Below are 72,089 nucleotides of genomic sequence, written 5' to 3'. Positions count from 1 at the left end.
CGCTTTGGTTAATTGAGGTCGTAGCCTCCGTAAGAAAAAAAAAAAAAAATTATGTAGTGAGTTTATGGAGTAGGAGGTTGTAAGTTCAACGAATTTCAAGGTTAGATTTTTGAGAAGGTCATCTAAGGTTTGAGGTCCCATAGTTTTTAGGCAATAAGTTTATTGGATTTAAGGTGGTAAGTTCAACAAACAATTAAGGGATTACTTAGATTAGAAATTTTCGATCTTGTCGACCTTGATAAGCAATTTGGTAACATTTGGGGTTTTAGAATTTACAAGTTTTATAAGGTGAATGTTATAGAATTAAGGTCATTGATCTTCAAGATTTCAGGAAATGATTTTTATCTGGTTAAGGTTTTAGAATTGCAGAGTTGAATGGCTGAATTAAAATGGGATTGATCAGAGTTGAGTTATTAAATATGAGAATTTTTCAGTAGAGAACTTCTTTGGAGATGGAAGGTAATGATCTAGTTTGGGTATTTTCTGAGGATTGAAGATGTTGATCTAGTTCAGATAATGATTATTTTTAGCTCGAAGTTAGTGACAGGTTGAGGATTTAATCCGTATTAATTTTAAGGAATAATAGATGGTGCGGACGTAGGAAGTGATTCTTGTTGATTTCGAGGATATAGGCCCGGATAATAGAAATGGTAGTGATGGATCGCTTGCACGTATGGAGGATTATTGGTTCTAGCTAAGTGTGCATGAGATCGATGCATAGTAGTGGTGAGTGTGTATGCATTTCGGAGAGTACAGGGGTCGTTGTCTCATTTTTGGCTTGGAAGAAGTGTCTTAGGTAGGTGTTGAAGATGAATAAATACAAAAGTATTAAATTCTAGAGATTTTGGCTTATAGTTTTTGGTGAGTCAATCGGAGTGTGTAGTCGAAGTGGGTTACTCAATGGAATGAAGGTGGGCAATAATTATTGTGATTATCTTCAGAAATTAATTGTGACTTGTGGTTATCTAGGAATTTAAATTTTGAGGCTATACTTTCCTTTGGTGGATTGATGATTAACTTTGGGAGTAGGCATTAGGTTACTGAAGGTCGAATTCAATGGAGGTTTAGAAGTTGTAGCATAGGAGTTGATTGAGGTTAGCACAGATTATTGTATGGAGTTATTAATCATTGGAATTTATTGGATTTGTATTAAGGTTCTTGTAAAAATGGAGATTTTGGATAACATAGCCACCTTAAGAATACTAGACGTAAGATGCCATTGGAAGTCTAATGTGAGTATGATGGAATTGCCTATGGAAGTAGACTTGAGAGAGCATTACTTACGCTTTCGGGCATTGGTGATGGCATGTTGTCTCAAGCGTGTTCTGGTTGTATCATGTATCCTGTTTTAGCGTGATGTTTGACTCTACAAATTTCGAGAACGAAATTTTATTTTAAGGGGAGGAGGATATAACACCCCGTAAATTAGTGCATTTTTAATGAAGCATTTTTATTTATTTATTCAAAATTTATTCTCTTATTTTATAATTATCGGATATTTTAAATGTGTTATTTTATGATCTTTAAATTGTGGGAATTAATTGTTATGTTTTCTTAATATTTATTTATTGTTATACATTTAAATTGTTCTTCTTTAAAATTAATTGATTGTGGAATTTAATTATTTTATTTTCATTGTATCATTACGTTTAAATTATTTTAATTGATTTGCTGTTTCAAAATCATTTCCGTTGGATCATTTTCGTGACTCAAGATGTGAGGATTGGACCTCATTTCTTTCCCTTTATTTTTTCTTTTTCCCCTTTTTCTTTTCTTTCTTTTCTTTTTCCCCAGTTTTCCCCCCCATCCCGCGCGAAACTCTCTCTCTCTCTCTCTTTCTCTCTTGCCGTGCACCCGTTCTTCACCCAGCCCGCCGCCGTAGCCCCGCCGTGCGCAACACTGCCCGGCCGACCAGCTCCCCTCCCTCCGGTGACCTCACCCCCCAAATCCCAGCCCCTACCTTGCCGTCGGTAGCCCGCACGCACCCCACGAAGCCGCGGGCCACTTTCATGCCACCGCCGCCGTGAGCCAGCGGTGGCCTTCACCGCCCACCCCATTGTGTTCCCCTGCTGCCGGTGACCTCACCCCACCCACCTCACCTCCATTCGCACCGCCGTTAACCAACAGTAGCCCTTCAAGCCGCAGCGTCACTTTCGTTCCAGCGCCGCCGTCGCGCTACCTTCGGCCACCATCTTCACACCACATCATCCTCGACCTCTTGGCAACTCATTGGACCTAAACCCAGCTCCGATTCGCCACCGGTAAGCTCCACCATCTACATTTCCGATTTGGGTATTTTGGTCTTTTACCGCCCATTCCGCCGCCACTCACGGCAAACCACCCCCACCATTGGCTTCACCGACCTCCCTGGGCCCTACCCTATCAATCTTGGGTCTTGGTTTGCCTCCGTTTGAAAGTTGGTATTTGTGGCCCACGGCCACAGTGTATTTTACACTGTGGTGTTGCTCAAACGTCGCATTTTTCAACTTCGTGATCATTCAGAAATTGTTATATTGCACTGTAAGTATTTTCCTTAAAGAATTTCGTGATTTAAATATATTTTTGCACTAACACATATTATCTGTGAATTGGTTTGTTTTGCCGGACTGAGTCCGAGAAGTTTCGGGGGTCGGATGGATTGTGGACGGAGTTGTTGTGTCTTTGTATGCATTGTGGTTGTTGGTTGTTGGTTGTTGGTTATGGCTTGTTCATGTACATCGCATATTGCACGCATGATCATGTTTGTAAACAAAACTGGGTTTTCGCATGATTGCATACATGTTCATGTGTTTATTGGAATTGGATTCTCATGTGAGTAAAAGGAAAAGAGACTGTAGGGATGGTGGTAAGCAGGGATGGTGGTAGAGTCCCGCCTGCGATTCCCGCCTACGGTGCACGCGATAGGGATGGTGGTAAGCAGGGATGGTGGTTGTGTCCCGCCTGTGATTCCCGCCTACGGTGCACGCGGTAGGTATGGTGGTAAGCAGGGACGGTGGTAGAGTCCCGCCTGCGATTCCCGCCTACAACGTCCGATAAATGGGTTGTTTTGTGTGAATCATTTTCTGGGAAAATGAAAAACTATATTTTTGGGCCAAAATGGGATTTTTGGCGTGTGTTGGAAATAATCATTTTTCTGGGAAAAATGGTATTTTATGGCTAAATGTATTTTGTTATATTGTTGGTTGCATTAATGTATTTTTATCCCGAGAGTTGTTTGGTTTACACTTACATGTGGTACCATTTTATGGTATCGCAGATTTTGATGCAGATGATGATGGCGAGCCTTAGCTTGGCTCCATTGGTGGAGTGATTTGAGATTGCTCCTGTTTAGCGAGTTATGTTTTTATCAATTTATGTATTTACCTTTTGTATTATATTTGGGATGGCTGTATAACTTTTAAAGATAAATTATTTTGGATACCTGTATTTAAATTTCTGGTACTTAGTTGACTTATTTATATTATCCGCTGCGACTTTTATTGTGCACCTTTGCATGTTGCACACACACTTGAGCACATTTCGTTGGGATGCGTGACCGTGTTGTCACCATCCTGACGTCACGATTCCCTTGTTTTTTGTACGTGGGAGTCGGGGCGTCACAGGTGGTATCAAAGCAGTTCGGCTCTGGGTAAACCCACACGTCCCTTAGGTGAAGTACCAGAAATTTTTATTTTTAAAGTTGTAAGTTAAATTATTTAATTTAAAGTATATTATTCTAATTGCTTTATTTATATTATTTTATTGTTACTTTGGTTGGTTATTTATTTTATTTTATGTTACTTTATTTTGTTTAACTATGTTATTTTATGGTAGGCCATTTTAGTTGTCTCTATTATTTTATTGTGTACTACTTCATTGTTTTCTTCATTTTGTCTTATGATATTTTATTTTTGGTTTTATTCTATTTTATTTTATGTTGTATTGTCGTATTTTAATTTATTTTGCTACAGTTGTATTTTAATTTGCTTGATTTGAATTGGGGTTAAAGGTTGGGCTATGGCAGGAAGATGGTACGACTGTGAATGCTATTGTTAGGCTTGAATATTTAGTGTAGTCGGCTTGAACTTTTATCGACTTGGGTTGTTTTCATTATATCGCGGGTTGAAGGGAACGACATGGTTTGGGTGAACTATTTGGAGTAGGAACTCAAGTTGCTGCTAAGGAGGGGAATAGTTTTAAATCGCTTTGGTTAATTGAGGTCGTAGCCTCCGTAAGAAAAAAAAAAAAATTATGTAGTGAGTTTATGGAGTAGGAGGTTGTAAGTTCAACGAATTTCAAGGTTAGATTTTTGAGAAGGTCATCTAAGGTTTGAGGTCCCATAGTTTTTAGGAAATAAGTTTATTGGATTTAAGGTGGTAAGTTCAACAAACAATTAAGGGATTACTTAGATTAGAAATTTTCGATCTTGTCGAGCTTGATAAGCAATTTGGTAACATTTGGGGTTTTAGAATTTACAAGTTTTATAAGGTGAATGTTTTAGAATTAAGGTCATTTATCTTCAAGATTTCAGGAAATGATTTTTATCTGGTTAAGGTTTTAGAATTGCAGAGTTGAATGGCTGAATTAAAATGGGATTGATCAGAGTTGAGTTATTAAATATGAGAATTTTTCAGTAGAGAACTTCTTTGGAGATGGAAAGTAATGATCTAGTTTGGGTATTTTCTGAGGATTGAAGATGTTGATCTAGTTCAGATAATGATTATTTTTAGCTCGAAGTTAGTGACAGGTTGAGGATTTAATCCGTATTAATTTTAAGGAATAATAGATGGTGCGAACGTAGGAAGTGATTCTTGTTGATTTCGAGGATATAGGCCCGGATAATAGAAATGGTAGTGATGGATCGCTTGCACGTATGGAGGATTATTGGTTCTAGCTAAGTGTGCATGAGATCGATGCATAGTAGTGGTGAGTGTGTATGCATTTCGGAGAGTACAGGGGTCGTTGTCTCATTTTTGGCTTGGAAGAAGTGTCTTAGGTAGGTGTTGAAGATGAATAAATACAAAAGTATTAAATTCTAGAGATTTTGGCTTATTGTTTTTGGTGAGTCAATCGGAGTGTGTAGTCGAAGTGGGTTACTCAATGGAATGAAGGTGGGCAATAATTATTGTGATTATCTTCATAAATTAATTGTGACTTGAGGTTACCTAGGAATTTAAATTTTGAGGCTATACATTCCTTTGGTGGATTGATGATTAACTTTGGGAGTAGGCATTAGGTTACTGAAGGTCGAATTCAATGGAGGTTTAGAAGTTGTAGCATAGGAGTTGATTGAGGTTAGCACTGATTATTGTATGGAGTTATTAATCATTGGAATTTATTGGATTTGTATTAAGGTTCTTGTAAAAATGGAGATTTTGGATAACATAGCCACCTTAAGAATACTAGACGTAAGATGCCATTGGAAGTCTAATGTGAGTATGATGGAATTGCCTATGGAAGTAGACTTGAGAGAGCATTACTTACGCTTTTGGGCGTTGGTGATGGCATGTTGTCTCAAGCGTGTTCTGGTTGTATCATGTATCCTGTTTTAGCGTGATGTTTGACTCTACAAATTTCGAGAACGAAATTTTATTTTAAGGGGAGGAGGATGTAACACCCCATAAATTAGTGCATTTTTAATGAAGCATTTTTATTTATTTATTCAAAATTTATTCTCTTATTTTATAATTATCGGATATTTTAAATATGTTATTTTATGATCTTTAAATTGTGGGAATTAAATTGTTATGTTTTCTTAATATTTATTTATTGTTATACATTTAAATTGTTCTTCTTGAAAATTAATTGATTGTGGAATTTAATTATTTTATTTTCATTGTATCATTACATTTAAATTATTTTAATTGATTTGCTGTTTTAAAATCATTTCCGTTGGATCATTTTCGTGACTCAAGATATGAGGATTGGACCTCATTTCTTTCCCTTTATTTTTTCTTTATCCCTTTTTTTTTTTCTTTCTTTTCTTTTTCCCCGGTTTTCCCCCCCATCCCGCGCGACACTCTCTCTCTCTCTCTCTCTTTCTCTCTTGCCGTGCACCCGTTCTTCACCCAGCCCGCCGCCGTAGCTCCGCCGTGCGCAACACTGCCCGGCCGACCAGCTCCCCCTCCCTCCGGCGACCTCATCCCCCAAATCCCAGCCCCTACCTTGCCGTCGGTAGCCCGCACGCACCCCACGAAGCCGCAGGCCACTTTCATGCCAGCGCCGCCGTGAGCCAGCGGTGGCCTTCACCACCCACCCCATTGTGTTCCCCTGCTGCCGGTGACCTCACCCCACCAACCTCACCTCCATTCGCACCGCCGTTAACCACCAGTAGCCCTTCAAGCCGCGGCGTCACTTTCGTTCCAGCGCCGCCGTCGCGCTACCTTCGGCCACCATCTTCACACCACATCATCCTCGACCTCTTGGCAACCCATTGGACCCAACCCCAGCTCCGATCCGCCACCGGTAAGCTCCACCATCTACATTTCCGATTTGGGTATTTTGGTCTTCTACCGCCCATTCTGCCGCCACTCTCGGCAAACCACCCCCACCATTGGCTTCACCGACCTCCCTAGGCCCTACCCTATCAATCTTGGGTCTTGGTTTGCCTCCGTTTGAAAGTTGGTATTTGTGACCCACGGCCACAGTGTATTTTACACTGTGGTGTTGCTCAAACGTCGTATTTTTCAACTTCGTGATCATTCGGAAATTGTTATATTGCACTGTAAGTATTTTCCTTAAAGAACTTTCGTGATTTAAATATATTTTTGCACTAACACATATTATCTGTGAATTGGTTTGTTTTTCCGGACTGAGTCCGAAGAGTTTCGGGGGTCGGATGGATTGTGGACGGAGTTGTTGTGTCTTTGTTTGCATTGTGGTTGTTGGTTATGGCTTGTTCATGTACATCGCATATTGTACGCATGATCATGTTTGTAAAGAAAATTGGGTTTTCGCATGATTGCATACATGTTCATGTGTTTATTGGTATTGGATTCTCATGTGAGTAAAAGGAAAAGAGACTGTAGGGATGGTGGTAAGCAGGGATGGTGGTAGAGTCCCGCCTGCGATTCCCGCCTACGGTGCACGCGGTAGGGATGGTGGTTGTGTCCCGCCTGCGATTCCCGCCTACGGTGCACACGGTAGGGATGGTGGTAAGCAGGGACGGTGGTAGAGTCCCGCCTGTGATTCTCACCTACAGTGCTCTGTTAGGTATTCATTGTGTGTAAAGGAACTGTAGGGATGGTGGTAAGCAGGGATGGTGGTAGAGTCCTGCCTGCGATTCCCGCTTACGGTGCACGCGATAGGGATGGTGGTAAGCAGGGATGGTGGTTGTGTCCCGCTTGTGATTCCCGCCTACGGTGCACGCGGCAGGGATGGTGGTAAGCAGGGACGGTGGTAGAGTCCCGCCTGCGATTCCCGCCTACAGCGTCCGATAAATGGGTTGTTTTGTGTGAATCATTTTCTGGGAAAATGACAAACTATATTTTTGGGCCAAAATGGAATTTTTGACGTGTGTTGGAAATAATCATTTTTCTGGAAAAAATGGTATTTTATGGCTAAATGTATTTTGTTATATTGTTGGTTGCATTAATGTATTTTTATCCCGAGAGTTGTTTGGTTTATACTTACCTGTGGTACCATTTTATGGTATCGCAGATTTTGATGCAGATGATGATGGCGAGCCTTAGATTGGCTCCGTTGGTGGAGTGATTTGAGGTTGCTCCTGTTTAGCGAGTTATGTTTTTATCAATTTATGTATTTACCTTTTGTATTATATTTGGGATGACTGTATAACTTTTAAAGATAAATTATTTTGGATACCTGTATATAAATTTCTGGTACTTAGTTGATTAATTTATATTATCCGCTGCGACTTTTATTGTGCACCTTTGCATGTTGCACACACACTTGAGCACATTTCGTTGGGATGCGTGACCGTGTTGTCACCATCCTGACATCACGATTCCCTTGTTTTTTGTACGTGGAAGTCGGGGCGTCACAGGCCCTTAACGGGAATAAAACATAAACAACATCACAACCATATTATAATCCAATACCGAATTAGAAATTCATGCCAAGGTTTTCAGATGCCACATCATATCAAAACAGAGTATTGAAAGGATTCAGATCATTTCACAAAACAGATTCAGACCATATCCATATCACATGCACAAATTTTCATAAATTTTATACTCGCTCTTTTTGCGTAGTTGAGAAACAAGATGCCAAAACTTTGCTCATGTCTACACCATTCAAGACAAAAATACTTTTCTCTTTTATACAGATTTCATGGGTAATACAGAACAAATAACTGAAGTTGTTTCAAATTTATTTCCATAACAAAACAAGCATATTTTTCGAAATCAACCTCAGTTTATTTTTTTAATGCAAAGTCTAGTATAAGAACCTCATTTAATTGACTCTCAAAGTGTATTGTCTAAATCTTGAGTTGAAACTCTAGCAATCTCAACACCTATACTAAAGAATAATCACTGACATATTAATAACCTACACAAAACTAAAACTACTCAATACAACAACTACCCGATTCTAACAGTGAATTAATAAGAGCCCATAATTAGTAGTTAATTCATCACCCTGGCGACAAGCAACACAACCTGTTTTCCAGAAACTAACATAGTTCAACCTGCCACTCATACCAGCCTATACAACATGCATAACATCTCCTTCAGTTAATCACAACAATCCAAACAACCACATGCCTCAGCATCACAACATCAACCCAAACAATCATATATCAACCTACACAGTCATCAACCATCATACTCTCCTCCATCCATTTCACCCGAACAAAAGAACTCCCAAAGCAACAATCCAAAATCATCACACAAAAATTACATGCTTCACCATTTAATATATATTCATTAAATTTTCCAGCAACTACCCAACATACCCATTACACATGTTGTAGTGTAAACAATGATTCGAATACTCTAGTTATCATACTTACTTTCGTTGGTGGTCGCTGGAATTTTTTGAATGGAGAAACGCTGTCCAGGTATGTGAATACTGCCCTATGCACCAGCAATCCACTAATACTTAGATTTTGTATTTGAGAATTACGCAATGGTCGATTCAAACCGAGTAAGCAGAAAAGAAACTTACCTAAGTGATTAGAAGGTGTTTTAATTTGGGTCACCTAAAGTTAACTACGGCTTATCCATAGGGAAATAGTGATACTATAAGAGAAATCCGAGGGTTCGAAGAAAAAATACGCCAAATTAATATACATTTAGGAAGGAAGAAATAAACTTTAAAACTCAAATAAATAATTCGACAGGGGCTTACCAACGTTGGTGGAGAAATTCCAGTGATCCCTAAATAACAGTGATACACGATGGGGGAGTGGAAATGATCTGCACAAAACAAATTCTATGAATTGTAATTTAGTGAGGGTGCATGGTGAAACGAAAAAAACCACCACTGATATTGAAGAGGCTCACTAGTGTGGTCGGGGACGTCGGTATTGGTAATGACAACCCACGAGTGCAACGTTCACACTCTTTGTCTAGTAACAGAGGATGTTCACATATAAGATAAGGCGTGAAAAAGAGAGGGGAAGTGAGTGTGAGAGATACTTACCAATGAAAGAAGGGTCAACCTGCAGCAACCCTTGATGGTGGAGGTGCACTGCATTTATAAAACAAGTTTACAAAAATTCCACAATGTTTACAATTTTCAATTATACACCTATTTAACTTTATTTGCACATTTCGTACTTAAAAATAGCCTAAAACAATTTGAAAAATGATCAAAATTATCCACATCCATCCATTCTCCATAATAAAGTTAAAACTTAAAAAACAAAATAGAGAAAATCAAATGAAAAAATGCAATATCATCCAAACTCCAAATGAAAGAAAAAAGTAGAAAAGTAAATGAAAAATATACATAAAAAACTATTCATATTCATCCATGAAGGTTGGCAATCATCATAATAATAAAAAGAATTTAAAAAAAATGAAGTATCATCCAATTTCAAATAAAAGAAAAATATACATAAAAATTATTACAATCTATTTAGCCATAAACAACCTAGTTAGTACTTATAAAACAATAATACAAATTACAACAGATCTTAAATAAGATAAAACATATCTAACAACCACCTAAATAACCAAAAGAAAATTATGAACACATGAATTTACACAAGTCTCAAAGAGTCCACAACTCCAATTCTCTACGAGTTACAACTCCAAGTCTCCACAAGTCACAATACACAATCAAATGATTTTACTGCAAAAACTTAACAATCAATGACTGAGTTCTAAATATCGGAAGTGCTGATATATACATACATATACATATATATATATATATATATCTAATTAAATGCCACAAAGAGAATTTGACCGACTTTGAGAAGATTGAAAGTGAGTGTGGAGTTAGGGCGTCAAATTAGCTTACTGAGTATATAGAATAGGGGTAAATCCAAGTGCAAAAAGCAATTTTTTAAGCCAATGTAGAAAACAATTTGATTTGGAATATTCTTGGACATGTAGATCAGCTGCACTTCTTTTGCCAATAGTTATTTCTCCGTGGAAAGAAAACATGAAGCTGTACGAATTTGGGCAGAGATAAAAGGCATGAAAGAGAAGTGCAAGAGACAGGAAACTGTTAACATCAGCATGAGAGAACAGAAGATGACGGGGGGGTTTTGAGATTTTAAAAGAACAAGATCAGATGATCAAGACGATTGTTTTTTTTTTTTTTTTTTTTTTTTTTTTTTTTTTTTTTGAGTAACGGTTGAGATGGGTTAATAAGAAGAAAGGAAATGTTGTCCATGAACGACGAAGATGACAAGAAGACCAGAGCCGCTCTCAAGAATGATATCTGGCCTGATCTGGGCTAACGTCGTAGGTCATGTGCATGATTGAGTTTCAATTAAGGTGGCATGTCCCTTAATTAGGTCTTGGACTGTTTCAATTGAGCCACCAACGTATACCGCGCGCTTAGCTTACTGGAGATGACATGATGAGAATTGTTTTAATTAAGATGGTGATTTGAAGTTTATGTTTGGGGCTGACGATGGTTGATATCCAATGAGGCATAGATAAGAATTGGATAACTTGGTTGATGATCTCTTACTATTTTCTTGCCCGCGAACATTTTTTTATAACTAGAGACCACTTAAACATAAGATGTTGACCCTTCAAATATTTAAGGTTCAATCCATGCTATCTACGGACACCATTAAATACCGTGTGTTCATGTATTTTATATATCTATATATATCTCATCAATCATAATGCGCGAAAAATTGCAGTCCTATGAAATTTGGCCACAGGTATAAATGTGATTAGAATTCGGAGGATATTTTCCTAAATTCTAGAATGGTCCAGGGGGAGTAGGTTGATACATTTATTAAGCATCATTATTCAGACCAAAATTAGCGGTGATCATATATGTGTACATATATATATATATATATATATATATATACCTGTAGTCAACCCATGCGACTAACATATATGAGTTCTCACTTTTATGTACTCTTGTCTGTTCCATTGATGTGATTAATCAAAATAGTTATTTTATATTAAAAAAAGTGATGCAACTAATCACATTAGTGAAGTACATAAAAAGTGCACAAAAATGATTGGACATAGAGTTTTTGAATATATATAAGACTGTGTTAAGAGTAATGCTCTCATATAGTGATGGAATGCACAAGCACCAAACAATCATTTTGAAAAATATTAGAATTTATTATTAAAAAATTAATATATTTTTCGTGTAAATTCTATATTTAGTCATTTTTTTAAAAAATTACACAACACTTACATACTTTACGATCCCAAATGCCATTTCTCATGCTCTATATAAATTGATCACAAATGAAACAAGACAATATATAATACTATGATTGACAGAATTTGCAACCTCAGTATTGTCCATGATCATGCATTTTGTAAAAAGGTTTATGTTTCTTTTTCTGCATACGTTGCTTCACTTCCTTATCCAGTTTGGCACTTTGCTGGACACCATAACTATTAGTCAACCTGTTACAGATGGTGAGGTTTTGGTATCCGACAGAGAGACCTTTGAGCTTGGTTTCTTTAGTCCCAGTAGGTCCACCCACCGTTACGTCAGAATTTGGTATTACAGCCTTCCGGGACAGACCGTGATGTGTGTAGCAAATAGAGACAAACCTATTAACAAAAAGTCTGGAGTTCTCCCAATCGGTTCTCTCAATCAGTGCTCATGGAAACCTAGTACTCCATGTCAAAGATCAGAGCCAACACATCTGGTCCACAAATATTGTCTCCAAATCGAGGAACAATATTAGTACCATCGCTCAGCTCTTGGATTCAGGAAATCTAATCTTGACACATAATGATGGGAGAAAGTTGGTACCATGGCAAAGCTTTACCTATCCAATGGTACCTCCCTTCCAAACATGAAACTTGGGCTGGATCGAAGAACTGGCCTGAACCGGGTCCTAACATCCTAAAAGTCCAAAGATGACCTTGGAACTAGAAACTTTTTGTATAATGTTGATGTTGTGTTTCATAGCCAGAACAATACCACGAGGCCCAAGCACTATGTTACCTGCAACTAAGAAGGAGAAGAGGCTTCGGTGACTCCTAGGATCACTCCAATGCCTAATTCAGTGGAGAAATCAATGAAGAAAAGCATAGAAATACAAAGGGATAGTAAGATTCATTGGACAGAGAGTGAGAGAGGCTCCCGTAGAAGGGATCCCCCTATTTATACCTAATTCGAGTTCCGCTGTTTGAGGGAGATCGTGGTGTGTCAAGTGTCGACCAGCCACTGCTCATTTTATTGTCGCCCCAGTGTGTCAGTTTGCGGCCTAGCCAAAGATCGTGCCGTGTCAGTCGTGCTAGGTCTGTCCTGCAGCCACCTCCCTACCATGACATTGTGTCAGATCGTGGGCATGCCATCCTTCGTACGTGGGGTGTGCCGTTACCCACCAGGTCTTCTGACACAAGCATTGATCGTGGAATGCCTTGGGTCTATCGAATCTCTGATGGGGCACGTGCTACAGTCCACTTGTAATTGGGCATACTGTTCGGTGCTTTGTGATAGGGCTCGACAGTTTTTTGAGTCCCGGGGCATTCTCCTTGCAACCTCTGAGCTTGGTGTCGACAAGCAATCCTGGGTTGGTTCGCACTCGTTACCCGATTTGTGGGCCCGGAGTCTCCAGCTTCCTTCCTTAGGCATGAGGTTCCATAGCTTGGCCTTCTTAGGCTTGGACCTTTCTGGGATGGGCCCTCCCTCACAGTACCCCGCGAATTGTTATCACTGTCACAAGGTGGGAATTCATAACTCCTCCATCACAGTCCCACCCATTTGGTTTTCGTCGCTTCATGTTTCTTGAGGCCTCCCCTTCAGTTTCTACCAATTCGGCTTCTGTCGATTTGACTTTCCAAGGCCACTCACATGCTCAATAAATTCATCTCCTTGTTTCCTGTGATCGTCCCGTTTCTTGAAGGTTGATTGGACATGCTGGCTGTCCCTTTCCACGCCCTGGGACCTTATTGGTCAATGCTGGCCTCTCCTCTGACCCGACGGTTGCCTTGTGTGCCATCCTTTCGGCTGTTGGTGTAGCGTGGCATTTGCTGATGTCACTTCCCTCAGTGCCGCTTCGTTTTCCAAATCAGGCATGACCTGATGGTTGCCATGCATGCCGTCATTTTGGCTGTTGGTGTCATGTGGCGTTTGCATATGTCACTTCCTTCAATGCCGCTTCATTTCCCGAATCAAGCATGACTCAATGGTTGCCATGCATGCCGTTGTTTTGGCTGTTGGTGCCTCGTGGCGTTTGCTGACATCACTTCCCTCAGTGTCGCTTCGTTTCCCGAGCCCCTACAACTTCCCTCCCCTATTTAAAGCACTCCTCCCCCTTCTTCTTCCTCCTCCACTTCTTTGACAGTTCCTCTTTCAACTGTTCTTTCATTCTCCATTTCCCTAGCCACTTCTTCCTTTTCCCTCTCCCCAGCCACTTTAACCGTTGTGCTCCTTCTTTCCTCTTCTATAGTCGCAATTTTCTTGCAGCTTCCCACCTTTACGATGGCACCTGTTGATGTTGTTCCTCCATACTTCGGGGGAAACGCTGGGTTTACACTGTCTCTGGTGCTGACCTCAAGGCATTCTGCTCTAAGTATAGGATTCCCCTTTCCATGGTTCTGGAGATGCCTCGGGGCAAGCATGCAGTGAATGCCGACGGCACCGCAATGAGGGTGGCTCTCTTCCAGTTAATGTTTGCCAATGGTCTTCGCTTCCTGTTTTGTCGTCTGGTTCAAGAAGTTTTAAATTACCTCGGATTGGCCCCGTTGCAGCTCCACCCTAATGCATGGCGCCTCTTGACTTCCAGTTGTATCATCTACCGAATGATGCTGAGCAAGACCCTCGAAGAATATCTAGACCTGATGCCTCGGGAGTGCTTTTACACATATCGGCTTGTCTACCGACTGGGTAACATTGTCAGCTTCCAGGTCCGGTCTTCTGGCCAAAAGATTGCTTCGCTCGAGCAGCGTCACTAGAGCATAAAGGAAAGGTCCCACAAGTTCTTCGTGTCTAGCTTGGACTGGGAATATCTTAAGGGGAAGCCACCCACAAAGAGTTCCCCATTCAGGCGTGTTGGGGGTACCCCCTGTTTACGGATAGCCTGGAGCTTACCCTCAATCGGAGGGAAGAGGTTCGGTACGAGTTGGTCATAGCTTGGGTGCGGGCCCACCCGGACGAGTCGAAGACCGATGTGATCATTTCTGATGAGCACATCTGTGACTACTTAACCATTCCCAACAGCTTATGCACCATTGGAGTAAATTTCTTGGGAAGCATCCCGCCTCCTAAGAGGCAAGCGACCGAAGATGTGCAGCGATTCTTCCTCGCAAAGAGGCAAGGTTGAGGGCTCTACCCCTCCTAGTGGTCGGGTCGGGGACTCTGGAAGCCGTTCCCAGATGCCTTGCATCCATGAGTCTATGCTTGTGGAGATTCCGGTTCCCTCGACATGGGGGATAACGACGCCATTTCCTTGCGATTTTGGCCTTGCTGCCAGTCCTTCTGTTTCAACCAGTTCTTGGCCCGCCGAACCTTTCCATGACCCGTTGCTTCCTTCGGCAGAAGAATTGGAAGCTTGTAATCTTCAAGTGGCTTTTTTCGCCTCACTAGCACACCGCTTCTCTTACGAGCCCTTCACTTCTTTTGAGGAGACTCTTTATGAGGAGACTGTCAGTAGGGTTGCATAGGCAGGTTCGTCGACCGGCCTTTAGGATGCAAGGCAGCCCCTTTCTTGAGACTCAACTCAGAGAGATGCTGAGGGCGAGCGAGGTGAGACGACCTCGTAGCACGGGTCTCAGGAGGAAGAGCTGAGACCTTCCTGAGCCTCGACTCATGGTGAGAACAAGACGCTTCCCCAACCACAAGCTCAGAAGGGACGTGGGCAAACTTCTTCTTTCAAGATGAAGAAGAAGAAGACAGAGAAGAAGAGGATAGAGAAGGGTAGGAAGGCAAGGGGTTGACTCCTGAAGGTCCTTCTGCTGTAGCTCAAAGCTCGGCTGAGGATCCTCCCCCTATCATCAACCAGAGTGATGACGACAATTCTGAAGCTTTAAGTCTCGTGGCGCCCAGGCCATGCAATGAGGCTTGGGGGTCCCTTCCCCATTTTTCCTAGCAGCTGGCAGTTGTCGGTCCCTTATCTTCCTCCAGGGCGGAACGGACGCAGTCCCTAGCCTCAGCTCTGGACAAGGCTGGGGTTGATGCTTCCGAGCGCATAGACCGGATGTTGAGACCCTTGTTTGTCCAAGTATGCTCATATTTTCCCGCCAACTTTGTTTCTCTCTATCTTATATTATTATTCACAAGACGAATTTTCTCACTTCCTTTTTTTGTAGGCCACGGACCAATTGACCACGACTATTGGGGAGGAATTGGGAGAGTTGGAGAAGGCTAACCGGGAGCTCGGGTCATTGGGGTGCTTTGGGTATTTTAAATTAAAGCAGGCGGCTCGAAGGATAAAGGACCTGAAGACCGAGCAGAAGGAACTGATCAATGAGGTGGTGTTCCTGAAGGAGCAAAACCAACATCTGGAGATGGTCGCCGCGAGGCGTAAAGAGAAGAAGAAGACTCTCAACCAGGACTTTTTTCGTTTGACGTCAGAGAGGAAGCAGCTCGAAGAGCTCACATTGCTTCTGAACGTAGCTTGGTCACTGATGAAGTGTTAAAACTGCTTGATTAAGTTGCTTAAGTGAATAAATTATTTTACCAAAAATAATTTGAGCACTTAATTATGCAGTAGAAAATGATACTTGAGTCAATTAATAAATTCTAATATTTTTGCACTTAAAAAGATTTATAATGCAATTGTTCCACATTAGAATAAATATCCCAATTTTACTCCTCTCATATTATACGAGCATTTATTTTTTAGAAAGAAATACATGAGCTGGTGACATCCTTTTTGAGAATAGAGACATTGCAACAAAGGGGCATTCTTGGAAAATCTCAACTGAATACAAAACCTATGAGGGGATAAACTATCGTGTGCTGAAAAAGGGATGGGTTGGAAGGCTACGGCATGAACATTTGAGATGTTGTTGGCACAAAATGTAGGTTATGGACAAAATAAAGAACACGCCGATGGGCTGGCAAGAGCGATTGGCTAGACGTGCAGTAGGCTGGAACGGAAGAGGCGTGAAAAGGGAGCAACACACGGAACGGACTGGTGGAGTTTTCGGAGAGAGAGATATGAAAAGGAAAGAAAAAAAAAATTGGATGGTCTCTCTCTTCATTTCCGTTTGTTAGTTTGTTAGGGTACTGATGAAGAGTGTCATGGGAGAAGAAGGAAAAAGGGGCGAGCTTGATTTGGGGAAGATGGAAATCGGGTGGCTAGGGTAAATGAAGAAGCAGAAAGGGAATGGGGGCATTTCGTATGATTGTTAAACGGTGCGTAGGGGAAGAAATATGCGGTGTCGTTTCAGCAAGTTTACATCCTTTATCTAGAATAATGCAAAATGGTGTAGTTTGATTTAATACGCTGAAACGCTGTGTTTTATCAGCTAAGGTCTTTTATGTCTTTTCATTAGTATTCTGTTAGAATCACGCCAATAAGGTGGGGAAGGGAATTCGAGAATAGGCATGTAAAATCTGGAAGAATTGTAATTCTGTTTGGGAGGTTTTGGGTTCCTCGAAAATCCAAGTTATCATCAATGGAAGTACTGTAGCTTCCATCTTCATCATCTACCTGCGTTACACTCTATTTCAATATTTTCTCATTGTTACGGTCTGCTGCAGTGAGTCCATTACAAGTGGTATCTCAGAGCCTACGATCCTTCACATTTCTTTTTCTCACATATCCACAACCAGCAATACACAAATCCATCGTTTCCACTCTAATCCATCTACATTCTACCAAAAACCAAAACCAAATATTCATCCAATCAGCCAAGTCATGGCCGAAAACACCAGATCAAAGCAAGACAACAAGGAAACCAAGCAACGCAAGGCAGAAGACCAGGAGAAGGCTATCCAGCAATTGTCTGATAGGTTGGATCAGATGTCTGAGATGCTTCGCACTGTGTGGGAACACCAGCAGCAGCATTTTCCTGAAAACAGACAAGAAAGAGAGCATGAGAGCAATGATAATAGAAGAGCATTCACGAGGGGAGTCAAATTAGATTTTCCTCATTTTGATGGGGGGGACCCAGCAGGTTGGGTGTTCAAGGCAGACCACTATTTTGAATTTCATCAAACTCATCCATCACAAAAATTACTAATGGCAGCATATCACATGCAAGGGAAGGCCCTTATCTGGTACAAAGGTGCTTGGGACAATGGTCATTTCAACAGTTGGGAGACCTTCACTCGCATTCTTCAACTCAGATTTGGTCCAATTACTTATGATGATCCAATGGAAGCCTTGACACGGCTCAAACAGACCACCACGGTTGCAGCATACCAGACTCAGTTTGAAGCATTATCTAACAGGATCAACGGCCTATCAGATGCTCATAAATTGAGCTGTTTCATCAGCGGGTTGAAAGATGATGTCCGCTTGCTCTTAAAAATGTTTAATCCCACCAATTTAATTGGGGCGTTTAGCTTGGCAAAAATTCAAGAGGAGTATCTTATTAATGCTCGGAAGGGAACGAAACCAGGAGGGGAAAGAAGTTCAATTCCTATGGCTAATAAAACATCGTATGGGGATCAAACCATGGAAGGCAGTAGTAAATGGACTAAACCCTTCCAGCCTACACAGAGGGTCTTCTCCACGGAATGGGATGAAAAGCGGAAGAAGGGATTATGCTACGATTGTGATGAGAAATGGCATCCTAACCATGTGTGTAAGAAAACCAAAATTTATCTGTTGCAAGGGTGTGAGACCCTAGAGGAAGAGCAGCCTGAAGGTGGTGTTGAACAAGAAAAAGTGGAAGTGGACAGTATGTTGGCTACTAAATTAGAAGGCAATCCTGAAATTTCCCTTAATGCTATCGCGGGTACTCCTAACCCGAGCATGATGAGGGTGAAGGGAACGGTTAGTGGTGAGCCAGTAGTAATCCTTGTGGACTCGGGAAGCTCTCACAGTTTCTTAGATCCGACAGTTGCAAGGAGAGTGAAACTGACTATCAATCAATCCACCAAGTTAGCTGTAAGGGTGGCCAATGGAGCCATTATTCAAAGTGAAGGCTACTGTGAGATGGTGCCCTTAAAAATGCAAGGTACTCAATTCTGCCCATCTCTATACATTTTGGAATTGGGAGGTTGTGACATTGTGTTGGGGGTCAATTGATTGGTGACTCTTGGTCCTATTGTATGGGATTTTTCAAAATTATCTATGCAATTCGTTAATGGCGGTCATAAGGTGGAGCTTAGAGGATTGGAACCCACACCAATCTCTCTTGAGGGAAGTAGTAAGGCAATGTTGGCCTCGATGATTAAAGGAAGAGGGTTTTTGCTACAAATCCAACTAGAATCGAAGGTGGAAGGTGTAGTTGTGCAGAATTCTGAAGTGAGTGAGCTGTTACAACAGTTTCAAGGGGTATTTGAGGAGCCTAAAGGCCTTCCTCCGATATGGGATCACGACCATAAAATTGTTTTGCAGGAAGGTACCCCACCCATCTCAAATAGACCCTATCGATACCCATATTACCAGAAAACCGAAATAGAAAATATAGTGGCAGATTTGCTGAAAACAGGGGTTATTAGACCCAGCTCCAGCCCTTTTTCCTCACCTGTACTACTTGTACGTAAAGCTGATGGGAGTTGGCCCATGTGTGTCGACTACAGCGCACTAAATCAGCATACAATCAAAGATAAATTTCCCATTCCGGTGATAGATGAGCTATTGGGAGTTGTGTGGGGCGAGGGTATTTTCTAAATTGGACCTCAGGTCGGGTTATCATCAAATTCGGGTGGTGCCCGAGGACATTGAGAAAACTGCTTTTAGAACTCACGAAGGGCACTACGAGTTCTTGGTCATGCCCTTTGGGCTTGCCAATGCCCCATCCAATTTTCAAGGGCTTATGAACCAAGTATTCAAGCAGTTTTTAAGAAGGTTCGTGCTGGTGTTTTTCGATGATATTTTGGTATATAGTAGAAGCTGGAAGGAACACTTATGACACTTAAAACAAGTGCTGGAAGTGCTACAGATCCATCAATGTTATGCGAAGATGTCTAAGTGTAAATTTGGAGTAGAGGAGGTGGATTATTTGGGTCACATTATATCTTTTGAAGGAGTCAGGGCTGATCCAAACAAGATTAAATCTATGCTGGATTGGCCATCGCCTAAGAATACTAAAGCCTTGAGAGGATTCATGGGTCTAACGGGATATTATAGGAAGTTCATTAAGGGATATGGGTCACTTGCAGCACCATTGACCAGTTTGCTTAAGAAAAATAATTTTGGGTGGAATTCAGAGGCAGAACAGGCTTTTAATAGGCTGAAAGAGGTGGTGACTCAACCTCCGGTGTTAAAACTTCCTGATTTTACTCGGCCTTTTATCATTGAGTGCGATGCTAGTGGTACTAGAATATGGGCTGTCCTAATGCAGTCGGGACAACCTATTGCCTTTCTAAGCAAGGTGCTGAAGGGTAGGGCTCTCCTCCTATCCACCTATGAGAGAGAACTGTTGGCTTTGGTAACGGCTGTCCAAAAATGGAGGCCCTACTTATTGGGGCAGTCGTTTATAGTCAAAACAGATCAGCAAGCACTGAAATTTTTACTGGAGCAAAGAGTGGGCATCGAAGCACAACAGAAATGGCTTACTAAGTTGATGGGGTATCAATTTCGAATTGAGTACAAAAAAGGGCAAGAGAATAGAGTGGCTAATGCTCTTTCTCGTAAGGAAAGGGAAAATGATGCTGCAGAAGCAGTATTTACTCAGATTACACTTCCAAAACCAGATTGGGTAGAGGAACTGAAACTGAGCTACCAATTATCCCAAGAGTTCAAAGAGATTTTTACAAAGGCAAAGGCACAACAGGAAATCCCTAAGGGAATCTCCATCATACAGGGACTCTTGTTAAAAAAAGGGAGATTGATGTTGGTATCGGGTACACCTTTCATCAAGAAGGTGCTTTGTTACATTCACACTGACCCAATGGCAGGCCACACTAGGTTCCTTAAGACTTATTAGCGGGCTAAGAGGGATTTCTATTGGACCGGTATGAAAAGGACATTAAAAAATGGGTGAAAGAGTGCGAAGTGTGCCAAACAGTTAAACATGAGAATATTCTTCCTGCAGGGTTGCTCCAGCCACTACCCATTCCAGAGCAAGCTTGGACAGATATCTCTATGGACTTCATAGAGGGTCTACCCATTTCAAAAGGGATCTCAGTGATTCTGGTGGTCGTTGATAGACTCACTAAGTATGGTCATTTTATGCCCCTATCACATCCCTATACAGGCCAAGAGGTGGCCCAGGTTTTTATGGATACAGTTTTCAAACTGCATGGACTTCCTAAAATAATTGTTTCTGACTGTGACTCAGTTTTCCTAAGTTTGTTTTGGAAAATTTTGTTTGAATTGCAGGGGACTACATTAAACTTCAGCTCTGCCTATCACCCACAAAGTGATGGCCAAACAGAAGCTTTAAACAAGAACCTAGAGGGTTACCTAAGGTGTTATGCGGGACATAAACCAAAGAGTTGGGGGCAGTGGTTGTCCTTAGCTAAATGGTGCTACAATTCAAGCTACCACAGTTCAACAAAGCTGTCACCTTTTGAAGCTTTATATGGGTACCCACCCCCGAGACTCATCTCGTACATACCGAGAGTGTCAAACAATGAGGCAATGGACAAGGACTTACGCGACAGATCAAAAATGTTGGAGCTTTTAAGGCAAAATCTCAAATCAACTCAAGATAGAATGAAGACATTTGCAGACAAGAAAAGAACCGAGAGGGAGTTCCAAGTAGGTGATTGGGTTTACCTACGCCTTCAACCTTACCGACAGACGATGGTGGCCGTGCGTCACAACTTGAAATTATCACCAAGATTTTATGGACCCTTCCAAGTGACCCAGAGGATAGGATCCGTGGCATACCGACTAGATCTACCACCATCGAGCAAGATACACCCGGTGTTTCACGTGTCCTGCTTAAAGAAGAAAATAGGAGAACAAGTTCAAATCTTGCTTTCTCTCCCACCAACAAACGAAAAGGGGGAGATTTTACCTGAACCGGAGAAGATATTGGAGCGCCGCATGAAACAACAAGCCGGTCGAGCCGTGACAGAGGTGCTGGTGAAATGGACAGGTGCGGTCGTGGAGGACAGTACATGGAAAAAATTGTGGAACCTTAGATCCTTGTACCCACACCTTGTGGGCAAGGTCTAGTAAGTGTGGGGGATTGTTAGGGTACTGATGAAGAGTGTCATGGGAGAAGAAGGAAAAAGGGGCGAGCTTGATTTGGGGAAGATGGAAATCGGGTGGCTAGGGTAAATGAAGAAGCAGAAAGGGAATGGGGGCATTTCGTATGATTGTTAAACGGTGCGTAGGGGAAGAAATATGCGGTGTCGTTTCAGCAAGTTTACATCCTTTATCTAGAATAATGCAAAACGGTGTAGTTTGATTTAATACTCTAAAATGCTGTGTTTTATCAGCTAAGGTCTTTTATGTCTTTTCATTAGTATTCTGTTAGAGTCACGCCAATAAGGTGGGCAAGGGAATTCGGGAATAGGCATGTAAAATCTGGAAAAATTGTAATTCTGTTTGGGAGGTTTTGGGTTCCTCGAAAATCCAAGTTATCATCAATGGAAGTACTGTAGCTTCCATCTTCATCATCTACCTGCGTACACTCTATTTCAATATTTTCTCATTGTTACGGTCTACTACAGTGAGTCCATTACATAGTTTTTAGTTTTTTGTTATCTGGTTAGACTCAATTTTGATTGTCGTTCATTGGTCGGCTTTTTTGGCTTCTTCGTTTTTCTCTTTAGACTTTTTTTTTTTTTCAGTTTTCGTTTGGTGTGGGCGGCTCGTCAGATATTTTCGGACAACGTTTTTTTTTCATTCTTTTTCTTTCCTTCGACATTTCTTTGGTTTTACTTTTTCTTGAGCTGCAGCTTCGACTGAGTGTTTTTGGATTTTATTTTTTTCAGCTTTCTGGGTAGTGTATTTCCATTTCCGTTTGGTGGGTTTCCTTTGATTTATTTCTCTTGCTTTTATGCTTGGTTCGAGGTTTTATCATTTCTGGGGTTGTCGTGGTTTGAATTGTTGGGTATTTTCGGGGACCACTTGTTCTGCACTTTAAGGTTTATCTCATTTAGGATATTTCCTCATATTTTAATATGGTTTTGCTTAGATTAATTTTTGCCGCTAAAAATACCATGTGTAGCTAATTTCTGAAGTTTGGGTTGTGGAATGAGATTTGATTTGTTTTGAGTTCTAGTTTAATGCAATATTTTGTTGATAAATGTTGATTTCACTTGTTGCTAGTTGGATTCGAATTGAATATAGATTGTAGCTTTTGCTCTTGATTTGTTGTTGACGTACGACACAACAAAAGCTTGAAAATTATCAATGCTTCTCTCAGTTGATTGTTAATGTGTGTTTGGCTAGTAAAATAGTGATTCCCTTAGAAAAATATTGCAAGACCTGAGCATAACTTTTTTTTTTTATCTTCCGTTTATCAATTCCTTGACTGGATTGTTAATCGAGAAAATTATCTAGGAACTAAAACAAAAAGAGTCTCATACCCAACCCAAGTGTTTATTAATTTGCATTTTTTATTAGAAACTGTAATTCCAACTCTGACTTAATTTTTGCGAAAATTGCATTCATACTTTTTTTCTTAATTCATCTTCAAAATTCCTCACATTGCATTTCATTTTTTTTTTTTATCTCTCATAGTCAATACATTTTTTTTTTTTTACAACAAAATTTCACAAATGCTTTAATAATCCTTTGTCCTTGTGGCCTACGATCCTGGACTTATCCTTGATACAACTTGACACTTCTACACTTGGAAACACATTTGAGATCGAGTCAAGTTTTTGGCGCCATTGCCAGGGACAACTGGTGCTTATCAGAGCATTCCTTTACTGCTGAAAGGACGTTTGTGGAGCTGTGAATCTCTTCATAGCTTGGGTGATATCTTATCTTTTTCCCTTTTCTTCGTTTATTTTTCATTGTCTTTGATTTTCTACACTTGTGTGTATGACTAGTTGGTCTAGAGACCAAACATCTCGGCTGGTTAGGATAGAATCATTAGCATCTTTTAACTCTGCATCATTGTTTCTTGAAGCATCATCTGACACTGATGCTCATGGCTGAAGATGAACATCATGATAGGGAATGGTAAATCAAAACGGGAGAATTAGAGAGTATCTACAGCCTGTTAGGACTAGCACCCTTTCTTGCATCATTTTGCCGCTTAATGAAAATGTTTTTAATTTTAAACCTGGGATGATTCCATTGCTACCACATTTTGATGGCATGGAATCAGAAAACCCCTATTTGCACATCAAAGAGTTTGAAGACGTTTGCTCAACTTTCATGGATAGAACATGCACTGAAGAAGTCATAAGATTAAAATTGTTTCCATTTTCCTTAAAGGACAAGGCTAAGATATGGTTGAATTCCTTAAGGCCAAGATCCATTGGGACTAGGAAAGAAATGCAAACTGAATTTTTAAAAAAAATTTTTCCCATGCATAGAACCAATGTGTTGAAAAGACAAATTATAAATTTTGGTCAAAAGAATGTAGAAACATTTTATCACTGTTGGGAACGTTTTAAAGACTTTTTAAATGCATTTCCTCATCATGGATATGAGAATTGGAGGATTATAAGTTTTTTCTATGAGGGTTTACAACAAAAAATGACACAATTTGTGGAAACCATGTGCAATGGTGAATTTTTTAATGAACAACCCTTGGAGGCATTTGAGTACTTTGATTATTTGTCTAAAAATGCTCAGTCATGGGATGTTTCTGAGGTGTATGACAAATCTGAAAATAAAAAATCTTTAAGTCGGGGTGGAAAATATCATTTGAAAGAATATGATGATTTATATGCTAGGCTTGCATTAATCTCTAAGAAGTTAGAATCTATAGAGCTTAAGAAAGTCAATGAGTTGCAAGTCCTACCCTCTACTTCTAAAAAAATGCAACATATGTAAGGACCCAGGGCATGTGACTAATGCATGCCCAACAATTCCTACTTTTAAGGAAGTTTTGCTTGATCAATCCAACCCTGTGCATATGATTTCCAAGAATTTTTCTGGACCTTATTCTAATAATTACAATGGAGGTTGGAGAAATGATCCAAATTTCAGCTGAAAAAATGAACAATCTGGGCCATCTACACAAGGACAAAGTCAGTATACCCCTTATGCAGCAGCTGGCCAAGGCTCGTGACCCACTTATTTTGCAAATCAGCCCCCTCTAATGCAGAAAAATGGAGTGGAAGACTCCATTCAGCAGCTAATTGTTAGCCTAAAACAGTTTATGCAAAGTCAGACCACGATCAACAACCAAAACTCCCAAGCCTTCAACGATATCAGAGGGACCCTCACTAGAGTAACCACTACTCTAAGTAACCAAGAGAAGGGCAAATTCCCAACTCAACCCCTACCCAATCCACAAGGGTAAGGTCAACCATCTCAAAATAATGGTGAAAGGGCCAATGTGAAATCAGTGAAAGCCATTACAACTTTGAGGAATGGTAAGATTGTGGATATCCCTGCCCATAGTGCAGGAAATTCAGGTAAAAAAGCTAACCCTCATTTAGTTAGTGGTGAGTCAAGCACTTTAGATCTAAATAATGATGCATGTCCCATACCTGCACTTTTTCCTTTAGTTAGTGACAACGCCATTCGGGACGCGGCCTGGTCATACAGCTACAGTGGCGGCCTAAAGAGGATGCATCAATACCTATTGCAGCATCCTAAGCTGGACTTGCATACCTTGTCTTTAGCGTTCCTCCCTCCCAATCTTGAGGAGCAGGCTTTTATCAAGAATTTCGGGAAGCCTGTGTATCCTCTCTTCCCTCCAGGCTCTCCTCCCCCTCCTTCGTCCCATTAATAGGCTCGGACCTCCACCCATTTTTCTTTTTGGCGTAGCACCTTGTAATTTATATGTAAGGACTCAAATTGAATGAAAGCTTGTTTCTAGCAACTATTGTGTTCTTTTGTTTTCCTTTTTCTCTTTTCCATCTCCCTTTTCTTTCGCGTGGTTCTGGCGAAGGCTCAGGGCTAGGTCCTGGGGCTTGAGACCTTACCTTGTTGGACGGGGTGTTGGGACCAACTCTTGAGACTTGGGGTCGTACCCTGCAGCGAGTTTAGAGACTTGTTTCCTTGCGAGTGTAAGGACTTGACTTTTATCGAGTCAAGGAACCCATCTCCTTATGAGTGTAATGACCAGAATTTGTTGGATGGGTGGCTGGAACCAAATCCTGGGACTTGTACCCTTACCTAGCAGCAACTCAAGGGATTCATTTTCTTGTGAGTGTATCGACTCGACTTTATTGGACAGGGGGTCGGTTCCGAGTCCTGGGGGTTGGAACCTTACCCCGCAGCGAGTCAAAGGACACGTCTTCTTGCGAATGTAAGGACTCGACTTTGTTGGATGGGAGGTCGGTTCTGAATCCTGGGACTTGGACCCTTACCCTGCAACGAGTCAAGGGACTTGTCTTCTTGTGAGTGTAAGGACTCAGCTTTGTTGGACGGGGGGTCAGTTCTGAGTCCTGTGACTTGGAACCTTACCCCACAGTAAGTTAAGGGACCAGTCTTCTTGCGAGTGTAAGGACTCAACTTTTATCGAGTTATGGGACTCGCCTTCTTGCGAGTGTAAAGACTCGGTTTTGTTAGACGGGGGGTCGGGACCAAATCCTGGGACTTGGACCCTTATCCCTTAGTGAGTCAAGGGACTGGTCTTCTTGCGAGTGTAAGGACTCAGCTTTATTGGATGAGAGGTCCGTTCCGAGTCCTGAGACTGGGAACTTTACCTCGCAGCTAGTCAAGGGACCCGTCTTCTTAAGAGTATAATGACATGACTTTTATCAGGTCAGGGGACCTGTCTTCTTCTGAGTGTAAGGACTCTACTTTATTGGACGGAGGGTTGGTTTCGAGTCTTGGGATGTGGACCCTTACCCCGCAACGAGTTAAGGGACTCATCTTCTTGCGAGTGTAAGGACTCAGCTTTGTTGGACGGGGGGTCTGGACCAAATTCTGGGACTTGGACCCATATCCTGCTGGGAGTCAAGGGACTCATCTTCTCGCCAGTGTATGAACTCGACTTTGATGGACGGGGGGTCGGTTTCGAGTCCTGGGACTTCAAGCCTTACTTGGCAACGAGTCAAGGGACCCGTCTTCTTGCGAGTGTAAGGACTCGAATTTTATGGAGTAAAGGGACTCATCTTCTTGTGAATGTAAGGACTTGACTTTGTTTCGTTCAGACAATAGGAAATTTGAGAAAAACATGCTGACGTTCTCATTCATTCATAATTGTTCGTACAACTTGCTGCCTTACGCTTCTGCACATAGTATTTTTTTAAGTGTTCGGTATTCCAGGGGTGGGTAGCTCACGTCCTTGGCTATCCTTGAGGCAACAAGAGCCTGGTCAGTTGCTTGCGGTGACTACATAAGGCCTTCCACATCAAGGCCCCAACTTCCCTTCCTCCGGGGTAGTTATTCCCGTCTGTCGCAACACCATGTCTCCTATCTGGAAGGATCGTGGCCTGACTCATTTATTGAATTACTGCTCTGCTTTACGCTTGTTACTCGTCATTCGCATCTCTACTTTCTCCCTTCTTTCCTCCAGGACATCCAAGTTCTCGGCTAGCCTTTCGTTTTTTGGGTCCGGGTTGAAGTGTTGGATACAGAATGTGGGCATTCCGACTTCTACGGGATTAAACACTTCGCTCCTGTAAGTCAGAGCGAAAGGCATCTCGCCAGTGGGGGTTCCAATAGTGGTTTGGTATGCCCACAGTACACTTAGGAGTTCTTCAGCCCATGCCTTTTGTGCGCCTTGATCATTTTCTTGAGGGTGGAGATGAGGGTTTTGTTGGCTACCTTGGCCTGTCCATTGGCTTGAGGGTGCCCTGGTAATGAATACTTTACCTTAATTTTGAGCTCTGTGCACCATTCCTGGTAGTGTTTGTAATCGAACTGTCTCCCGTTGTCTGATAGGAAAGTTTGAGGTATGCCGAATCGACAGACTACCGACTTGCATAGGAACTTCGTGATGGTTCGAGAGGTGATGTTTGCGAGTGCCTACTCTTCGACCCACTTGGTGAAATAGTCGACCGCAACCATGACAAACTTGGCTCCTTCCCTTACTACTAGAAAGGGGCCAATCAAGTCTAGGCCGCATTGGGCGAAAGGCCACGGTGCCATGATTGAGGCTAACTACTCTATTGGGTAGTGCGGAATCGGTGCGTGATCCTGACATTTTGGGCATTTCATGGTAAATTCCTTTGCATCTTTGAGGGAATGGGGCCAATAGTATCCAGCCGGGGTTATTCTTGCAGTTAAAGCCTTTCCTCCCGAGTGTCATCCACAAATTCCTTCGTGGATCTCTGCTAACAAGTACTGGGCTTCGTCCGGTGAGAGGCACCTAAGGAGCAGCTCTAAGAAACCTCTTTTATACAGGACTCCTTCCAGCAAGTTGAACCGGGTTGCCTTGTTCTTGACCTTCTGCCCTTCTTCCGGGTCACTAGATAGTTGCCCTTCCTGCAAGAACCTCTCGATATATGTAGTCCGTTCGGGAGGTGCTAGGGTCATAATAGACACTTCCCCCCCGATGGACGGGGCATCGACCGTCCTGATCACTATGTGTTCTGGGAATGGAAGTTCCTTCTGCCTTGATGCGGCCTTTACTAGGTGGTTTGCCTTTTGATTTTCTACCCTCGGCACTTGTTGAATGCTAAAGTAGCCGAAGTAGTCACGCTCGTTGCAGATCAGTTGGTGGTATTTCTTCAGTCTTTCTCCTTTCATGGTGAATTGCCCTAGTACCTGGCTAACTACAACTTGGGAATCAGCCCTCACTTATATTTGCTCAGCCCCTAGTAATCGTGCGATCGACATTCCCGTTAAGAGCGCTTCATACTCGGCTTCATTGTTTGTTACTTTAAAGGCCAGTTTGACCACATAGTTGAGCTCATCTCCTTGCTTGGTGACGATATGCACCCTGGCTCTTCCGCCAGCTAGCAGGATGAGTTGTACACGTAGACCTACCAGGGCTTTCCTTAGGGAGCACCTGGTACTTCCTCCAAGAAGCTGGTGAACGCGGCAAGGAAATCTGTCAATACTTGTCCTTTGTTCACGACTCGGGGCTGATACTTCATGTTGAATTTGCTGAGCTCAATTGCCTATTTGGCGAGCCGTCATGAGTGTCCAATTTTTGTAGCACCTTCTTGAGGGGGAGGTCAGTAAGCACTTTCATCGGGTGGGCTTGAAAATACGGCCTTAATCTCCTTGTTGCGACAATCAGGGTGAACACCAGCATTTCAGTTTGGGGGTACCTTGCCTCTACACCACGAAAGGCTCAGCTCATGTAGTAGATAGGTCACTATCATTTTCTCATTTCCCAGACCAACATAGTCGATACAGCGTGTGGGGACACTGCTAAGTACATAGTCAAGGCCCCATTTGGTCTTGTCTGGCTTAGCAGTGGGAGGGGTGACTCAGGTATAACTTCAAATCGGTGAAGGCCTTTTCGCAAGTCTCATCCCAACTTTGGGCCTTCCTTAGGACTTTGAAGAAGGGTAGGCACCAATTAGTTGATCGAGCGATGAACCGGTTCAGGGCTACCACTCTTCTGGCCAGCCTGTGGACTTCATGAAGGTTACAGGGGAAGGCATTCCCATCACCGCTTCTACCTTCTCGTGATTCGCTTCGATCCCTCTCTCCGAGACCATGTACCCCACGAACTTACCTGTCTCCACACCAAATGCTCATTTCAACTGGTTGAGCTTCATTCGATATTGCCAAAGGAAGGAGAACGCTTCTCGTAGATCTATTAAATGTTTTCTGGACTCATTGCTTTTCACCAACAGATCGTTACATACACTTTCATGTTTTGGCCGATCTGCTGCTTGAACATTTGGTTGACTAACTGTTGGCAGGTGGCCCCTATATTCTTCAGGTCAAACGGCATCGCTTTGTAGCAGTAGCGCCCTTAGTCTGTTATGAATGCTGTCTTTTCTTCGTCATTCAGATTCATCCTAATCTAGTTGTATCCAGAATAACCGTCCATAAAGTTAAGCAGGGGATGCCCTGCCGTCGAATCCATTATCAGGTCTGTGAGTGATAAGGGGAAGCTATCTTTTGGGCATGCTTTATTTAGGTCGGTGAAGTCGACACACATCCGTCACTTCCTGTTGTCCTTCTTCACCAAAATTACATTAGATAGCCATTCCGAGTAGTGGACCTCTCGGATGAATCCTGCTGCTAGGAGGTGATCTATCTCTTCGGCTATCGCCCCATACTTCTCAGCGTTGAAACTACGTCGTTTTTGCTTTACTTTCCGCACCGTTGGGTCGACACAAAGCCGATGCTCGATGATGGAATTGTCAATCCTGGGCATGTCCTCGTGGCTCTAAGTGAACACATATCGGTGTTCAACAAGGAGAGATACCAGGGTTGCTCCTCATCTCTGGGTCTAGCTTAGTCCCGATCCGGACCTGTCCTCCTGGTTCCTGTTGATCGACAATCACAAGCTCCAAAGGCTCGTTAGGTGCGGCCTACTGGAGGGCCTATTCATTGTGGACTTCTTTGTCCCATTCGTTTTGGACCGGAGGCGAACCTAGCTTGAGTACTTCTTCCAGCCTTTCGATCAATGCTACGACTTTGACCTTGTGCCTCAATTCCTTGTCATAGCATTCCCGAGCCAGGACTTGCCTGCTGCAGATTTCGCCCACTCCCGAGTCGGTGGGAAACTTCATTTTGAGGTGGTAAGTAGACGTCACCGCCTTCAAACTGTTCAAGGGTGGGGTGTCCTAGTATGGCATTGTATGAGGATGAGGCCTTGACGACTAAGAAGTCAGTCATGGTGGTCACGGTCTTGGGCACCTTCCCCTAGGACTAAAAGAGTAATGGCCCCCATCGGCTGAACAATGTCTCCCATGAAGCCCTTGAGTGGTATTGGAGCTGGGCGCAGTCACTCTAGGTTGAAGCCCATCTTGACAAAGGCTTCCCAAAATAGGATATCGGCCTAACTGCAGTTGTCGATCAGGATCCTTCATGTTATGAAGTTTGCCACTTGCATCGTTACCACCAATGCATTATCATGAGGGTGGAGGACACATTCTCCATCCCCTTCGTCGAAGGTTATCGCGGTGCCTCCAGTGCACCATGGCGGCCTGTTTGCACCCCTTTCGGCACTGAACACTTCCTTGTAGCTTGCCCTTTGGGCATGTGCCTTTCGGACCAACGACATGGCTCCACCTCCCACGTATCCTCTTGCGATTGTGTTGATCTCCATGAGCGGTCTGTCCTCCACTGGGGGGCTTCTTCACCTCTGCCCCTAGCTCCCTGCCTCCTTGGGCTCTCTCCCACCTGGAAGCGTGGGCGCTTACCTCTATGTCAGTCCATTTGATTCTCCGACTAGAGCGCCTGATTCTTCTGCTCTTCTTCCTTTATTCTCTTCAAGGCATAGTAGTCCCGGGTGTTGTGTTTATTATTTATGTAGTACTCACAGTATGGGCGGTTCTCAACCTCTCGAGATCGTTCTCTTTTGGGGCTCGAGTGTTGGTTCCCTTCTACTGCCAAGTTTATGTGGGCATGGCCCCCCCTTGGGGCCAAGTTGGTACTTCTCTCTTTTTCTTCGAGTCCGATGCTCCCCTCATTTCCCCTCCTTGGTCGCCGTTGGGTCTTTGTCCTAACGGCTTTAGGCCAGCCCGCTCCACCTTGAATTGTTGCAGGGCAGTCAAGGCATCGAGGGTGTCTTCAGCATTAATGAACCCATCTGCTAGGTCCATGAACTCCCGTAGAGTGGTAGGAGTCTTTCGTGCTATCTCGGACATAAACAGATTCAATGGCTAGATTCCTCCTAGGAATGCTGCCAACATGATCTTCTCATCTTGGTCACCTGTGGTCCTGCACTCCCAATTGAACCGTGACAGATATGACTTCAGATTTTCACCATCCCGCTATTTGACAGTAAGGAGGTAAGCTACAGGGCGTCTCCTCTTACGACTGGCCAGGAACTATGTCATGAAAAGGCGGGCAAGCTCCTCGAAACTTCCTATTGTTCCTAATGGTAATGACTCGAACCAGGTTCGGGCAGCTCCCTTCAGAGTTAGTGGAAGGCTCGGAAGGCGACCTCTCCTGGGAAACCATGCAAGGTCATGTGGGCCTTGAATGTTTCCAGGTGCTCTAGTGGGTCTTTTTCATCTGGGGGACTTTAAATTTAAGGGTAAGTGGCATAGCCATGACTCTCACGCTGTACTGGAGGTCAGAGCTAACGAGTAGTTGGTCTACGGGTGATGGGGTGTCTATCTTTTTCTCCATCTCTGCACACTTATCCCCCAGCATTCGGATTTTGAGGTGCATCTCGCGTCTCTCTTCTTCCGCCGCAATGTCTATTGGGGCCTTCCGTGAATCCTCATGCTCATTGCCACTCGGTTTTGCTCCCCCCACCAGTTCCTCGTTGGTGAACCTGAGGGCTGGGTTCTCTTGGCGGAGCATCCCCGTTTCCTCTGTTAGCTTTCTTATGGTCTCCTCCATGCTTACGATTCGTGCTTCCATTATTTCTTACTAGTGATCTCCCCTTCTTGTAGTTTGGGACCACGTTGCTACTGGCATGCAAAGCACACGCTTTTATGGAAAAATAAATCTCACAGACGGCGCCACTGTTGATGTCATGTTTCGCAGCCCAAGCAGTACTGCGAGGCCCAATCTCCACGTTACCTGCAACTAAGAAGGAGAAGAGGCTCCAGTGACTACTGCGATCACTCTGATGCCTAAGTCAGTAAAGAATTCTATGAGGAAAAGTACAGAAATACAAAGTGATAGTAAGAGTTATTGGACACAGAGCGTGAGAGGCTCCCGTAGAAGGGATCCCCCTATTTATACCTGATTTGGGTAACGCTGTTTGAGGGAGATCGTGGTGTGTCAGGTGTCAGACCTGCCACTGCTCATTTTCTTGTCATCCAGTGTATCAGTCAGCAGGAGATCGTGTCGTGTTAGTCGTGCTAGGTCTGTCCTACAGCCACCTTCTTGCCATGACAGTGTGTCAGATCGCGGGCGAGCCGTCCTTTGTATGTGAGGTGTGCCTTTGCGCATCGGATCTTCTGACATAGGCATTGATCGTGGTGTGCCTTGGGTCTGTCGAATCTGAGATCGGGCACGTGCCGCCGTCTGCTTGTCATTGAGTGTCTTGTCTAGTGCTTTGTGATAGGGCTCGGCAATTTGCCGAGTCCTGGGATGTTCTCCTTGGCACCTCTAAACTTGGTGTCAACAGGCAATCTTGGGTTGGTTTGTGCTTGTTACCCGAGATCTGTGGGCCCGGAGTCTCCAGCTTCCTCTATTGGGCCTGAGGTTTCATAGCTTTGGCCTTCTTGGGCTTAGGCCCTTCTGGGATGGGCCCTCCCTCACATATAAGATAGACAGCAATGGCTCCCCTCAGTTCTTCTTGTAGAGGGTAGGGTTCCACAGTGGCGTTTTGGTCATTGGAATGGCCATGGATGGAATGGAGCCCCGACATTGCAGCACAATAGGCTCTTCAATCTCAGTTTTGTGGACAACGAGAACGAGACGATCGCTATTTGGGATGTCACCTCCCCAATGCTGTCAAAATTAGTGGTAAACGAGTCTGGTTTCCTCGAACGGTCTGTTTACGCACGAGGGAGGCCTTCAGTGGCGTATGTAGGGTTCGGTACCTTTTGACCAGTGTGACACTTGGAGAGTGGTGCTTTTGGGAAATGCACTAGTACGAACGTTGGTAAAGGGTTCGAGTGAAGCTGTTTGCCGGGGTTTTAAAGAAATGCATTAGGCGGGTGCGCGAGGAAGCGTAGGGTGGCATCCATGTGCCGGAGCGGTGAAGGGCTTGTGATGGTTGCCAATTTGAAGGTGCTGGATACTTCAGCAGCTTGAGTTAAGGCCGGTCTAAGTATGGAAGAGTTAGGCAATTGTGCCTACGGAGTTGTTCCTGCACAACATATACAAGTGTGGCAGCATTGGAGGAAGCAGGGGGCTGCATGAGCTGGAATGGTGACATGATTGATACAAGAGTGTTTATGGATGGAGTGCGGCTATACATCAGCCGCCTTCTCCGCACACCTTACATGATATATATATATATATATATATATATTTTTAAACTCAGCACATAGTGTGCTGCGGCTGTAGGCTGATGTGCATATTTTCTCTTATGGATGGGGGCCAAAAGTTGTACGTACGTGTGGATGCACTTGAGTTAGGTATTGATTATATTTTTATCTGAATTTGAGAGCGTCAGGCCAGAGAAATAGACAAGAACTTAAAGTTACTTCATATGTTTTTCTTTCTTCGGCTTAAGGCTTTCAAACTAGACAAGAACATGAATAAATTATATTCGATGATTTCAGGTCTTTCCCTTGAAAAGAAGTCAGAAGGGTTCTTTGCTAGTAAGAAAGGGCTGGCAATCACGGTGGTGGCCATGCTCGTTACTTCATTTCTCATTTTTCCTTTGTGCATTTGGTAATAAAGAGAGAGAAAAGGTACCCAATTTTTTTTTTTTTTTTTTAATATCGTATTTCTTTTCTTATTTTCCTGTACAATTTTGTTTTTTCATCTCAAGATGCATCTTTGTAATTATAGCCATGATCAATTTATAAACTAAGAACGATAGAATATTCCTCTGTTTTGTTCCTTTAATTACTCAACATTGTAGTTGCCCTGTTTTGTAACCTGCATGCATGATTATTGGACAGGGAGGGCCAAGCAATCCATGTTGTTCAACGATGCCGGTTTGATACCCTTTCAAGTCTCGTTTGTAAACGCAGGGTCAACTAGCCAATGGACAAGAAATAGCTATAAAAACACTCTCAAAAAGTTCATGACAAGGCTCAGAAGAATTTAGGAACGAAGTTATGCTTATAGCAAAATTACAGCATAGGAATCTTGTTAGGCTTTTTGGTTGTTGTAGTCATAAAGAAGAGAGGATGTCGATCTACGAATACATGCCAAACAAAAGTCTGGACTTTTTCATCTTTGGTATGACTTCTCTTCAATCGCTTTCAAGTACCATTTGATTATTGCTATGTTATATGTGAAAGAATATTTTGGAGATAAACACGAAGTATTAAGGTGGTTTAATCTAAAAAAGCCCAATCTTAATCGTGTTCAAAACCAGGGGACTACTTCTTTTGTACAATATTGACTTCAAAAGTTTCTAATGCTTTTGTTGCATTTGGATTGGAATATAATTTAAAGCTAAGGATAAAATTAAGCTATACTCTTTTGTAGAACTCTTTTCACAATGCATTTGTAATGGAAGTTCTCAATGTTTGGTTCAGATGAAATACGAAGACAACTTTTGGACTGGAGGAAGCGATTCAAAATTATTGTTGGGATTGCTAGAGGAATCTTATATCTTCACCAAGATTCCAGAATGAAGATCATCCATAGGGATCTAAAAGCAAGCAAAGTATTGCTAGATGCAAAAATGAACCCAAAAATATCAGATTTTGGTCTAGCTAGAATGTTTGGGGATGACCAAACTGATGCAAATACAAATAGACCTGTTGGCATATAGTAACTCTCTCTCGCTCTCTCTCTCTACCCCCCCCCCCCCCCCCCCCCCCCCCCCTCTCTCTCTCGCGCGTGCACAATGCTAAAAGTAGATGTTAATGTACTATAAGCATCAGAATTTTGTTTGTCTAAAGTATTTCGCTTTTCGTTTTATGGAATTGTAGTGGATACATGTCACCAGAGTATGCAATGGAAGGATTATATTCTACAAAATCAGATGTCTTCAGCTATGGTGTCTTGGCACTAGAGATAATCAGTGGTAAAAGAAATAAACACTTTCATGTTGGAAGTCCTTGCCTAAACTTGATTGGACAAGTAAGCAAACTAATATATACATGCATATACATATACATATGTATTTTTTACATAGGGTGTGGGGTGTGGGGTGTGGGGTTGGATAGTGGCTAATGAGAAGAAATATTATTCTATACATATATATTCTCGATCAGTTTTGATCTGCACTGAAACTTGACCATTAATAGAAACTGACTCTAGGATATCACACTTCTACCGCTCCAGGCATGGGACCTATGGACAGACGGCAAAGCCCTGGACATTGTCGATTCTTCATTGGGTGATGAGGGCATCATATCCTAGTCATGAAGTTTTGAGATGTATTCAAATTGGGCTTTCATGAGTGCAAGAACAAGCGACAGATCGGCCAACCATGCTACAAATTGTGTTCATGCTGGGAAATGGAGCAAATGTTCCTTCACCCAACAAGCCAGCATTTGTCAATGCAAGAATTATAGATTCTACCAACAAGCCAACATTTATCAATGGAAGAATTATAGATTCTCTAAACGAGGTTACCATTTTTGTGCTTGAAGCTCGATGAATGGGTGTTACCGCTCCTCAATTAAGTTCTAGTATTTCATATCCTTTCAAATATAGGAAATGATCTTTTTTCATGTACAGATTTTAAGAAGTACTATTGTAAATCTTAAGTAATGTTTTATTTTATATTTTAAAACTATCCCTTTCTTAAATAGGTCCAACACTCCGTAATATATTTTAAATAGAACAAAGTGAAAAGTTCTAGTTAGAATTCAGAACCCCTACTTTGATATTTTGTTAAATCAACACTATTGCAAAAGTTTAAACTAATATGAAGAAATAGATTTTATTGTTTATTCTATAACAAATACTGAAATTCCTAGAGATCAAATTGGCACTTTTAAGGTGTAAAGTCCATAAAAAGTTTTATTTATGCCACCAAATAACTTTCAAGTCTTACACCATACTCCCTCAATTTGAGTGTTCTGTTCATGGTCCAGAATGCTGCCCGGCCGCCGTCAGTAACCCCACTCCATGCCACCGCAATCATCGTCTGCTATATGTGGGTAAGTGTCAACTAGAAGTTTGAGAAGTTTAATTTACCTTTGTTTGTAGTCCCCTTTTTTTTTTCTTTTTTTTTTTTTTTTTTTTGGGGGGGGGGGGGGGGGGGGCTTTACCTTTGTTTGTAGTTCCTTTTATTTATTTTTATTTTTTTGAATTTTTGGATTGTATGATCTTATGGTTGGTTGATGTTGGAGGGTCCCCATTTGTAATGTCAATGTCATGGATAGAGGCTGGGATGCTCATAAAAATGTTAGATTTTTGTTTCGATATGTTAGGGGTATGAATGTAAATGTGATGTGTTGGAATGAGATGCATTGAACTAATCTATCCGTGGAGCAGTGAATTCTCGACATTGTGCCTGGGCCATCATAAAATTTAGGCCCCATGATTAACTATTTTCTATGGGTTGTATGGAGCTATAGTTTGGGCTTTAGAATTTTATTAGCTAGTTTGGGTATTTATTAAATACTAATATGTTAATGTAATTTTCTGGATTAGGTCATGATAGTGGTCCTGTTCGAGTTCAAAGCTTAGATAGTATACTACCAAAGTCAAGTAAATGGTGCTCTTGTACTGGACTTTGTCTAAAACTAAGGCAAATTTTTTGAAAACTTGCATATTTTCTTGTGAGAATAGTCTCAATTATTTTCTGCACTAGTCTTTATATCTGAACTCTGGAAATATAACATTTTATTATGACTAGTGTAGACATGAGCAAATTTTTATACTTTGTTTCTCTACTACATGAAATATGAATCTGAAGTCTTAGATGCTTATCTGTTGATATCATATCTATCTGCTCAGAACTTCATTATAATATGATATTGCATGTGAAAACCCCGAGGGATAAGATTCTGTTCTACTTTGATTTATGATTCTACCACGAGATATAATAGTGACCTCTGGCCCCATCAGAAGACATAATAGTTGCCTCTAACCCCACTACGGGACAGATTAGGGGCCTCTGGTCCTACCACGGAATTTAATAGAAGCTTTTGGCCCTACCGCGAGATACAATACTGGCATTTGACCCCGCCATGGGACAAATTAGTCTCCTTGATTTTGGGTAGAATCATTTTGGTGACAAAGTAGTTTATATTCGGCTTGGCTGTTTGCAGAATGCACAACCCTGCCTCAGGGTTAAACATGGCCTCTAGTTTGAGTGCATCACCTTGGTAACAAAATAGTGATATGTTCTTCTTGGCTAACCACATACATGCACAACTCTGTCACGGGATAAACATGGCCTTTACTTCTGTTTCTGATGTTGTTTTGGTTATGCTCGTGTGTAACGCCCCAATCTCGAAAGGGCCAGAGAGTTACTTCCTTTCACTTAAAATCATATATTACAGTACATATATAGACTCCAAATTCTCAATGCCATATCAAAATTATTGTTTCAAACCAACTACCTCAATATAATCAATCTCCCAAAATACCAAATCATCAAAACACGACAAATTTCTTAACAAAAATCACTAATACTCTTTGAAACCTTTTGTGCTTAATCTACTATGATTAAATCATCTCATCCGTGCTCCATAATCTTGATCCTCAACTGAAATATTTAAATTTTTTGAAAAAAATATTGTGGAGATAAGGGGTGAGTTATCAACAACTCAATAAGCATAGAACATATACTAATATGTAAATATGAGCATTTATAAAGCTAAGAATGCATAACGAAAACATTTACTTTTAGAATGTAGAATCAGAACATTTGCTTTCAAAATGCAGAATCAAAACATGTTATCAAAATATCAGAGCGAAGTTTTCAGAAAACATTTTTATTCATAAATCCTTTAGCATATCATAAACTGAGACATCATTTTTATATCATATCAGAGCATCACATTGGAACATATACCATATTTAACTCCCGTGGTAGAGTTATAAACCACCATTATACTCAAGGCATAGCCATATACCATGTTTAACTCCCGTGATAGGTTTATAAACTACCATTATACCTATGGTGGGGTCGTATGTCACTATTATATCTATGATAGGGTCGTATGCCACTATTATACCTATGATAGGGTCGTATGCCACTATTATACTCATGGCAAGGTCGTATGCCATTATTATGCCCATGGTGGGGTCGTATGCCACTATTATACCTGTGGCAGGGCCTTAATGGAGACAGAATAGAGGCAACATTAGAACCAAATTATAATCAGATACAGAATTAGAAATTCATGCTAAGGTTTTCAGATGCTACATCATATCAAAATAAAGTACTGAACAGATTTAGATCATTTCACATATTAAAAAAAAAAAAAAAACAATTCGGAACATCCTCGCATCACATGCACAAATTTTCATAAATTTCATATTCTCTCTTTTTGTATAGTTCAGAAAACAGAATGTTAGAAATATGCTCATGCCTACATAAGTCATGAAAGAAAATACTTCATTCTTATACAGATTTCATGATTATGCAGAACACTTATTTGAGATTATTTTCAGGTTTTTTTTTTAAAACAAATATGCATATTTTCAAATCAACCTCAATCATGCCACACTTGCATGCTTAGTCTATATATGGAAAATGCTACACACAATTACCTCATCTCACTCTTATCTCACTATGATGTGGTGGCATTATCCATCAACCTTTAAATTATTTTTTTTTATTTTTCTTTTTAAATATAATCTAAGGGTGATTAAAAGTGTCACAATTACAAAGGGGATAAGAGTGAGATAGAATGTAGCATATAACATTACTCTACAAAAGATGAATTTGATTTAAGCCAGTCTGGTTGCTTGAACATAGGTCTAAAACTGGTTAGAGTTTGATTATAACTATTGCATTATTTGCAATCGAACAGAACTGTTGCTGTAATGTGTAATCCCATATCTCAGTTGGTTTCTCAACCTTCAACTTGCATTCGCTAGCAAACCTTTGGCTTTGCATTTGTGTACTTTATCTAATAATTTTGTTAGTTTAACAGCTCAGCAACTGGGAGCAAACAATCTGAGTCTAGATTACAATTCTAGTGCTGCAGAGGAGCACCAAGCGCTACCTCTATTTGATGTTTATGCTATTGCAACAGCCACTAACAACTTCTCTTTAACGAATAAGATAGGTGAAGGAGGTTTCGGTCCTGTTTACAAGGTATCTTCGGGTTGTGTCTAGAAACTTCTCTCGTAGTTTCATTTTAGTGATGATGAGCTTTACGCCAATATCTTGTGTTGACTAAATGTGGCCTTTTCACAACAGTGTGTGCTCCCAACCGGACAACAAATAGCAGTGAAGAGGCTCTCAATCCTTCTAAATCTTCCATAACTTTTATATTATTTAATGTTGACTTCACAAAAATGGATCAGATCGAACAAGAGGTACAGCACTTGATTGGGGGAAGCGCATGGACATTATGCTAGGGATTGGTCGAGGACTTCTTTATCTTCATCACAATTCAAGGCTAAGAATCATTCATAAGGATCTTAAGGCCAGTAATATTATCTTAGATAGTGAGATGAATCCGAAGATATCAGACTTTGGCTTGGCAATAACGTTTGGAGCTGATCAAACTGAAGCAAATACAAGTAGGGTCATTGGAACATAGTATGTAAAACAGCAGTATCTCTCTCTCTCTCTCTCTCTCTCTCTCTCACACACACACACACATTTTGACCATATGCCAATGTAATTTATTCTATTGATTGCTTGTAGTGGCTATATGTCTCCAGAGTGAGCCATAGATGGACTCTTTTCGATAAAGTCTGATGTCTTTAGCTTTGGGGTATTAGTTTTAGAGATAGTAAGCGGACAGAAGAATAGAGGATTTTATCATCCTGATCATGACTTCTATCTTTTAGGACATGTGAGTTCGGAGCAGAAAAATTTCTTCTTACACATTGTTAAACTAATTATTTTCCTTTTCCACTTCTTCTCTTTCATGTTGAGTTTCTAAGTTGGAATTGTTCCAGGCATGGAAATTATGGAATGAAGGCAGAATCATGGAAGTAGTGGATGCTCTGATGGAGAAGCCAGTTCGGAAATCAGAAATCTTAAGAAGTATTCAAGTTGGCCTGTTGTGTGTGCAACAACAACCTGAAGACAGACCCACAATGCCCTCTGTTCTTATGATGTTGGATGGTGAGAATCATTCACTACTCCAACCTAAACAACCTGGATTTTACACAGAAAGATATCTTACAGAGGCTGATTCATCATCAACAGGGAAAAAGCCACAAACTGCAAATGAAATAACTATAACAACGTTACAGGGCAGATAGAAGAGGGATTAAAGCTTTCTACATGTGTTTTACAAAGTATTTGTGGGTCTAAAATATTTTCCCCAGATTCTTGAATGTGAGTGCTCATAAGATATCTTTTTGTCATCACTGTATAATTGTCAAAGTGTTAATGAAAAGATAGCATGTTGAGAATTTGTGTATCCACCCTGGAGTCATTGTGACTATTTCACACCTCATTCGAGCTGCAGCATCGCAGATACAAACGGCATCTTGATATCTCCTTTGTAAATTATAGTTCAAATATTTTGACATTAATGAAAAGGTTCATGTACCCAATTCAATTGTTGGCTGTAAATGCATTTGAATTTGAAATTACCCTTTAAAGTATATGGAATTCTTAACTAAGCTTACCTATATGATACATTAGAGAAAATGGCTTGAAAGTGCTGGTGGAATTGCTTTCTGATTGCACTTCTGAAAACCACCAATGTTCTATCAGACAGTAAACTGAGCCCTAAAAGTCCTAAAGGAGCCTGAGTTTTTCACCAAAGAATTAGCCAATTGGCGTACTGGGAACAGATTGTAATCGTACAGATGTGGCCAGTACATCAATGGAGGCTAGATATTAAAAACTCTCTTACTATTACTTTTTTAGGTAAACCCCCAATAAGATACCAGATGAAAATAAACTGCGAGTGCTTGAAGGGTTTCAGGCCCAGATCACCCAAAAACTGGAATATGCTTGATTGGACAGGTGGATGTGTTCCAAATGATCCAAATATTTGCAGAACTGGAGAGGGATTTATTAAGGTAACAGGATTAAAACTACCGGATGCATCACAATTTTCTGTGAACGTCAGCATGGATGTGAAAGATTGCAAGTCAGAGTGCTTGAAGAACTGCTCCTGTGTGGCTTATGCTAACCTGGACATCAGCAGCAGTGGCAATGGTTGTGTGACCTGGTTTGGAGAATTAATTGATATTAGACAGGTAGCTAAATATGGCCAAGATCTCTATGTAAAGTTAGCAGCTTCGGAACTTGGTAAGATTTCTCTAGCTTCTGACTTCCGCCTACATTACACTGTTTTTGCCCAATAAAGGCTTCAGAAAGCCATTCTGGAGCTGGGATGAGATCTTGCCATTTTCATGTCATTTTCGCTTTCTTATCGTCGTCATTAAGCTGGTCTGCTTTCTTTATACAGCCACCAAGGAGGATGAACTTCAGCTACCATCATTTGAACTAGCTACTATTGAAGCTGCCACTACCAACTTCTCTGCTGTCAATAAGATTGGAGAAGGTGTTTTTGGCCCTGTATACAAGGTAAAAATATCAATTTGCGGGGTAACTGATGAAGCAAATAGTAACATTTCAAACAGTTTTATCCATTGCTTATCTTACAAACATTTTACTTCACTAGCTTCTCAATGAAGATGTAAATGTAGGTAATAACATTATGGTATATCATTCTTGTAATTGTAGGGTGAGCTTCCATTGGGGCAAGAAATAGCAGTAAAGCGGCATGCAGAGAATTCTGGATAAGGCCTGCAGGAGTTTAAGAATGAGGTCATCTTGGTCTCCCAACTTCAACATCGGAACTTGTAAAGCTTCTAGGTTGTTGCATTCAAGGAGTAGAAAGAATGTTAATCTATGAGTACATGCCCAACAGAAGTTTGGACTCCCTAATCTTTGGTCGGTATCTCAAATATAGAAACAAGACATGCAGACACACACACACACATATTCCTGGCATTGATTCATATGTCAATGTAGCATAGCCTAGTGATGAGTTGATCTATTTTTACATTTAAACCAAGGGAAGTCAAAATCTGACTAAGGTAATAATTGAAGCAGATGAAGCGAGCCGTCATTCCCTCGATTGGTAAAAGATATTAGATATTGTTATCGGGATAGCTTGAGGACTTCTTTATCTCCATAAAGATTCAAGACTCGAGAGTAATCCACAGAGATCTAAAAGCTGGCAATATTCTGTTAGATGGTGAAATGAATCCCATAATCTCAGACTTTGGAATGGCAAGAATCATTGGTGGGGATCAAACTGAAGTGAAGACGAAGAGAGTAGTTGGAACCTAGTAAGTAAAGAGATGCTTACCTTAGATGTATCTTTTTGAGTGTGCTGTTACCAATATCATCTCTTTTGTGATTAATGCAGTGGCTATATGTCTCCAGAATACGCCATAGATGGACATTTTTCTTTGAAATCTGATGTCTTTAGCTTCGGTGTAATTCTGCTGGAGATAGTCGGTGGGAAGAGGAACCGGGGCTTTTCCCATCCAGACCACAAACTAAATTTCATTGCGCATGTGAGTACAAGATAAACACAACTCCTAGCTTTTAAACCATAGTAATGTAGACTTTACTGTTTGTACTTTTGACATAACTCGAGCGTTTGAAACTGCTTTAGGCGTGGAAACTTTGGAATGAAGGGAAGGCCTTGGAATTGATGGATTCCTTGCTAGATAACCAGTTCGTCATCTCTGAAGCGCTGAGATGCATTCAAGTGGGTCTTTTATGTGTTCAACTACGCTCAGACGAGAGGCCTACAAATTCTTCGGTGCTCTTGATGCTGGATAACCAAAATGCGTTGCTCTCTCATCCTGGACGCCCTGGATTTTATTCAGAGAGGAGCCTTCCAGAGACGGTATCATCATCAGCTGGAATAATGAATTCCAGTTCAAATGAGATAACAGATACATTGCTAGAGGGTCGTTAGAATGTACTTCTTGTGACCATTCTGTCCTAGATGTAGGAAGTACTTATTTCTCTCTGAATTAACAATGTAGCAGGTATACCAATCTACCAAATTAGAACTACACTCGAACTTTATTTTGTCTTCGCCAATTCCACTAGGCGATGCTCTGCTTTTGTTCTCATACTGAATTCGGCATATGACAATTGCTGCCTTCGAAATCCCCCCTGCTAATGAGTTTTACAGGAACGAGTTCACTAGATCCTTGGATAGTATAATCACAAGCATTTCTGGAGAATTCCCACGTTTAAGGAAATGAAATTTGGTGCAGCTTTTATGTAAGGCCCTGTACCCGAAGGGGTTGGAGAGTCATCTCCTGTCACCTACAATCATATCTCCCAAACACAAATATCATTCTCAAAGACTCTAAAACACGAAAAGATAAATTCATCTACATCAACTTAAATTTATCCACAAGGTCATCAATATGATAAATCCAAGAAACACAAATATGGGTTTCCACAATCTCTAGTAACCCAAACATAACATTCAATTAATTACATAAATGTCAATATTCCATAATAAATTGAAAATCCATCTACCAAATAAAACTTCTCTAATCATCAATAGTACTCTTAGGTACTAAATCATCCTATCTTCAGCTAGTTTTGCTCATAATCACTATTCCTGGTCTCCAGCTGAACTATCAATATCTTCTGAAAATATTATGAAGATAAAGAAGTGAGTTATCAATAACTCGGTGAACAAAGAATATATACTAGTATGTAAACATGAGTCTTTTCAGAGAGTTCAGAATGCAAAAATAAAACATTTCAGTTTCAATATGCAGATCCCAAAACGTGTTATCAAAAAAAAAATCAGAGCGACATTTCAAATTGTTCATATTCAAAAATCAACTGTTCATATTCAAAGACCCTTTGGCATAATATGACTGAACATCTTTATCTTATCATATTATTCCATATCATATCGTATCGTATCGTATCATATTATATACCGTGTTTAATCCTCGTGGTAAGGTTGTGCTATCCCTGATGGCCAAACCAGGCAATATCAGAATGTGAAACTTTCCCTTATTCATTCTCAAAGTCCCGAATGTGCACACGTGAAAAAACATGAAGAAAAACTAATTTGTTTTCAAAGTGGGTGCACTCATATTAGAGATGTTGGTACCAACCATATAACAAAATCAGAGTCATCGTATCAAAACCAGAAACAGAATCAGAAAGTCATGCCAAAAGTTTTCAGATGCATATCATATAAAAACAAATGTTCAACATATTCGTATCATTTTTACATAATAAAAAACGTATTCAGAACATCTTCATAGAACATGTACAAAACTCCCAAATTTTATATTCGCTCTTTTGCACATTTCAGAAATAATATGTTAAAATATTGCTCATCTCTATACCAATCATGTCAGAAAATATTTTCTCTTTTATATAGATTTCAGGAGTATACAGAACATATATCTGAGGTCATTTTCTCATTTCTTTTTAAAACATATCATGCATATTTTCATAAATCAACCTTAGTTCATTTTCTTCCTCCAAACGATCAAAAGCTCTTTTAAATTTTGAAGCCCTCTCCAACATAAGATAGGTGGAGTTCCACCTAGTTGGTACATCTAGGCAAACTTGACTTCTAGATTGAATCTCTTCCAACCCCACACATTTTTGAAATACACTCCACCTTTGAGGGGAGGATTTAACATACTTCACGACACCACTCACCTTCTGTAACACCCCATATTTTAGTGTATTTTTAATTGAAAAATTATTATTATTAATTTAAAAATTTATTCTCTTGTTTTAAAATTAGTTGGATTTTTAGTGGGTTTATTTTTATGATTTTTAATTTTGTGAAAATTATTCTGAAATGATTTCTTATAGTTGATTATTGTAATACATTTAAATTGTTTTTCATATTAAATTAGCTTATTATTGGGTTTAATTATTTATTTTCATTTTAATCACTGCGTTTAAATTATTTTATTTTACTTGCTGTTTCAAAATCGTTTCCGTTGGATCATTTTTGTGACCCAAGATGTGAGAATTGAACCTCATTTATTTCTCTACATTTTCTCTTTCCTCTTTTCTTTTTCTTCTTTTTTCTTCTTTTTTTTTCCTTCTTTTCTTTCTTTTCTTTTCTTTTTCCTGGCCTCTTCCCGTGCGGCACGTCTCTCCCTCTCCTCTCTCCGTCCGTTCCTTCATCCTCCCAGCCTGCTGCCGTGCGCCGGCGGTGATCGACACCGGCAGGCCCTCCGTCCTCCCCAGCCACCGGTGACCACCACCCTCTAATCTCAGCCCCAACCGCGCCGCCGTTAGCTCTCACGAGCATCACCAAGCCGCGGCACTCCTTGCGCCGCTACGCCGCCGTCGCGCCACCTTCGGCCACCATCTTCTCACCACATCATCCTCAACCTCCTAGCAACCCAATGGACCCAACCCCACCTCCGATCTGTCACCGGTGAAGCCCCACCATCAATATTTTCGTTTTGGGTATTTTTTTTCACTTCAACCACCCTTTGCGCCGCCACCCATGGCCAACCACCACCACCACTAGCTTCACCGACATCCCTAGGCCCTACCCTATCAATCTCGGGTCTTCGTTTGCACCCGTTCAAAAGTGGGTCTTTGAGACCCTCGGCCACAGTGCATTTGGCACTATTTTGTTGCTGCATTGTCACTTCGTACAACTCCGTGATCTTTCAAAAATTATATTATAGCATTGTAAGTATTTTTTTCAAAGAACTTTTGAGATTTAAATGTATTTCTACGCTAATTCATATTTACTGTGAATTTGTTGGTTGTGCCGGACTGAGTCCGAGGAGTAAGGGGGGTCAGTTGGATTGGATGATGGAGTTGTTAGTGTGAGACTGGTTTATGCTATGAAATTTGTTGGCTGTTTCGGGTTTAAATATTGGTGTTTTGAGTTGGACGTTGGTCATGGTGAATATTGGTGATTTTTAGGAAGTGATGATATATCTTGGGATTATGAGGTTTTTAAGTTTTGAGATATTAAAATAGGTTATTTTAGAAGTTTAGGATTAAATGTCGAAATTTGTGATTGATTGAAAACTTACGGAAATTATGTTATTATTTTTTATAGGTGACGATTTATATTCGATTCGACATTTTTTAGGAAAATTCTGATAAGCTAAGTTGTTCAGGTAAGCGGGGTTCCTATGCTAGGCCTTACACGAATTATTTGAGACTGAGGTTGATTTTCTGAAAACTTTGCATATTTTTGTGGTGAAATGAGAACTTGGAAAAAACAAAACCAACCTCGGTCGTTTATTTGCATACTCATGAAATCTGTACGAAAAAAAGAAAAATATGTTCTGACATGCATTGTGTAGACATGAGCTAAATTCTGTCATGTGATTTCTGAAATCTGAAAAATGAGCGATTTTGAGAATATGAAGAGTTGTGTATTTATTTAGAAAGATGTTCTGGCTTTTGTGTTCAGCGTGTATAAACTGTCTGATTCTGTTTTGGTACTCTATATTATTTTGATATAACATCTGAAAACCTTTGGCATGGTGTACTGGTTTTCGTATCTGACTCTGTCACTGCTTTGCTCTCCTCTGTTCTGTTATGCTCTGCTCTGTTTGGGTTGGTACCAACTTCTCTGTCTCTGAGTGCACCCACTTTGGAAACAAAGTGGTTTTATTGTGGTCTTTCCTGTGTGCACACTCGGGGCTCCGAGAAGAATAAAGGAAAGATTTCATCTCTGTCTCTGCCTAGTTTGGCCACCGGGGTTAGCACAACCCTACCACGGGGGTGAAACATGGTCTCTGCTCTATTTGATGCTCTGTTTTGATCTAATGATGATACTCAGTTTATGTTATGCCAAAGTATTATGGGTTTTACGTGTCTTAAAACCATCGCTCTGTTACTTTTGAAAATATGTTATGCTCTGCATGATAACTCTGGAAAATGTTTTGTTTTGCATGCTATACTTTGTAAATGCTCATGTTTGCACGCTAGCATATGTCCTCTGCTTACTGAGTTGTTGATAACTCACCCCCTATCTTTATAATATTTTTCAGATGATGTGGAGAGTCCAACTGAGGACCTGGATTAGATTGGCGTGAATGATTAAGCTGGGAGAAGATGTTAGAAGAATGAATTCTGATGTCCTTTAGTTTTAATGTCTTTTCGATTTATTTATATTTTGGGCTTGGGTTTTAGTAAGACTTATGAAAGTATTAGTTTGGTTTGTTACGACTACTGAGAGATTTTGGACGCCTTAGTTTATTTTGCTGCAGTAATGACTTTGTAGAGTTTTCAATGTGGTTTTTTTAGACTACATTAGATTGAGTTTTGCTAATAAAGTTTTGGAGTTTTATTTTAATTGTGTTGGGAAACATGTTCTTAAGTGACAGGTAGTAATTCTCCGAGCCAACCGGGTTTGAGGCGTTACACGTTTGCAACAGACTCATCATACTCTTTTAACCCCTCATGAATGATTAAGTTCAAAATGTGGGCACAACATCGAACATGCAAGAATTCATGTTCCAAGATCATGTCTCTCCTATTCTTTGTTTTTTCTTTCACATAAGAAACAACCCTATTATTAGAACTTGCATTATCAAGTGTGAGTGCAAGTATTTTTGGTCGCCCCCAATCATGCAAACACATCTCTATGCCGTTACCAAGGATATCACCTTTGTGATTTTCAACCAAATAAAAGGAAAGTATCCTCTTGTGTAACTTCCAGTCATCATCAATAAAGTGTGATGTGAGACGCATATAGTTTAGATTTTGCACGGATGTCCATGTATCCATGGTAAGAGAAACGCGCCACCCTCGAAGAGCATTTCTCAACTTTTTATTTTTCTTTTAAAACAAATTAAAGCAATCATTGGCAACCGTCATACGGAATGAAATCCCTACCCACTTAGGGCAAACCACAAGCATAAACTTCCTAAAACCCTCCCCTTCAGCATGCCTAAATGGCAACTCATCAAGAATAATCATATTTGCTAAGACTTGTTGGCAAGCCTCAACACTAAATGCAATAGGCACAAGTCCCCCACTACCACTTCTTCCCTCCACCTTTCAACCTAGATTCGTCTGGGACTTATCCGTCTTCTTGAACGGACATTTCTTGCATTGGTGCTCAATGTGATACTTCATGTTTTTCGTACCATTGGTCTTCATATCACATGCATACGAATCACCACAATAATTACATGCAGCCCTGAATCACCTTTTGGTATTTTTGTAAAGTGATCCCAAACAAAAGATTATTAGTATTTTTTTTAATACCATATTAGAGTCTAGAAGTAGAGTCTAGACTATTTATATAATATTTTTATTAGTATAAATATTAGTATTAGTATAAAATTATAAATATTTGTATTAGTTAATAATTACTTAATGGTGACATTGGTGAGTTATATACTAACACTATATATTATACTATTATAGTGTTATTGTTACTACTACATATAGACTTATAGTGTGTGTGTATATATATATATATATTATAAATTTATAATGATATAGTGATACTAATACTATATATTATATAATAATACATTAATACTAATTATACTATAGACTTATAGTGATTATTTATTATGAATCATGATTAATATAAGTTATAACTATATAATAGATTAATAGTATTAGTATTAGACTATTAGTATTTAATAATATAGTATAGCTATATATTGGTAATATACTAATATTAGTTATAGTGATTTAGTATAAGTTATAACTATATTAGTATAAGAATAACTATTAACTATAGTCTTAGTCTATATTAGACTATTAGTATTTTTTTTTAATACCATATTAGAGTCTAGAATTAGAGTCTAGACTATTAATATAATACTTGTATTAGTATAAATATTAGTATTACTATAAAATTATAAATATTACTATTAGTATAAAATTATAAATATTAGTATTAGTTAATAATTACTTAATGGTGAGTTGGTGATAGGATTAGGTTAATTGGTTAAATGAAAATTATATAATTAATATATATAAATTATATATATATATATATTTTATTTTAATTAGGTCCGGTCCAAAAAATCGCTGGACCGTGGACCGGATCGAATTCATTCGGTCCTATAAAATTCAGACCGGACTGGACCGGAACCACTCCCGGTTCAATCCGGTCAGGACCAAATTGGTCGGTCCGGTCGATTTTTCTGGTCCGGACCGCCCAATTCTAAACCCTATCCAAAACTCACCAAAATTTACATGAGAAATGTAAATTTTATCCTAATTCCAAATATTTAATCAAAAAAATTTAAAACACATCAAAAGTATAAAAACTCGGCTTAGGCCAAAACATGCCTCGATTTTTGTTGCAATTCTATCCAACTTGAAAACACCTATTCAATCCAATTTATGCAACATCTAAAGATCACATCCTATGTTTTAAAATCATGTTAAGACCATAAAACATACACTTCACAAAAATCACAAGCTCCTCATGACAAGAAAAGTGCCAAAACATTAGTCTCAAACAACTCTTTTGATGCATTTGGAACTATTCCCTTTCAATAACTCCAAGGACTTTGAAAGTACACAAACGTGCTCTTAACATGTTCATATGTTATACATTCACACGTATGTGTTTTACGTGCGAACGTAAAGTATACACGTCCAAACGTTTTATATTAACGTTCGAATGTTAAGTTTACTATGTTCGAACGTTAATGCAGAGTAATTTAAAATTAACACAAAAAATGTATCATTGTAAATAATTTTTTTCCTTTTCTATTTTCAGGATATGACTCATCCTCTGCATATTAAGAAACGAGGGAGGGAAGGAGCCACTCAGGACACTGCTTATATCGAGGCTCGTACTGTTATGGTAGAGCCAGAGGTTCAGATTAATGAGTTCAATGAACTCATATGGGAGCAGACAATTCTGAGAGATGTTTTCGTCAGTAGAGGCTGGGGAAATATCTGTACATTGAGGGGGAAGGTATACCCCTCAATGGTTCAGAAGTTTTATATGGAGATGTGTAACATCTCGGTGTTTCCATTGAGATTTCAGTAGATATCATCGTCGAGCACCTCGGGATTCATCGAGGAGTTGAGACATCTATACACGCTATACCATTTGAGCCAACATCAACCAGAGATGCAGATCGGTCAGAGGCCGAGGATACTGGCCTCGAGGCTCGGGATGATGATCGAGACAATGATTTCTACATCCTCACCAGGAGGGACTCGCATGCAGATCGAGAGGAAGAATGTATTCAACCAGAACCATCTGCTACCTTTCTTCCACATGTTGCACCTTATTGCTGCAACAAATGTGGATCTTGTAGCACATAAACCACATTTAGTCGGCTTCGGGAACAGTTTTTGATGTGAGTGGCACGTGCAGATCCCATAGATTTGCAATTTCACATCTTTGAGAGGATTCGTTACATGGTGAGCATCGTCTCCACAAATAATCTCTCATACGGTGTCCTGATCAGCCGACTATTACTTGCACAAGGAGTGCCAACTTAGCCAGAGGAGCGGATCAAAGATCAGATGAGCCCTCTTGACATAACCACGCATCGAGGTAGCATTGGACAAGTGAGGGGACGTCAGCCACCCCCTGTAGAGGATCTAGTTCCTCCGACACAGCCTGAGCCAGGTCATGTGGGGAGTAATAGTCAGTAGCCGCCAAGTACATCTGCAGGAGATGCGCGGCCTGCTTGGGTTGATGCGGTAATCTCATAGCTGAATGCGCATATCTATCGTAAGATCGATCGATCACTCGCGGCTATAGAGGCATCTGTTTCTGAGATCGCCCATCGTGTAGGTATCCTCAACGACAAGGTTGATACCTTGACTGAGGAGGTACAGAGTTTGAATTTCGCGAACAATGCTATCATCTAAGTGTTGTTTAAGAAATTCGATCATATTTTGTATTTTACTTTTATTATTTGTAAAGAAAAATATTATTTAATATTTCTATGGTTTTTGACTTTTCAATTCTCAATCTTATTTAATGTTATATTTTCCATCTTTAATTCTAAATCACTGCACTTCAAATATATATAAACATAAATATATATTTATATATTACAAATTGTGTATATATAAATATATACAAGTCAATTATATAGACTAGTTCACAAATTATGCACTATAAAAACCACTTAATTTTTAAATCAGAGTCATATTTAATTAAAATTAACATTCGAACATTAGTAATTAACGTTCGCATGTTGGCGCAAAACATTTTACGTTCGAACGTTAATTACTAACATTCGAATGTTGGTGCCAAAACATTTCATATTTGTACAGAAGTAGCCACTATGTTCGAATGTATATGTGACATTCAAACGTAAATTTTCTATATGTTAGAATGTAAAAAAAATCTCATCTATTTTTAGTGACGATTTTCAAAAAGGTTTAGAGACTATCACAAATTTTTAACCGTCACTACAAAATAATTGTGTTGTAGTGATGATCGAGTTTCAATTAAAGTGGCATGTCCACTAGGCCTGGACCAGCGGCCACCCAGTTATACCATGTACTGGAGATGATAGGATTGTTGAAGCAAGAAACTAGACTGCATCTTTCGGAGTTATTTTGAGGTTATGATAAGCACGAGTACGTAGGGGCCAACCATATGGTAATGTCGGTAATTTGAAGTTTATGTTTGGGGCTAGCGCTGACGATGGTCGATCTTAATTCTGGCATAGATAAACATTCGATAAGGCCGGTTCTTACTATTTTCTTGTCTGCAAACATGTTTTATAATTAGAGAGATAAATATAAGATGGAGGCCCTAAAGTATTTAATGTTGAATTCACATTATCTATATACATTAATATTAAATACTGAAGAGTTCATATAATATTGTATCTATCTCCCTGCAACAATTATAAAATAAAAATAAAAAATAGTGCTTTAACGCGAAAAATAGCATGCAGGTCCTATGAAACTTGGCCACAGGTATTAAATGTGATTAGAATTCGGAGGAATTGGCAAGGCTAGCAGCTACAAGAGGCTGGGTGCAATGCACGGGGCTACATGAATTAATACCAGCCAACCTTCACCCAACCACCGACTTTAAATTCTAGTTGGAGTTGATCACCAATGCTCTATATTAATATTATAACGTCATTAATGCTAAACATGTAGTACATACATAGGCTTTATAAATTGGTGTCATTAAAATTAAAAAGCAAGTCAAACCACTATTGTACTTTGATGTGTCACCAATTACATGAATTTTTTAAGACTTCTTTGCTTTTATCAAAATTCATCCGAGCATTTTCCTTATCGATAAAAGATACAGATGCACGTAAATACTAGGTCAGGGACAGGGAGTAGGTTGTTACATTTATTAAGCATTATTCAGACCGCAATTACGGGTGATCATATACCTGCAGTCAACCCACGCATGCCGGGACTAATATCTGACTGCGTCAATGGCGGGGCCTACTTCTGAGAACGTAAATTGATCACGAATGAAACAAGGCATAATACCATGTTTGACAGTATCTGCAACCTAAGAACTGTCCATGATCATGTATTTTGTAAAAAGGTTTCTGTTTCTCTTTCTGCACACGTTGCTTCAATTCCTTCTTCTCCGGTGTGGCACTTCACAGGACACCATAACTGTCAGTCAACCTGTTACAGATGGTAAGGTTTTGGTATCCCACGGAAAGATCTTTGCCCTTGGTTTCTTTAGTCCTGGCATGTCCACCCACCGCTACGTCGGAATTTGGTATTACAGTGCTGATCCGGGGCAGGCCAAGGTGTACGTGTGGGTAGCAAACAGAGACAATCCTATTAACAACAGGTCTGGAGTTCTCTCAATCGATGTTCATGGAAACCTAGTACTCAGTGTCAAAGATCAGAGCCAACACATCTGGTCCGCAGATATTGTTTCAAAATCAAAGAACAATATTAGTACCATCGCTCAGCTCTTGGATTCAGGAAATCTAATCTTGACACATGATGATGAAAGAAAGATGGCACTATGGCAAAGCTTTGACCATCCAACGGATACCTCGCTTCCAAACATGAAAATTGGGCTGGACCGAAGAACTGGCCTGAACCGGGTCCTAACATCATGGAAGTCCAAAGACGACCCAGGAACTGGAAACTTTTCGTATAAGATAGACAGCAATGGCTCCCCTCAGTTATTCTTGTACGAGGGTAAGGTTCCACGGTGGCGTTCTGGTCATTGGAATGGCCATGGATGGAGTGGAATCCCGACATTGCAGGATAGTAAGCTCTTCAATATCAGTTTTGTGGACAACGAGAGCGAGATTACAACTATTTGGGGTGTCGGTGACCGCCCAACACTGCTGTCAACATTAGTGGTAAACGAGTCTGGTTTCGTCCAACGGTCTGTGTACATGGAGGGAGACAGTAAATGGGATATGCTTGGTGCGGCACCTTTTGACCAGTGTGACATTTACGGAAAGTGTGGTGCTTTTGGGAAATGCAATAAGGTTGGTAGTGGGTTCGAGTGCAGCTGTTTGCCAGGGTTGCAGAGAAATGCATCAGGCGGGTGCGTGAGGAAGCGTGGGGCGGCATCCATTTGCAGGAGCGGCGAAGGGTTTGTGAAGGTTGCCAATGTGAAGGTTCCGGATACTTCAGCAGCACGAGTTAAGACTGGTTTGAGTATGGAAGCGTGTAAGGAATTGTGCCTACAGAATTGTTCTTGCACGGCGTATGCAAGTGTGGATGCGCGGGAGGAAGCGGGGGACTGCATCAACTGGAATGGTGTTCTGATTGATACAAGACTGTATGGAGGTGGTGGTGGCCAAAGTTTGTATGTACGTGTGGATGCGGTTGAGTTAGGTATTGATCAAATTTTCATCTGAATTCGGGAGGTCAAGCGAGAAATTAAGGCACTCCATGTGTTTTTCTTTCTTCGGCTTATTATAAAGGCCTTCAAACTAGACAAGAACTGAAAGAATTTCTTCTACATAATTAAAATTCCCATTCTTTTTCAGATCTGTATCATTCAAGGAAGCCAGCAGCAGGGTTCTTTGCTAGTAAGAAAAGGCTGGCAATCACGGTGGTGGCCATGCTTGTTACTTCATTTCTCATTTTCGTCTTTGTGCTTTCGGTAATAAAGAGAAAGAGAGAGAGAAAAGGTACATCTTTTGTAACCATGCATGATTATTATCGTATTTCTTTTTCATGACCAATTTAATTATAAAGTAAGAACGATAGAATATTCCTTTGTTTGGTTCCTTTAAATTACTCAACATTGTAGTAGCCATCTTTTGTAACCATGCCTGATTTGGACAGGGAGCGCCAACCAACCCATGTTGTTCGACGATGCCAGTTCGATACCCTTTCAAGATTCTCAAAAACATGATGAAAGAAGAGGAAAACCAGATTTACCATTTTTTGAACTAAGCACCGTTGTTGCTGCCACAGACAACTTCTCCCCTGCTAATAGGCTTGGACAAGGTGGTTTTGGCCCAGTCTACAAGGTACACATCTCTCATTTGATAAGTATTAACAGAAACTCTCATAATGATATATCATAAACTATTCAAGTCTTGTTTGTAAATGCAGGGTCAACTAACCAATGGACAGGAAATAGCCGTAAAAACACTCTCAAAAAGTTCAAGACAGGGCACAGAAGAATTTAAGAACGAGGTTATGCTAATAGCAAAACTGCAGCATAGGAATCTTGTTAGGCTTTTTGGTTGTAGTATTCATAAAGAAGAGAGGATGTTGATCTATGAATACATGCCAAACAAAAGCCTAGACTTTTTCATCTTTGGTATGGCTTCTCTTCAATAAGCAATCGCTTTTAAGTACCATTTGATTACTGCTTTGTAGAGAATATGTGTGAAAGAATCAAGACTTAATTTAAACCTAAGAATAAAAAACTTATACTCTTTTGTAGAACCCTTTTCACTAGGCATTATTAATGGAAGTTTTCAATGTTTTGGTTTAGACGAAATAAAAAGACAACTTTTGGACTGGAGGAAGCGATTTGAAATTATTGTTGGGATTGCTAGAGGAGTATTATATCTTCACCAAGATTCAAGACTGAAGATCATCCATAGGGATCTAAAAGCAAGCAATGTACTACTAGATGCAGCAATGAACCCAAAAATTTCAGATTTTGGTCTTGCTAGAATGTTTGGGGATGACCAAATTGAAGCAAATACAAATAGACCTGTTGGCACATAGTAACTCTCTCTCTCTCTCTCACACACACACACACACACACGTGCCTGCATACACACACACAAGTGCTAAAAGTAGAAGTTAATGGACTATAAGCGTCAGTGTTTTCTTCTTATGGAATTTCAGTGGATACATGTCACCAGAGTATGCAATGGAAGGATTATATTCTACAAAATCAGATGTCTTCAGCTATGGTGTCTTAGCACTAGAGATAATTAGTGGCAAGAGAAATAACCATTTTTATGTTGGAAGCCCTTGCCTAAACTTGATTGGACATGTAAGTAAACTATATATATATATATATTTCAGTGAAACTTCACCATTCATATATAGAAACTGACTCTAGGATATCACTCTTCTACTGCTCCAGGCATGGGACCTATGGAAAGAAGGTAAAGCCCTAGATATAGTCGATTCTTCATTGGGTGATGAGGCATCATATCCTGCTTATGAAGTTTTGAGATGTATTCAAATTGGGCTTTTATGCGTGCAAGAACAAGCTGCGGATCGGCCAACCATGCTAGAAGTTGTGTTCATGCTAGGAAATGAAGCGAACGTTTCTTCTCCCAACAAGCCTGCATTTATCAATAGAAGAATTATAGATTCTGGTCAGGATCCCTCAAGTTCTGCTGCAGCAGCTGCTTCTCAAAACGACATTACCATTTCTGAGCTTGAAGCTCGATGAATGGCTGCTACCTCTCATCAATTCGGCTCAAGTAATTTAATTGCTAGCTTTCGAAATATGGGAAATGTTCTTATTGTTTTTCATCCACAAATTTTAAGATGTCGTACTTTTAATGATCTATAAATGTAAATCTTAAGTAATGTTAGCCTTCTTCAGTGCTTTAGATATATTTTAAATGGGATGAAGTTAAGAGTTAACCAGAGTTAAAATTCAAAACCTCTACTTTGTTATTTTATAACATCACTAGTTATGTCAAAAGTTTAACTTGACATCAAGATTCAGAGAAGATTCAGGTAATTCATGAAGCTAGCAGTTAATTATAAAGATTTAAGTTTTCTACTCTCTTTTTTCTTAGGCTCAATATGCAAAGAAAAGTGGTCTTCTTCTTGTGATTTTCGTTGCAGTAATGCTGCTTATTGTGGCTTCCATTGTGTATTGGTTAATAATGAGGAAGAAACCGCAGTTTGTTCGTTTCAAAGGTTTTACTTGTTTTCAAAGAACTTGTACGAGATTATACACCCTAGATTTGTATCTCATAATAGAGTAGCTAGAGAAGAGTCAGAATCTGGACAGTCAACCATTTGTTAGCTAGTTAGGGTAATAAAAGTGTACCTTTTGTTATAAATGTAAACATAAACTACTTAGTGGATGACCATTTAGATTCCACATCTTAAATTTCTAGTACCCTCGTATATTAACTCTTAAGAATTCCTAAATTCAAGAATGCATCTTTTTAATTCATATTTCACTCTTTCACACTACAACACAATTGATCTTTAGTGACGGTTGGGAAATTGTGACAGTTCCCAAACTGTCACTAAAAGGCCTTTTCTGTGACAGTTTGTCGCTAAAGATATATGAGGTTTTTTTAACGTTCGAACGTATTGAAAATTTACGTTCGAACGTCAAATGTATGTTCGAACATTCTGGCAGCTTATGTACGAACGTGAAATGTTTTGGCACCAATGTTCGAATGTTAGTAATTAACGTTCGAGCGTTAAATATTATATATATTTAAAGAATTGACTTGTATATATTTATATATACAAAATTTGAAATATCTAAATATATATTTATGTTTATATATATTTGAAGTGCAGTGATTTAGTATTAAAGTTGGAAAATATAATATTAAAGAAGATTGAGAATTGAATGGTGAAAAACCATAGAAATATTAAATAATATTTTTCTTTATAAATAATAAAAGCAAAATACAAAATATGATCGAATTTCTTAAACAACACTTAAATGATAGCGTTGTTCGCGAAATTCGAATTCCGTACCTCCTCAGTCAAGGTATCAACCTTGTCGTTGAGGATACCTACACGATGGGCGATCTCAGATACAGACGCCTCTATAGCCACGAGCAATCGATCGATCTTATGATCGATATGCGCAGTCAGCTGTGAGATCACCGCATCAACCCAAGCAGGCCGTGCATCTCCCGCAGATATACTCGGCGGCTGCTGACTACTACTCCCCACATGACCTGGCTCAGGCTGTGTCGGAGGAACTAGATCCTCTACAGGGGGTGGCTGACGTCCCCTAGCCTGTCCAATGCTACGTCGATGAGTGGTCATGTCGAGGGGGCTCATCTGATCTTTCACCCGCTCCTCTGGCTGAGTTGGCACTCCCCGTGCAAGTAATAGCCGGCTGATTAGGACACCGTATGAGAGATTATCCGTGGAGACGATGCTCACCTCATAACGGATCCTCTCAAAGATATGAAGTGGCAAATCTATGGGATCTCCACGTGCCACTCGTATCAAAAGTTGTGCCCAAAGCCGACTAAATGTGGTTTTATGTGCCACAAGATCCACGTTTGTTGCAACAATAAGGTGCAACATGCAGAAGAAAGGTAGCAGATGGTTCTGGTTGAATGCGTTCTTCCTCTCGATTTGCATGCGGTCCCTCCCGGTGAGAATGTAGAAATCCTCATCTCGGTCATCATCTCAAGCCTCGAGGCCAGTATCCTCGGCCTCTGATCGGTCTGCATCTCTGGCTGATGCTGGCTCAAATGGGCCACCAGTAGATGATGCAGAAGTGGCTACATCCTCACGGGATGTAGCGTGTGCAGATGTGTCAACTCCTCGATGAATCCCGAGGTGCTCGGCGATGACATCTGGTGAAATCTCAATGGAAACACCGCGTAGAGTCACGGTGTGAGAGGATGTGTCCTGAGGCATGGCACACATCCCCATATAGAACTCCTGAACCATTGAGGGGTATGCCTTCCCCCTCAATGTACAGATATTTCCCCAGCCTTTACTGAGGAAAACATCTCTCAGGTTCGTCTGCTCCCAAATAAGTTTGTCGAACTCATTAATCAGGACCTCTCGCTCTATCATAATAGTATGAGCCCCGATACCAGCAGTGTCCTGAGTGGCTCCTTCCCTCCCTCGTTTCTTAGTATGTAGAGAATGAGCCATATCCTGAAAATATAGAAAGAAAAAAATTATTTACATTGATGCATTTTTTGTGTTAATTTTAAGCTACTCTGCATTAACGATCGAACATAGTAAAAGACACGTTCGAACATTAAGATAAAACTTTCAGACGTGTTTCCTTTACGTTCGCAAGCAAAACACATACGTGCGAACGTTTAACATACACGTTCGAACATAAGTAGTAAATAAATATTGGCTGACGTACGTTCGAACGTTTATGTTGTACGTTCAAACGTATGTGTTTTACGTGCAAACGTAAATATGAACGTCCGAACGTTGAAGCATAAATAAAGTAGAAAAGTAGTACGTTCGGACATTATAATTAAACGTTTGGACGTAACTTTTACGAAAATAGTGTCCGAATGTAAAACAATACACGTTCGAACGTATAAGCCTTAACGGCTATATAATTGTAACGTCGTATGTTCGAACGTCTTGGTGAAACGTTCGAACATAAACGGCAAATAAATTTAAACGACATACGTTCGAACGTGTATCTTATACGTTCATGGTATTGTTTTACGTGTGAACGTAAATGATTTATGTTTGAACCTTAAAGCTTAAAGAAAGTTAAAAAAGTAGTATGTTCGGATGTATTCATTAAACGTTTGGAAGTAAAATTTATGAAAAATAACGTTCGAATGTAAAAAATGAACGTTCAAATGTATAAGCCTTAACAGCTATGTAATTGAAACGTCATATGTTGGAACGTTTTGGTGAAACGTTCAAGCGTTACGAGACAGAATGGCTGAGTGAACTCAGCCATTATTGAAATCTCAAAAATTAATCTACAACGTTCTAAATGCCGAAATGCCACCGTAGAAATGAAGTATACACTTCAAGAAACATTTATACGGAGACTATTTGACCAATGGCAAGCCGTGGTGGCCGGAAAATAGAGTTGAGAATCCGGCCACCACTTATCCCTTTTTAAACAAACCTCAATCCAAATCTCAAATAAACTACATGTTATTTGATTAAAAGATGAATGCCTATCTTTTAATGACGGTTGTGGTGGAGTTTGAAGGTGGCAGCGACGGAGGAGAAGCGGCGTGCAACATAATGACGATGATAACGGTGAAAATGACGTTTCGTGGTTCTGTTTCCACCTTATATACACAAAACGTTCAAACGTAATTCTTAGTACGTTCGAACATTTTTTGATTTATTTTCTAAAATATTAACTATAATATATTATATTATTAATATATGTTATATATTATAATGTTATATATAGCATTATAATATATAATATTATACTATAATATATATAGTATATTATATATATTGTATTATATATATAGTACAATATATATCTAATATTATATAATATAATATATAATATATTATATATATGATCTATTATAAACTAATGAAATCAACATTAGAACCACATGCTCTTATTACTTGTCTAAAATAAAATACTTTATTATTACAATCTAGTACCCAAAATTCTAGTGTACAATTTCTTAAATAGATTGATTGGAATTAAATTACTCTCCCTAATGAATGACAATTAGATTAATTGATTTTTTTGAATTTGTGAGTGCTAGTTATATTTCTAAAGTTTAGCAATATGTTTATATATGTTATTGTGATTTTATGCTTACTCTTGAAATAATTGTGATTATTGTTTGTGAATAGTTTGTGAGTTTATGGTGTTCATTGATGAATTAATATGTGTATAAATATTATTGTGAGAATATTGTGAATATGTTGTGATATGGATTTAAAATATTGTGATTATTTTTTTTGAATTGTTACTGAATATGTTTAATAAGAAAATTATAAGTTTATGATCTTAATTTAAGTAAAGATTAAAAACATTTAATATACAGATAATATGAAGTTTAATATTTAACATGGAGTAAGTATATATAATATATTCATATTAATTTAGTTAGAATATGATTATTATTCAAATTATAAGTATAGTGTAAATTATGTCTTTAAAAAAAAAAAAAAGTATATAACTTAACTATATATAAAGTATAATATTTTTTTCATATAGAAGGAGATCAAAGACGGGACTGGCCATTGGATCAGTAAATAGCAAGGTGCATTTTTTTGGAGAGGATCGATCCATTTTGTTTTCAAAGTAACATTCAAACATCCTCCATGATTGTGCATGTTACAAGTAATAAATATATAGAGGACCGACTAACTAGCTAGCTTGGTGATCACGTTGTAGTTGCGTTTGTGGCTATGAAGTGGGTCGTACGTATCTTCAGATATCGAGATAGGTATCCATTAAGTGGTAGCCTCAACCGTACTGCGACAGCTGATAGTCGTTGAAAGTCGGGAATATTTATGAACGGTATGGAACTAGGTTGGATGAAGTTGAAAATCATATATTTGGATGTAGTTGAAAGTCATACAAATTATGACCCTCCGATAATGTGATTCAAGAAAATCATTACTATATAGTATTTATATAGTGCATTATATATATATATATAAGTTTTGTTGTTCATTTTATTAATTATATATTATTGATTTATATATAGGGTATTGTATATATATTATATTAATTATGTTTTCATCTAAAGTATTATGCTATCATACTATATATATATATAAAATATAGTATATATACTACACTATAATATAGTATATAATGCAGAATTTATGGAGTAACAAAGAATATCTCGAACAACCAGGTTGTATGAAATAAGAAAATAGTGGGAAGAAGTTGGTATTTTTTTCAACTTTAAAAAAAAAATTATAATGAAGAGAAATATTGTGAGTATCTAGAAAATAATACGTATATATAACTATTATATTAATGAATACTAACTATTGAATAAAAATTTACGCTCGACCATGATTTTTTAATGTTCGAACTTTAATAATGTATTCCCACTATATTTTTTATATCTGATAGGAAGGGTACGTTCGAACGTTTTAATTATAACGTTCGAACATTAAACTAAAAGTGTGGGAAATTTCCCGCTTGATTAAGGTATCTATGTGATGATCTAAACATTCGAACATTTATACTTTACGTTCGAATGTTAGTGACTGAAAATCACTAGAAAATTATAACGTTCGAACACCAAATTTTTGAACGTCCAAACGTTAGGAAATTAGTGTGGGAAATTTTCTGCTCGATTATGGCAACTCTTTGATGATATGAACGTTTGGCGTGCAAGTTGTACGTTCGAATGTTAGTCGGTGAAAATCTATGAACGTTCGAACGACAAATTCCTTAACGTTCAAACATGAAAATAAAAGTGCGGGAAATTTTCCGCTAGATTTCATGCTCTATCATACGAAGGGTACGTTCGAACGTTTATATAAAACGTTCGAACGTGAATCGCAGAAAAATTATCCTATTTTCTTACGTTTGAACGTCATCTTAAAATTGGGTGGGATAATACAACTTTCGAACGTACAACTTAAACGTTTGAACGTCTGGTCTAATAATTTTAGACTTAATGATTACACGCACTGGAGGAAGCGGCTCATTTCTGCTTCTCCCATGTGCGCAACAGAGAGAGAGTTGAGAGAGAGTCTCCTGCAGGAGAGAGAGAGAGGGTTGAGTGAGAGAGGGGGACGTGAGAGAGGGATGTGAGAGAGCGAGAGTGAGAGTTAGAGTGAGAGTCCCGTTGAGTTTTGGTAAGAAAAAAATATTGAGTTTTTGTCTTTTTTTTTTTTTAATTTTATGATATTTGTATTGTGTTTTTGTTATATAATACAAAATAATAAATTAATGTTGTATTTTTTTTGAAGGATTGGTTGTTTTGGCAAGTTGAAAGCTTTGGATTTGTAAGAGGATATTGTGAGTGTTAGGTATATTTCTAAACTTTATCAATATGTTTATACATTTTATGATTACTCTTGAAATATTGTGATTTTTGTTTGTATAGTTTGTGAATAGTTTGTGAGTTATTGTGAATATGTTGTGATATAGATTTGAAATATTGTGATTATTGTTTGTATAGTTTGTGAATAATTTGCGAGTTATTGTGAATATGTTGTGATATGGATTTGAAATATTATGATTATTGTTTCTGAATTTTGTTTGAATATGTTAACATGTTTAGAAATATATTGTCTTTAGGTTTTGTTAATACATGGTTATTGCTTACTCAAGTTTAGGAATATGTTAATACATATTGTTATCATTTTATGCTCACTCTTGAAATAATTATGATTATTATTTGTGAATTTTGTGTGAATATATATTTATATAGTTAGAAATATATTTTGTTTAGTTTTTCGTATTTATGTGAATTTTTTATATAATAATTTTTTTGTGTTTTTTAAATTTGTTCTTTGACAAGAAAATTATAAATTTAGGATTTTAATTTAAGTAAAGATTAAAAACATTTAATATGAGATTTAACATCTAACATTTAATAAGTATATATAATATATTCATACTAATTTAGTTAGAATATGATTATTATTCTAATTATAACTATAGTATAAAACTTGCTTTTAAAAAAAAGTATATATCTTAACAATATATAATATATATCTTAACTATATATACATACAATAACTATAATTAATAATTACTTATTAAATATAAATAACTCACTCAATTAAAATTATATAATAACATTTGAAATTAAGTATAACAATTAAAATGATACTTTAAGAATGATAATAATTAAAATGTTATAATAACATTTGGAATTAAGTATAACAATTAAAATAACTCTTTATGAATTATAATAATTAATATTATATTATAACCTTTGAAATTAATTATACCAATTAAAATAACTCTTTAAGAATTAGAATAATTAATATTATATTATAATATTTGAAATTAAGTATAACAATTAAAATTATACTTTAAGAATGATAATAATTAAAATTATATTATAACCTTTAAAATACTCTTCAATAAAAGAGTCTGTATCTACCAAATAAGTAGAGTTGGAATAAATATACTTATTTATTATAAACTAAAGAGTAAGTAAATAAGGATCAAATAAATGCTTATATAAAAATTATATACTTATTATCTATATAAATAAATAACTCACTCAATTAAGTATAACAATTAAGATTATAAATGTATAATGATAATAATTAAAATCATATAATAACCTTTAAAATTATATATAACAATTATACTAACAATTATATAATAACAATTATATAATAACAACGAGGCAGAATGATCTTGAAGAAATGTTTATCAATTTGCTTGACTATCATTGTCTCTCCGGCCTTGACTACTCTCTTTCGGTCTTGACAATTACTAATTGAGAGTTGTTAGGACTGGAGAGTCTATGACAGTTAAGCAATTAGACTAAAATTTCGATATTTCTTCAAGATCATTCTCCCTCGTTATCTATTCATAATAGAAAACTTGTGAAGATATTCTTCTATCTCTCTCTAGTTTAACAATATAACATGGAATACTATTTGTTTGACAATCTAGACACAGAACATGAGGATATTGTTTGCAGTGTTTTTTGATAGATATGGTGGGTCATTGCATAAATAACCTTGGACCCGTTTGGGAATAAGTGTACATTTATTTATCCACTAATTCCTGAATTGTCCAGTGTGGACAGTTTGGGATTATATTATCTATATTGCACATTTTTGTTACTCCCTATTTTCCACATTTAATATGAAGTTTCGGTGTCTTCCTCTACTTTTTTTTGAGTATACTGTTCGTAGGGTCACAATCTCTTTATTTGAATATGTATATTTGGAGAACTATGAAGAGGTACTGCTGAAATTTCTTCTAACGTGGAAAGTAGTAGAGTGACGACATTTGTGCAATATGAAGAATATAATCTCGAATGGGATAGGACCAACTACCTTATCAAAAAAGCAATGAGAATTGGAGCATGAGATGCATGTGATTTTTCAATGTACTTGTTATTAATAGATAGATGTTTTTAGAAATGGACAAAAAGTGGATGCGTCTGGGTGATAGACTTGGAAATGATTACGTACCTTATGCACGTGGAGTAAGAACCTTCATTGATTTTGCACGGGCCTCTGCTGATAGTCGTGGTTATATTAAGTGTCCATGTCGAGAGTGTAAAAATTTGTGTGCGATAGGATTGGATGAAGTAGAAAGTCATATATTTGTGAACGGTATGGATCTGGGATATACCCGATGGGTACTGCATGGTGAGCCGTATGAACAGTCAGCAGATGTATTGGTCAATCATCACAATTATTTGCGGCATATGGATGATGAATATGAGTAGGATGAGATGGAGGAGATGTTGGGTGACATTGGAGCTGGGATGTTTATGGATGGGGTTAAAAACAATGCCTCAAGTGGTGGAGGGACTGATTGTGAAAGTTTTGCTTCAATGTGTGAAAATGCAAAGCGCGAGCTTTATCCAGGTTGTACAAAACATTCCAAAATGTCATTTATTGTGCGGTTGCTTCACATTAAGTCATTGTGTGGGATGTCGACGAAAGCAATAAACATGGTATTGGACTTATTTAATGAGGTGCTTCCCAAAGGGTCTGCATTGCCCAAGAACTTTTATGAAGCGAAACAATGGAGAAAATGATTAGGATTTGAGTACAATTCCATACATGCATGCAAGAATGATTGTGTTCTGTTCTGGAAGGAGAACGAGGAGAAACAAGTATGTCCTGTATGCGGAGAGTCGAGGTGGAAGAGTAAGAAAAACGTGCCGGTTAAGGTGTTGCAGTATTTTCCCTTGAAACCTAGGTTGCAAAGACTATATATGTGTAAAAAAATAGCTCATGATATGAGGTTGCACGATGAGAAAAGAGTTAAGAATTACACATATATGAGGCACCCAGCTGATTCACTTGCGTGACAGTCTTTCGATAATCAATATCCAGGGTTTGGGATAGAAGCTCGGAACGTGCGCCTAGGACTCACAACAGATGGATTCAACCCTTTTGGGAATATGAGTACAAGTTATAGCACTTGGCCCGTAGTATTGATTCCTTACAATCTTCCACCATGGAGGTGCATGAAGGCCTCAAACTTTTTGTTAACTTTAATCATCCCTGGCCCGAGATCACCTGGGAATGACATTGACGTATTCATGCAGCCGTTGATTGAAGAGCTGAAAGAGTTATGGGAAACAGGTATTAGAACTGATGATGCATCCACGTCGACATCTTTTCAGATGCATGCTGCGGTAATGTGGACCATAAAAGATTTCCCGGCATATGGGAATCTTTCCGGCTGGAGTACGAAAAGGAAGTTAGCGTGTCCGACATGTAATAAAGAAACTGCTACTGAGTGGCTAAAATATTCTCAAAAGTTACATTCCAATCTTTCAATTCTCTTGATACTTCTATTTAATCTTATAATACGGTATCAATACGAGCCGCTAGCCAACCATTATGCTCTTTTGATCTTTGATAAGAAACTTGCATAACATTTCCCAACCACTATAAGTTTCTCTTCTATAGATATTGATATATGCTTATTGCAATATACATCATTTTATAAAATCTTGATATGATCTATGTGATATTATATAGAATAAAATGTTATCATATTAATGAAATAAATATTCTTGACTTCTATACGTTAGTTTGATTTTAAGTACTTCTTCCTCATTCTACTTAATATTTTTGTTATAAGTCATCTCGAATCTTACAAAACTCCAATATGTTGCCCTCAATATTTTTGACAACAATTATTTATCATGGATTGTTGATGCTGAGATTCATCTTGATGCAATGAATCTTGGAAATACTATTTAAGCAGGAAATGAAGCGTACTGAAGGATCGTCCTAGAGCAATAAATTTTCTTCATCATCATTTACATGAATAATTGAAAACTGAGTACCTTACAATAAAATATCCATTGATTTTATGTGATAGTTTAATGGAATGATATGAGTACCACAAGACTGTGATCTTCCAAAAAGCTCATTATGATTTGATGCACCTAAAGTTGCAAGATTATTAGTGAATAAAACTCTACACTTTTAAAAAATAAGTTAATAATTGAAATTATATAAAAAAAAAAGCCACTGGTAAGGATATGTTTGAAAAGAAACATATAACATATTCTTGACTCGAATATGCTCTTGCAACAGCAATATCGAGAGCAAAAGTTCAACAAGTATTCTAAAGTAATATCTTGTTTACAAGTAGTTAAACAAAACAATAAGTTATTAATGAAAAATCATTAGTCTCATTCAACAGGTTCTACTCTATTCCTTGAAGCGAATGAAATCTCATTTATCACAATAAGGAAATCGTGGTCGTGGACGTGTACATAATAGAAAAAACTATCGAAATCAAAAGGAGCGTACTCAAAGTTTTTCGAAAATAAATGCTTCATATCATCAGAAAGGGAACCACATTGCGATAAAGTAAGATGAAAATAAAGGAATACAAAATAAACCTATAAAGAAATATGAAGATAAATATCACATGTGTGGTATGAAAGGGCATTGATCACATACTGTTGTACATCCAAACATTTGGTGAACCTATATCAAGTGGTAATATAAAATTTTATATTGACGATGCTTTATATTCTTTGAAATATAGAAGAAATTTGCTCAATTTTAAAAATATTCATTATAATCGGTATCATGTTGAAACCACTAATGAAGGCAATGATGAATATCTTTACATTACAAAAATAAATCACGGTCAAAAACTCATATCAGAAAAATTGCCAGCTTTCACTTCTAGGTTATATTATACAACAACAAAAAAAAAAAAAAACAAATGAATCATAGGTTGTAGTGTACTAGAAGAGCTCTGACCCAAAGATCTTTATTCCTTGGCATTATTGTCTTGGTTATCTGGAATCAATTATGAAATAATTTTCGTACCATTAGGGAGAGAAAATTTTTCTAAAATACAAAAATAAATAATATGGAACACTTTGATGATATCTCATCTTGATTCTCGTACAAGTCAATGTGAACAATAAGTTCAGAGGATCATCATTTGAAAGCTATTGCAAACCAATAACTGAATGTTTTTACCGACAATAAGAAGATAGTAAAATCTCACATTTCTGCTGCTAATGCTCTAGCAATGATCAATGTCCCTACAGGATAATTGAATAATATAACAGCTAGTAAGTCTAAGACATGCCTGAAGTGTGGAAGACCTATTGATGCAAAGGCTAAGACTTTCTAGAAAAGAGAAGTACAAATAAAAAAAAGTTGATGCTGATGAAGAGACCATACCCACAAAACATGCACCAAGAGCAATAGATCCATTCAAATTTTCTGTACAAAATTCTCCCAAAATAGAATCCCTTGAAGTGGAATCTCCTAAAGAGTTATCCCCCAAAGATAAAAATGTACCTAAAAATAATGAAATATCAATAAATTATATTAGTACGGGAGAGTTATTCGATAGAAATAAAACTGTTGTACACTGCATGTTTTCATTTAAAATTGCTTTAAGTATCACCATAAGTGATGATGAAATTTAACCAAAAACAGTCGAATAACGTCGACGTAGAAATGATTGAAAAAAACAAAATAAGCAATTCATGCCGAACTAATGTCACTAGCAAAGCGTAAAATATTTGCACATGTTGTCCAATCACTTCTAGGTAAGATACCTATTGAATATAAGTGGATATTTTTACATAAACGTACATAATGAGAAAAATGAAATTATGAGATACAAAGTATGGCTTGTTGCACAAGGTTTCTCAAAGAAACCTGGTATTGATTACGAACAAACATATTCTCCTGTAGTTGAAGTAATTACATTTAGATTTTTTATTAATTTGGTAGTCACAAAAAATTTGGATATGCTTTTAATGGATGTTATTACGACATATTTATATGAATCACTGGATAATGCCTGAAGCATGGAATTCAAAATTTTGAAGTATTTGTTCTATCAAGTTACAAAGATCTTTATAGGGGTTAAAGCAATTTGGACGCATGTCACACAATCGCCTTAGTGAATATCTAGTAAAATAAGGATTTGAAAATAATCCAGCATGTCCATGTGTTTTCATTAAAACGTCAAATTTTCGATTACAATTTTTGTGATATATGTATATAATTTATATCTTGTTGGGACTCTAGAAGAGCTCATGAAAACCACAATTTATTTAAAAAATGACTTTGAAAACAAAGACCTTGGAAAAACAAAATTTTGTCTTGATCTACAAATTCAACACTTTTCAAATTCATTTCTTGTCCATCAATCAGCATATACAAAAAAAGTCATGAATCAGTTTTACATGGAAGAAGCTCATCCTTTACATATTTTTGAATAGGAGAAAATGATTGTGGCGCCCTGTCCCTCGTGTAGAGGTTCTAGCGAGATTATATGGTGCCAAGGGTGTTAGCCAAATGGTTAACACCCAAGGTTTCGTTGAGAATCGGCGTGCCTCATCCAAATGGAAGTATGTGTGTTGGATATCGATATAAATTTGCAACGGAAAAGATAGAGGTTTAGTCAGTAAACTAAACCTTGTAGTACCAGAAGTCTAAGAAACATCATAGAAATAATTTTTGGACATTCCTTATAAACAAGCAGACCAAAAACAAGTGGTCACCCCTTGGCAAGTACTAAGTACAATTCAAAATGATGCATGACTCCAATGATAGAGACAAGCCTCCATCCTTAGGGTGCGGGCATGTCTGGCTCTTTTTCCTCGAGTATCACTCCTGGTTCTAAATATGTATCGAAGTCTATGGTTTTGAGAATGAAACCGTATGTAGATTAAGTAGCTATGACAATGACTGCTAATGAGAGATAATGCTCCTGAAGATGCAATGAACAGTTTCATGTAAATAGGGAAAGACACACATATATATGCTTGGTGAGGAATCACCCTTTTTGGCATAAATACATGGCTCCATTAACACGGTGAGGAATCACCCTTATAATGAAATACGTACATGTAAGTATGACAAGGAATCACCCTATGAGGAATTATCCTCTTATGTAAGGTATAATTTAAAGCGCAATCAATAATATGAGGAGGAATCACCCTTTGCTCTAGTAGATCAAATCCATAACTTCACATCGGTTCCAGGGGCACAATCGTCATCACACAGACATTCGTCGCTCGATGGGAGATTATGGGATGAGCTACTCCATCGTCGGACCTAGGGAAATCCCTTCTACCCATCCATCCTGGTGCAAGGAATGCCTAGACCCCAACGCAAGTCGACTTTCACACAAAGATCACATGTTACACATGGAAAATGTCTACCTGGCCAACCAACTAGAAGACACCATCACGTGATACTCCAGGGGATTCTTCATCCAGTCTATTAGGTAAGGTCCAACATGATACTGTCTGACCCCAATTACTCATGGGGAATCCCTCTACCCATTTGAAATTCGTGGCGTTGTCTCGCAGGAATGGTGAACTCCGTCTGGTCCCATGATAATTGAAGCATGGTACACTTACTCACATAGAAATACAAATATTCACATCGAGATTATAGTTTAGTGAAAAACAAAAAACACACCCAAATTCTCGAAAATAGGAAATGAACATAAGATAAACATAATGATTAGAAACTTATTTATTTATGCACAAAAAGGGGAAGGTTATAGAATATGCAAATACCTCTTATATGCAACATTCAATCCACATTCTCCAATGTTGTCTTAGAAGCTAATCTACCAAACAACGTTGAGTTCATTAAATCGTTGCACCACTTCTTCCTTGCTTCCTTAGGAGAGTCTGGCTATCAGACGTCCTCCACACATGCTTCTGACTCCAGGTATGCTTGGATAGGAGTCCTTTAGCCTTGACTATTGTATTTCCAGAAAATGTTCAAAAGAGTGGTGGTGTCATACAGGAAAGCCCAATTCCATCTCTCCATCAGAAAGGTCACATTCAGAGTGGGTCTATTAAGGGAGTATGACTTAGGAAGTCATATTGTCTGAAACCAAAGGGATGGCCCGATGTGAGGATTGAACCTCATTTCTTTCCCTCATTTTTTTCTTTTTCCCTTTTTTCTTTTTTTTACCTTTTTTTTTTTCTTTTTTTCTCCTTTTCTTTTCCCCCCATTTTCTTTCTCCTCTCTCTCTCTTCTCTCCTGCGCGCGAGGCCTCCGTTCTTCCGTATGTGTGTCATTTTCCAGCCCTCTTGTGCAGTCATGAGCCCCCACGCTTGGCATCAAGCCGCGGCCTTCTTTGTGTTCCCATGCCGTCGTCACGCCACCTCCGGCTACCATCTCTTCACCACATCTTCCTTGACCTCCCAGCAACCTAAACCACCATCCCAACTCTGATCCACCACCAGTGAAGCTTCAGCATCAACATTTCCATTTTGGACATTTTGGCCTTCAACCGCCCTATATGTCGCCACCCACGGCTAACCACCACCACCATTAGCTTCACTGACATCCCTAAGCCCTTCCCTAGTAATCTCGAGTCTTAGTTTGTCCCTGTTCAAAAGTGGATTTTGAGACCCACGACCACAGTGCATTTTGCACTATTCTGTTGCTATGCCGTTACCTCTTGCACCTCTGTGATCTTTCAAAAATTATATTATAGTGTTGTAAGTATTTTTCCAAAGAACTTTCGTGATTTAAATGTATTTTTGCACTAACTCATTTTACTGTCAATAGGTTGGTTGTGCCGGACTGAGTTCGAGGAGTAATAAGGTCGGTTGGATTGGATGATGGAGTTTGTTGTGTGATTGGTTTATGCGGTAAGATTTGTTGCCTGTTTCAGGTTTAAATATTGATGTTTTGAGTTCGACGTTGGTTATGGTGGATATTGATGATTTTAGAAAGTGATGATATATTTTAGGATTATGAGGGCTTTAAATTTTGAGGAATTAAAATAGGTTATTTTAGAAGCTTAGGCTTAAATATCGAAATACGTGTTTGATTGGAAAATTACGGAAATTACATGATTATTTTTATAGGTTACGATTTATAGTCGACTCAACATTTTTGAGGAAAATTCTAAAAAGCTAAGAAGTCCAGGTAAGCAGAGTTCCTATGCTAGACTTTGCATAAAAATAAATAAAATGAGTTGAGGTTGATTTTTAGAAAAATATGAATGTTTTGTTATGAAAAGAAATTTGAAATGACCTTAGTTATTTGTTCTGCATGACTCATGAAATTATGTTTAAGAATAAAGTACTTTCTGTCATGACTGATGCAGACATGAGCAAAGTTTTGACATTATCTTTCTGAACTATGCAAAAGAGAGCGAATATGAAAAAAAGTGTATAATTATATTTTTGTAATCTGATTCTGTTCTGTTTTGTTATGAAAATGTTCTGTACTCTGATGTGATATGATATGATTTCTGAAACCTCAGGCATGACATTCTGTTTCTGTTCTGTTCTAACTTTACCACGAGTGTAAAACTGTGGCCTCTGTTTGGGTTGGTACCAACTTTTCTATTTTTGGTGCACCAGTTTTTTGCGTGGTCTTTCCTATGTGCACAGTCGGGGCTCCGAGAATGATAAGGGGAAGATTCACATTCTGTTTCTGCTCGGT

At 38.9% G+C, this 72,089-nt stretch overlaps 1 protein-coding gene and 2 pseudogenes across 1 annotated transcript; all 3 read left to right on the top strand.

The window, feature by feature from the left end:
- The first annotated feature begins 33,433 nt into the window (after positions 1–33,433).
- Positions 33,434–40,723, top strand: LOC121265778 (annotated as a pseudogene).
- Positions 40,724–41,374: 651 nt separating this feature from the next.
- Positions 41,375–43,582, top strand: LOC121264528 (annotated as a pseudogene).
- A 9,303-nt stretch (positions 43,583–52,885) lies between these two features.
- Positions 52,886–56,394, top strand: LOC121264529 (G-type lectin S-receptor-like serine/threonine-protein kinase At1g11410). The gene is made up of 7 exons (XM_041167752.1): positions 52,886–54,212; positions 54,368–54,511; positions 54,669–54,856; positions 54,942–55,152; positions 55,330–55,567; positions 55,692–55,842; positions 55,936–56,394. Exons 1-7 carry the CDS (start codon positions 52,922–52,924, stop codon positions 56,248–56,250), a joined length of 2,538 nt encoding a protein of 845 aa, XP_041023686.1. The 5' UTR covers positions 52,886–52,921; the 3' UTR covers positions 56,251–56,394.
- Positions 56,395–72,089: the final 15,695 nt, after the last annotated feature.

The sequence above is a fragment of the Juglans microcarpa x Juglans regia genome, chromosome 5D (genome assembly GCF_004785595.1).
Source record: "Juglans microcarpa x Juglans regia isolate MS1-56 chromosome 5D, Jm3101_v1.0, whole genome shotgun sequence".
Lineage (NCBI taxonomy): Eukaryota > Viridiplantae > Streptophyta > Magnoliopsida > Fagales > Juglandaceae > Juglans > Juglans microcarpa x Juglans regia.
This window is presented reverse-complemented; position numbering and strand designations above follow the sequence as displayed.

Excerpts from the sequence above, each read along its gene's own strand:
- LOC121264529 (XM_041167752.1), top strand. The coding sequence starts at position 52,922 with ATGATCATGTATTTTGTAAAAAGGTTTCTGTTTCTCTTTCTGCACACG. Across the intron at positions 55,153-55,329 it reads CCTAGACTTTTTCATCTTTG|ACGAAATAAAAAGACAACTT; the intron begins GTATGGCTTCTC and ends GTTTTGGTTTAG. Across the intron at positions 55,843-55,935 it reads GCCTAAACTTGATTGGACAT|GCATGGGACCTATGGAAAGA; the intron begins GTAAGTAAACTA and ends CTACTGCTCCAG.